General features: G+C 49.4%; 4 protein-coding genes across 11 annotated transcripts in view; all 4 read right to left on the reverse strand.

Moving 5' to 3' along the window:
- ZNF407 (zinc finger protein 407) overlaps positions 1 to 7,601 on the reverse strand; it is a 385,365-nt gene extending 377,764 nt beyond the window's left edge. The window contains exon 1 of one of the 2 annotated variants that reach the window (XM_005223947.5): positions 7,534 to 7,601. The gene's annotated coding sequence lies outside the window, so the exon portion shown is untranslated. The other variant, XM_015460033.3, reaches the window with a different exon arrangement.
- On the reverse strand, positions 6,898 to 9,283 carry LOC112444151 (basic salivary proline-rich protein 2). Its single transcript, XM_024984428.1, has 4 exons — positions 9,268 to 9,283; positions 8,032 to 8,218; positions 7,655 to 7,886; positions 6,898 to 7,599 (listed from the first exon to the last, which is right to left on the reverse strand). The coding sequence occupies exons 1-4, from the start codon at positions 9,281 to 9,283 to the stop codon at positions 6,898 to 6,900; spliced, it is 1,137 nt and encodes a 378-aa protein (XP_024840196.1).
- A 5,866-nt stretch (positions 9,284 to 15,149) lies between these two features.
- Positions 15,150 to 44,396, reverse strand: CNDP1 (carnosine dipeptidase 1). 4 transcript variants are annotated; one of them, XM_005223931.5, is made up of 13 exons: positions 44,166 to 44,380; positions 40,169 to 40,412; positions 38,556 to 38,705; positions 37,226 to 37,388; positions 36,491 to 36,579; positions 32,889 to 33,089; positions 31,607 to 31,691; positions 27,310 to 27,470; positions 25,904 to 26,068; positions 23,792 to 23,933; positions 17,056 to 17,203; positions 16,800 to 16,871; positions 15,150 to 16,672 (listed from the first exon to the last, which is right to left on the reverse strand). In XM_005223931.5, coding segments are annotated over exons 2-13 (1,530 nt in total). In that variant the 5' UTR covers positions 40,322 to 40,412; positions 44,166 to 44,380; the 3' UTR covers positions 15,150 to 16,671.
- An 8,353-nt stretch (positions 44,397 to 52,749) lies between these two features.
- On the reverse strand, positions 52,750 to 66,647 carry CNDP2 (carnosine dipeptidase 2). Of its 4 annotated transcripts, none has more exons than XM_005223926.4 (12): positions 66,610 to 66,647; positions 63,392 to 63,472; positions 62,160 to 62,303; positions 59,840 to 60,002; positions 59,008 to 59,096; positions 57,418 to 57,618; positions 57,135 to 57,219; positions 56,297 to 56,457; positions 55,384 to 55,548; positions 53,979 to 54,120; positions 53,657 to 53,804; positions 52,750 to 53,294 (listed from the first exon to the last, which is right to left on the reverse strand). In XM_005223926.4, exons 2-12 carry the CDS (start codon positions 63,449 to 63,451, stop codon positions 53,225 to 53,227), a joined length of 1,428 nt encoding a protein of 475 aa, XP_005223983.1. In that variant the 5' UTR covers positions 63,452 to 63,472; positions 66,610 to 66,647; the 3' UTR covers positions 52,750 to 53,224.
- Positions 66,648 to 70,098: the final 3,451 nt, after the last annotated feature.

Raw genomic sequence — 70,098 nt, forward strand, 5'->3', positions numbered from 1 at the left:
GGAAGGCTATGCACTGGAAAACACACCTAAGACAGAACCATAGCAACACAATTCCAACAAACAGCTTCCACCACTGCCAGTTCAAGACGGACACTGACTGAGATCACAGACAAGTCACTGAGCCAGTAACTGGTCTCCCAACAGCGACACCGTTGCCCTTCCTCCTGTCTGAGTCTAACAAATGCAGTGAAGCCTCCCAAGAAATCTCCCACGGTTCACGTCAGCCTCAAAGGATTCTGACATGAGATGTTCATTTATTTCAAACTTATGCACCAACATCAGTCATTAGAAGGGTCAATAATTATGAAGAGAAAATGTTTAACCATAGAGCACAGAAAAATGTCAGATACCACCTCAACCAAGAGGTCAAAGGTAACATTTACCACTGATAAGATATATTGACATCACGTGCACTCCAGTGTAAGGCACTGAGGGCAAGCTTCACCACTGGGGTATTCTTGCCCAAAACACCTAACCCTCAATTTAATCCTGAAAGAAGATGACACAAATTCAAACTCACTAACAGTCTACAAAAGAACTGACCAGGACTCTTCAGAAGCGCCACAGAAGTGTTGCTTTCAAACTGTGGTGTTGGAAAAGACTCTTGAGCGTCCCTTGGACTGCAAGGAGATCCAACCAGTCAATCCTAAAGGAAATCAGTCCTGAATATTCATTGGAAGGATTGATGCTGAAGGTGAAGCTCCAATACTTTGGCTGCCTGATGCGAAGAGACGAATCATTGGAAAAGACCCTGATGCTGGGAAATTTGAAGACAGGAGAAGGGGACGACAGAAGATGAGATGGTTGGATGGCATCACTGACTCAAGGGACATGAGTTTGAGCAAACTACAGAAATTGGTGATGGACAAAGAGGCCTGGCGTGCTGCAGTCCATGAGGTCACAAAGAGTCAGACACAACTTAATGACTGAACAACAACATCACCACCACTCTTCAGTAGTATCAAGGCCAAAGAATATAAACCTAAAAGGAACTGCCACAGATTGGAAGAGACTGTGGAGACATGATCAGTTCAGTTCAGTTCAATTGAGTCGCTCGGTTGTGTCCGATTCTTTGTGACCCCAAGGACTGAAGCATGCCAGGCCTCCCTGTCCATCACCAACTCCAGGAGCTTACTCAAACTCATGTCCATTGAGTCAGTGAGGCCATCCAACCATCTCATCCTCTGTCACATCCCCTTCTCCTCCCACCTTCAATCTTTCCCAGCATCAGGGTCTTTTCCAATGAGTCAGTTCTTCGCATCAGGTAGCCAAAAGTATTGGAGTTTCATCTTCAGCATCAGTCCTTTCAAGGAATATTCAGGACTAATTTCCTTTAGGATGGACTGGTTGGATCTCCTTGTAGGAGACAGGGTAACTATGTGCAAAGGAGGTCCTGGAATGGATGCTGGACCAGGAAAAGGACATCAGAGCTGAAACTCAAATATAGTCTTCCATTGTATCAACACGCTGGTTTCACTAACTACGCTCTGGTTACATAAGATAGTAACATCAGGGACCTGGCTGGAAGGTTATAGAACTCTCTAGACTGTTTTCGAAATTGTTTTGTAATTCCAAAATTATTTCAAAGTAAAAAGCGTTTAAAAATTATTTAAGACGAGAGGTAAAAATGTACGGGGACCACTCATTAACTCTAACATTAAAATACTCTACCTCTTCCAATAACTGTGCTAAAAAACCGCAGCAATTACAAATAAGGCTTACACCAGAATAAATGACAATTATTCAATAGAAGTCCATAAATGGGATAATCTAGACAGCAGAGTCGGAGAAGGCAATGGCTCCCCACTCCAGTACTCTTGCCTGGAAAATCCCATGGATGAAGGAGCCTAGTAGGCTGCAGTCCATGGGGTCGCTAGAGTCAGACACGACTGAGCGACTTCACTTTCACTTTTCACTTTCATGCATTGGAGAAGGAAATGGCAACCCACTCCAGTGTTCTTGCCTGGAGAATCCCAGGGACGGGGGAGCCTGGTGGGCTGCCGTCTATGGGGTCACACAGAGTCGGACACGACTGAAGTGACTTAGCAGCAGCAGCAGCAGCAGATAGCAGAGTAACTTTCCAGATAAATGACCTACCTTATTTTATTTTCCCCTTTACTCTTTTTTAATTCAATTCAACTTAAATTTTTTTAACATCTATTATAGGCACTGGAGAAGAAAATGGCAACCCACTCCAGTGTTCTTGCCTGGAGAATCCCAGGGACAGGGGAGCCTGGTGGGCTGCCGTCTCTGGGGTCGCACAGAGTCGGACACGACTGAAGCGACTTAGTAGTGGTAGTAGTAGTAGTATAGGCACAAACTGTGTTTGGGCCTGACAAGATTTTGATATACGAGAAAATAATATTTTAGTGTATAAACAGAAAAGCATAGAAAAACAATACTGGAAGTAACTTTTTACTCCCGGACAATCCAGCAGTCAGTCTGGACACTGTTTTCAGTGTGAATGTTGGTAAGACTGGGGGCTATCACAGCTGAAGTGTATCCCTTTCAACAGTAAGTGTCTCTGACCACTAGCAGAGAAGGCAATGGCACCCCACTCCAGTACTCTTGCCTGGGAAAATCCCATGGAAGGAGGAGCCTGGTGGGCTGCAGTCCATGGAGTCGCTAAGAGTCGGACACAACTGAGTGACTTCACTTTCACTTTTCACTTTCATGCATTGGAGAAGGAAATGGCAACCCACTCCAGTGTTCTTGCCTGGAGAATCCCAGGGATGGGGGAGCCTGGTGGGCTGCCATCTATGGGGTCACACGGGGTCGGACACAACTGAGGCGACTTAGCAGCAGCAGCAGCAGCTGACCACTACAATCATCTTCAAAAATTACCCCTGAAAATGCCACAATAACTCTGAGAAATAATGCATGTCTAGTCCTTTCTATTTTCATCCATTTATATGATGTCCTTTCAATTGTGTCTCTGACCACGAGAATCATCTACAAAAATTACCCCTGAAAATGCCAAAATGACTGGAGAAATATTCCATGTCTAGTCCTTTCTGTTTTCATCTAATCATATGACATTGGTGCATTACTGTTTGTAATGAGTACAAGGGGAAAGGTGAGGCTGGTAAAACCTGTGGTTTACTTGCTCTCCTCTTATAAGAGATCAAAGGCAACATCACATGAGACCAGGTTCGCAAAGTGTGGTCTCGAAGCTAAGAGCTTCAACATCACCCAGGACCTGTCAGAAGTAAGAATTCCCAGACCCTGTGCAGACCTGCTAAATCAGAGGCCCTGGGTGACGTCCAGCATCCATGTTTCCACAAGCCCCCCAGGTGACTCCGATGCACCTTAAATTTGAGAAATACTGATGCTTCAAAGAGCAGAAAGATTGGCCTGTGAAACAGGAGGCCTGATTCTAATCCTTGTTCTGCCACTAATTTCTGAGACAGATCTGTCACTTAGCTTCTGTGGGGTTCAGCCTCCTCCTTAAGACCATGAGGGAATGAAATAGCTCACTTCCACAGTCCTTATGCCCTCTAAAATGTGACAACTCTATGAGGCCCAAAAGTGAAAAAAAGATCCACAGCGTCTCACATATTTCTCTTTCATCAAAAAGAAACAAAAGTTCTTCCTCTCATCAACTGGTCTGAGTCATATTTTTCATTGTTTTAAATAAAGCTGCATAAACTTTGCTTTAATGAAAGTCATATAAACTCTGATTTTACAGTTTTCTATTTGTTCTATATCAAGTTTGTTTTGGAGGAGTTCCACATAATAACAAAAATTCCAACAAACCATTGCTATAGACAGAGTTGTAACTTTCGCCCCCCAACCCCTACCCCAAATTCATAATTTGAAGCCCTAACGCCCAATGTGACAGTATTTAGAGATGGGGCTTTTGGGAGGTAGGCTTAGTAAGGTCATGAAGGCAAGGCTCCCAAGATGGGACTGGTGTCCTCTTAAGAGGAAGAAAGACCAGCGTTCTCTCGCACTCCGCATGAGAACAGAGCCAGAAGGAGGCTGTGTGCAAGCCAGGGAGAGCCCTCAGCAGGAATTGGCACCTTGATCTTGGACTTCTCAACCTCTAGAACTGTGACAAACAAACGTCTGCCGGCTCGGCTACCAGGCTACGGTGTTTTGTTAGAGCAGCACAAACTGACGAAGGCACTCAAAGTCTCTGGCATGGGACTCTCACACACCACCTTACAGTTCAGAAGAAGGGTGCTCTGTGACCTCTCATGAGTGTGATCAGATCGGAGGAAGCATTTAGCAAACTTGAAAAACAGTAAGTTTTGTTTCCTAGACCTTTGGCCTAAGCTGCTGCTGCTGCTACTGCTGCTAAGTCGCTTCAGTCGTGTCTGACTCTGTGCGACCCCATAGACGGCAGCCCACCAGGCTCCCCCGCCCCTGGGATTCTCCAGGCAAGAACACTGGAGTGGGTTGCCATTTCCTTCTCCAATGCACGAAAATGAAAAGTGAAAATGAAGTCGCTGAGTCTTGTCGGACTCTTCTCGACCCTATGGACTGCAGCCTACCAGGCTCCTCCTGGGGTTTTCCAGGCAAGAGTACTGGAGTGGGGTGCCATTGCCTTCTCCGTTGGCCTAAGCTATACCAACGTAAATATAAGCTCTGTCTTTATTTTTCCTACATCTGCAGTTTATATCAGACACTTACACGTGCTTGGCTCTGTCCTGGTCCAAGCTTCTATCAGCCTGATCCCAGTGACCCCGGACCTTGGTATGATAACCCCACTATTCCTTCAGAGGCCAAGAATAGTATTTCTCCTTTTGTGTATTTAAAATTATTGTGACTTTATGTTACCAATATATATGTTTTTTGTTTCAATAAACTCTATGAAACTCAAAACCAAAATCATAATGCCTGTTATTATCTCTTGCTATTCCACTAAACAGTATAACAACTCAAGGAGGGTTGTAATTACCAAAGGTCTAAGCAAATGTTGTACAAGTGAGACATTATGCAATAATTCTTTCCTGGAAGAGTGAAATTATTTAGGAAAATGAAAAACTGTTGATTGGAAGAATCTTTTGTACTGCATTTCATTAAGTTTCAGTTTGAGAAGATAAGAATGTTCTGGAGGCAAATGGTAATGATGGCTACACAGTGTAAACATACTTAATGTCACTGAACTGTACACTTAAATGGTTAAAATGATAAATTATATATTATTTATATATCATATCATACTACCACCAAAAACTGATCGACTGATAAATTACATTGGGCTTCCGAGGTAGCTCAGATGGTAAAGAATCTGCCTGAAGTGCAGGCAGAGATCTGGGTTCAATCCCTGGGTCAGGAAGATCCCCTGAAGAAGGAAATGGCAACTCACTCCAGAATTCTTGCCTGGAGAATCCCATGGATACAGGGGCCTGGCAGACTACAGTCCATGGGGTCACAAGATTTGGACACGACTGTGACTAACACACACAGTAAATTATGATACCTTTTAAGATTTATATTTAAAACATACACCTTCATTTCAAGCTAAGTGCCACTCTCATTTCTTAAAATATTCGTGTAATAAACATTCTTGAGAAACTCAATATAAAAAAAAATAATAAAAAGTATTGGTCTTAGGTATTTCCATTATGACAGGGCTTTAATTTATCCTCCTATTCATGGATTTATAAATCGGGATTCTTCTCACACCCTGTGATACCTGAGAAACAGATCTCTTCTTTGAGGGGCTGTGAGAGAGGGAGGGAGGAGAATCAGATTAGAAGAGTCTGTTTTATAACGGCTGGAGAGCTCTCCTCTAATAAAACCTAATTAGAATGAATGCTGGGGAAAACGTCCCATCAATCAAGGGAACCCCCATTAACCCTGCAGATCTCACTCAAGGCTGCACCCTGCAGGCTCTCAGCGCTCTTCCCCCGCAGTGACCACTCCCGCTGTGGGCCCGCGCTCCACTTCAGCACTGAGCAGCAGGCACTGTATCTGTCTGTGTATCTGTCTCCACGACCGGCCCTGAAATCATCTCGGGCAACACGTTCATCTCTCCTTCACCTAGAAGAGTGTCTGACAGGAAGCAGGAAGTGTTTAAGTCAAGTCAGAGGCTGTGTTTTGCTGAACAACAATGGAACTCTGTCCAATCTTGCAGTTTTTGTGCAAATTTGAAATTATTCGAAAATAATTTTTTTAAAGGGGGGCGGGGGGGGGCGGGTACCAGTAACAACTGCGCTGTCCGCAATCATCACAACTGTCTCACATGCCACATCAGAAGACACGAGCTACTGGAATGCCCTGCCCTAGTGTTCACCACCGACGACACTAGGCAGCCGTCATTTCACACGGAGCAAACTTGAAAAGGAGGCTTCCCTGGTGGCTCCGTAGTAAAAAAAATACGCCCGCCAGTGCAGGCAGGGGGCCAGGGTTCCAACCCTGGGTAGGGAAGATCCCCTGAAGGAGAGAAGTATTCTTGCCTGGAGAATCCCATAGACAGAGAGGAGCCTGGAGGGCTACAGTTCATGGGGTCGCACAGACTCGGGCACGAGTTAGTGACTGAGGACTTGAACACAAACTTGAAAAAGAATGAGTAACAAACATTTGAGATTGGAATCCCCGGTGTTAACTTTGGCCAAGTTGTTTACTCTGGGTCTCCGTTGGTGAAAAGGGAATAATTCCTACTCTACAAGACTGCTGTGCTAAATGAAGCATACAGAGTATCTGTCAAACGAGCTCCTAAGGATGCTCTGATCAATATATGTCCGGTCTTCCCACTGGACTAACAAACACTTCACCGCAGGGCAGGTGCAGGCGGTGACCAGTTCCAGGGGCTCAAACTGTAAAGTTCTCCCTCGATCGGCGCCAGGGCTACGATCCTCTATGAAGGAGTCCTGCACGTGTGCGCGTGGGTGCCCACCCCGCCCAGGCTTCCTGTTGCAGAGTTCCCCTGGAAAACAACCCGGGCCGTCACACCGCGGCGCAGCCGACAGGGGTCAGACGCTGCTGCGGCCCGCGGCGCCCGGCTGGGTCCCCGGCTAGCGGCCCGAGAGCACGGAGGACGCGCCCGCCGGCTGCACCGGGCGGGACCCGCGGCGGCCGGCAGCCCGAGCGGTCTGTGTCCCGGGCCGGGCGGCTTGAACCTGAGCGGCCGGGCCCCGAGGCCTCCGGCGCTCCGCCCGCCCGGCGTCCGTAACGGCGGCAGCGCGGCTCGGAGAGGCCGGGAGCGCGCGGCCGGAGGCGGCCGGCACGCGGCGCCCGGGCGCGCTGCGCTTCCCTGCTGAGCAGCCCGGCGGGGGGCAAGCGCCGATCGCGGGCGGGGGGCGCGCGATCGCGGCCTCGGCGCTGACAGCCAGCCCCGCGGGGAGAGCCGGGCGCGGGTGGCGGGCGTGTGTCGGGGGCGTCGGAGCGGCGCCGGGAGGGACCGGCGAGCCGGGAGGGGCGGAGGCGGGGGGAGGGGGGCGGAGGCAGAGCGAAGGGCCGCGGCGGGGCGTCCGGCGCCCATCGGCCCGCGCCCCGGCCCGCGGGCCCCCGCCCCCGGGCCCCGCGCTGACGCCGGACGGCCCCCGCCCCCACGCCCCCCGCCCCGGCCGGGGGGTAGCTCACCTGTTTGCCGGCGGGGCCGCTCCCGCTCGCCCCTCTGACTGACTCCTCCGGCTCACCGTCTTCCCTCTGGGAGGAAGGGGCGGGACTTCCGGCTTCGGCGCTCCCCACTTCCGGCGGCTACCAGGACTACTAGTTCGGGGACGGGGCGCCGGGCCTCTTGGCCAGAACCCCGGATCTTGGAACCGGGGCTAGTGAAGGCCACATCGAGTTCTCCCTCCCTGTCCCGACGGGCCGGCGGGCCTGTATATCTCCAGTGTTCAGTCTGGTGCCTCCTGCCGGTAGTCACTGGGCTATGGAACAGGAAGTCCCGCCCCTTCCCCAAGTGAGGAAAACAGAAAAATCGGAGAGGTCGGCTGCAAACCAGGGAAGACACGGGTCAATCAGGGTGGACGATTAGCAGCGTCCGACCCGGAGGGCAAGGCGGGGTTTGCGGGGCTCCCCAAGCGGATTCCTGCCGGACGGTCCGCCGTCCCCCCGACCCCGTGCCCACCAGTCCACCCCTGCTCGCCCGCCTTCTTGGCTCCCGGGGGAGGCTGCCGCCCTGGGCCCAAGCGGAGCCTGGCGCTGGTCGTGCTGGGACAGGGTCTCTGCCGCGCCGGGCGCGTGCGCGGCTCCAGGGACTCAGGAAGACCTGACGAGCGCCTCAAAAAAAGGGATCCTCGGAGCCACGAGCCGAATTCCGATACTAACAGGGAGGCAGAGATGCCAAAGGTGGTTGTTGGCCGGTTTGGCAAGAGAAACCGAAGACACCTCGGGCGTTGAAGACGTCCCCGCCGAACCGTTTTTATAAACGTGAAGGGCACAGCGCAAGAAGGGTTAGGAAGACAGGCACGACGGAGCCTAGTACCCACCGCTCCCTCCTGCCCCTTTCCTAGGGACTTCGGGCGACCTGAAGCTTACAGCCTTTTCTCAGGAGACTCAGAAGTCCGTCTGGAGAGAGGAGGACCGCAGCTTGAAAAGTCCGCAGAGGAGCGGGCCGCTGTGCCGCCCCGCTTGGGATCAATGTAAAGATAGAGCTTGCTAAGGAGTTTTGACTTTATCTCAAAGATATAGGGAGGGGAATTTCCTAAATAATCAGCTTTGTATAATTTTTAAGTAAGTGGAGTTTTTCCAAGATAGTATTACAATGATAGGCTTTCTCAACCTGGTGGATCAGATGGTAAAGAATCTGCTTGCAGAATGGGAGATCCAGGTTCGATCCCTGGGTGGGGAAGATCCCCTGGAGAAGGGAATGGCAGCCCACTCCAGTATTCTTGCCTGGAGAAGCCCATGGACAGAGGAGCCTGGCAGGCTACAGCCCAAAGAGGGAGACACAACTGAGGGACTAACATTTTAACTTCTTAACTTCTCAATCAACTCTGAAGGCCAGCTCCAGATCAGTGATTCTGAATTAGAACATTCAGTTGATAATCGTTTTTAAATTCTGTCTTATATTTTTCATAGATATTATCTGGTCAAATTGTTTTTGTAATCTACGTGAAGCCTCATATGTCTGTCACCCATAACAGGAAATTGCAGTTTAGAAGAGTCAACTATTCCCAAGATCACACAGCTAGGAAAGGTGGACCTCGCCTGTAAACTCTACAGTCAGCCTTTTCCAGTCCACCATCCATCTTTTGGATGACAAGGTGATGAATTTCTCAACAGTTACAGTAGCTAGCACTGTTTTCCATGTGGAATAGACGTTCTGTTGATTTTGAGTTCTGATTTATCTTGCTACCTTTCTTTTCTTACCTTGGGAATTTGACATTCGTCTTCCTTCTTGGAGCAGTGTAATCAAACCTGAGTTTATTTTTCAGTTCCCCATCATCCGTTATTTTACTGAGACAGGCAGGACCTTTACATCGTATAGTGACCTTCAGGAAGTCAAGTTGACTTCATTTTCCTCATGTATAAAATGAGTCATTTAGGGTAAAGTTCCCTTTTAAATTCTGTTAAATGTAAATGGAGATGTTCTCAAATTTCCAAGCCACAGTAATACTGTTGCTGTCAGTAAAACAGACTTTGTTCCGTTAGATGATACTAATAATAGTGATGCTATGCATGCTAAGTCGCTTCAGTCATGTCCAACTCTGCGACCCCATGGCCTGTAACCCTCCAGGCTCCTCTGTCCATGGGATTCTCCAGGCAAGAATACTGAAGTGGATTGCCATGCCGTCCTCCAGAATAACAGTGATAGCCTTAGTTTATAAAGCACCTACCTATGTCATGCAGTGTGCTAGAGAATCTAAGAATATAGGGAAAAATTGATTGTTTTTCTGTGTCTTGTTAAGAAATTTTATATATAATATATATATATGTCCTTGTGTGTGTGTGTATGTATGTACATATATATATATATATATATATATATATATATATATATATATATAGTAAGGACTTTCTTGGCTCAGTGAATCTGCCTGCCAAGGGGTCAGGAAGATACCCTGGAGAAGGAAATGGCAACCCACTCCATTATGCTTGCCTGGGAAATTCCTTAGACAGAGGAACCTAACTGGTTGCAGGCCATGGGGTCACGAAAGAGTTGGACACCACTTAGCGACCAAACAACAATGTATATGTAATAAAGCCCCTTTGGAGCTTCTTTAAGAGATGTTTGTTAAAGGGGATGTCCTTCCATGGCTCCTGGCCTCCATTTTTTCCTGATGGGCAGAGGTCATTCAGATCTTTTCTCCCTTTTATATTTCCCTATATGTAATTTGTCATTTTTCTCAGGCTACTTTCAAAATTTTCTCTGTATTTTTGGCTTTCAGCAGTCTTGATTATGCTGTGCCTTGATATGGTTTTCTTCATAGTTATCCTGTTTGGAGTTTTCTGAGCTTGTAAATTTATGTATTTCAGCAAGTTTGGAAAATATGAAACAATCATTTCTCGAAGTACTTTTTCCCATTCTCTTTCTCTTGAATTCCAGTTAAAGGGTCAACCCTTTCCAGGATTGAACTGGGGTCTCCTGCATTGCAGGCAGATTCTTTACCATCTGAGCCACCAGGGAAGCCCCAGACATACATGACACCTGTTGATATTATGCGTGACTCACTGAGACTCGGTCCTCTTGTCTTCATCCTTTTTTTTCCCCACTGAGAACTTGAGCTTGGATCATTTTCATCAGTCTGTCCTCTATTCACTGATTCTTCTGTCATCTCCTGTCATCTGTTAGAAACAGCTAGTGATTTTGTTTCCTTAATTCAGATATTGTATCTTCTAGTTCTGAAATTTCTAGTTCTGTCTATTCTACTTCTAAAAATAAAAATGTCTATTTCTCTACTGAGATTTCTTATTTGTTGACTTATTAAAGACATATTTTCCACTAGCTGCTTTGATATTTCATCTTACTCCCAACACTGAAATCATCTTCAGATTAACCATTAATTTGCTCTTTTCTCTTGATTATGAGTCATGTTTTCCTTTAAGTGTCCAGTAATTTTGGTTGTATCCTAGATATTTGAGTAATGTGGAGCCTCTGAATTCACATGGTCTTCTGCAGAGGTTGTTGTTACTGTTTTAACCAGCAGTTATTTTGGCTGTACTCACACTCTGTCTGTCATGATAGCAGTGAAATCACATTCACTTCCCTCGACCTTAGCCGGCAGGATTTAGCCTGCCTCACACATACACAGTCCAAAGGTCACCCAGAGACTCAGGCAGACTGTGTGGAACGTGGGGCTGAAACTCCTCCGCTCACCCTGCACTGATGTCATAACCCTGGGGTTGGCCTTCTGGCTCCTCAGGTGTGGTTTTAAATAAAATTTAGATAACTGCCTTTATCAAGTTATAATTATTTATTTAAGTTTGAAAGGAAGCATTGGTGACTTCCCTGGTGGTCCAGTGGTTAAGAAGCGTTTGTGGGTTTCATCCCGGGTCTGTGAGCTAGGATTCCACATGCTGCAGAGCAACTAAGCTGACACGCGCACCCACGACTAGAGAGCCCGCGTGCCGCAGCTAGCGAATCCGGACACTGCTCAGAAGATCCCCTGTGGCCGCTAGGACCCGATACAGCCAGAGAAGTAAATAGAAATGCAACCAAAAAGAAGCATTGGTCATTTTTGGTGATTAACCATTCTTGATGACTAATTTACTTTTAACAGTGTCATTTAAAGTTCTTATTTCCTTTAAGTTAACACCTTCTGCCATTACATTCACATGGCATACAATAACAGTGCAAGTGTGCTGTCAACACTTAACCACACTAGAATTTTAAAGTTAAGTTCTCCTTGAATGTGTTTTGGTGAAGTTCAGTGTGGATGGTGAGATGATGTAAAACTTGATATTTTCTGTTACAGTCAAAGGCATAATTTCTCTGACATCTTCATTCTCAATAAGAAATTACACTAGAATGTTTTTAAGTAAAACTTTTCCACATAATGACAATTTTTTTCCTTGTTCAGTTTACCTAATTGAAAAAAGCTCAAGCATTTATTTACTTATCATAACTGTTAAGAAATTATAGTCATTACACCTACCATCTGTTCTCCACATGACGCTGGAAAGAACAAGACTACATTACTTTGCTTCAGAAAATCTGTATTTCTGTCTGTACTTCACTGATTGATTGAGCCCTTGGACCGCCCCACAAAGAAGAGAATATACCCAACACAGCCCTCTGCCTCCCCAGGCTTGCTTCGTAAAGAGGAAAACTGATTCAATCCATTAAGAGGGAGGTTATCTTTCTTAAGTGGCCTACGTCTAAGGTGCAGATATTACAGGGTTGGTCAGTGGAAGAACAGGAATATACGCACAAGTATTAGGACTTAGGTTTCAGTGCTTGTCATGAATGGCAGTGGTATTATGAACAGGTAAACGATTATGCTAGATTTAACCATAGAGTACATTATCACAGAAACAAGTATTCCAGGAACTCCGCCCATGGCAAAGGTCTTGAGGAAGGAGGCTGCATATGCAAAGGCGGGATCGAGTCCCTCAGGAGTCCCCCTGGAAATTCTCGAGCACCTACCCTCAAAACCAGAGTCTGCCTACTTTACTGCTTTGTGCTCTCACCTACACCTCTGACTTTACGGGGGGCTGTCCCCCACCACCTCTCTCTGAAAAAGAGTTAACTTACAGCTCCAGTTAATAAAGTTCCTGGGTGTGCCAAGGGTGTTTCAACCTACAAACTCCTTTGGAAGTCCTCTAGCCTGCCTGAATAGGTTCTTCTGGCCACATGTGATTGTTCAGAGCCTCCCAACTGTGAGAGGCATGAGATGTTCTAAACTGTCTAAATACAGATTCCTTTGAGCAGTTAAAAGATTGATTAGAAATTGTATTGGTGAAGGGTTTTTCACTTGTTGGGCCAATGTTTGCTGCTAAGTTTCCATATCCCTTACCTACTGTGTCCCTGGCAGTGTATTGGTTAATATAATTGGTGCATAGGAATGTAAGTAGTAGCTTTAATGTTTGTAACCTTGGACCCTTGAGTTAATTCTTTTTCTTGTTATAGCCCAACACACCTTTGCCCTATAGGAATGCAACTTAATCTAATGCTTTAGGGTGGCGCCTGACTTTAGAATAATCACCTTTAGAGAAAAATAAGTTTTCTGAAGAAAGGATCTTAAAATGTTAACAGGCCTCCGGGCCAGAAGATGATGTAAATCACCTAAACTTTTGCATATGACAAGTTTGCAGGAAGAAAACCTGGCTTACTGCTGACTCTACCCCTTCCCCCATTATCCTCTATGCATAACTTAAGATATAAATACTACTTTGGAAAAAAAAAAAGTGTGGGCATTGTTCACCGAAGCTTGGTCTCCCCATGTAGTTCTTTCACCTTCTGGCTGAATTATTCAGCCGATTCTCCACTGAGTTTTCCTGCTGAGCTATCCTTATTCTATTACTCTTTATATCTCTAATTAATATTTAATTAAGCAATTGTTTCCTGATCCTCGCCGACACCATCCCGCTTCGAATTCCCTGGATCCACCGGGGCTGGACCCCGGCATATTCCATCTTAACAGAGTCAAGACCTCAAATCATTATTTAACTTTAGCTATTACATTTTCAGTTAATATCCAAACTTGAAACAAAATTTGAAAATTAATGGCCAGGTGGCATTCACTAGATATAACACTAAATATTTAAAATAGTATTTAAAAATCACTTGGACCTGTCATAAAATGGAATTTGCTTGGGGGCTTGTTTTTTAAGTGAGAGTAGCTGTCAGTAGAAGAGAGAAGCCAAGCACAGTTGCGTTATCTGAGCTTCCTTCTTACTCCACTTTTGGGAATCGTGGAGCACATGTTCTGTTGAGCATTCTGTGCTTAGCACAACCTTCTTCCTCAGCTCAGTGGGCCGTCAACCCTGCAGGAAACGCAGGGCAGCATTACCCAACCTTCTGATTGCTCAAGAGACATCATTCGAGTGAGGTCTGCTGACTCTGAGACGCTGACCATCCGATTCAGAAGTGCTTAGAACGAGGCCACATGGAACACGGTGACGGGAGCCGTGAGGGGCTCATGGGCAGCTGGTGTGTGGCCCCATGCACTGACTCCAGTGCAGCCCGGGAGACACAGGAGCTGACAGCAGCAACACCCCAGCGTGACTTGTTTCGTGTGCTTTCCCCAGTACTAGCTGCCCCAGAGTCAGTTTCACCTAGGAACAACATGAGGCAGAGAGCATGAAAATAGAAGTCCAGGCCAGGGACAACCCAAAAATGCAGCTGCAGAACCAGAAGACGATGTCAGCAAGCAATACTGAGCACCTACTGTATGCAGTGCACTGCGCTGGACCCGTGAAGTACAGAGATGAGTACCTCAGAGACAGCAGGCCCATGCACAGCAGCGGAGACCCAGTGTAGCTGTGATACATTTTTAAATATTTTTACAAAACACAAATTGCCATCATAAACTTCTTGTATATTTAGTTGTTGGGAACTCTGTGAAATACACCAGGTAGGTCCCACAAAATCCAAGGTGTTAGAAGACACAGTGTAAACTGGTGAGCATAAACCAAGCTTAATAGGAAAGAATATCAAACACCTGCCAGTCCTTAACAGCTAGCATTAATTTTTTTTAATTTATTTGTCTTTATTTGGCTGTGCTGGGCCTTCATCATGGCATGTGAGATCTAGTTCCCTGACCAGGGGTCAAACCCAGGTCCCCTGCGTTGGGAGTGGGCGTCCTACCCACTGGACCCACAGGAAGTCCCAACAATTAGCATTTAAATGTCCTCAAGCAGCAGCAGTAGCATCAGAGGAAGAGTGCTCCCGCCCAGCGCCTCACCTGGGTCCCACATCTGTGATGCGGGTCAGGACAGGCTGAATTACTGGCCCTTGGGTCCAGCCATGTTACATGAGCGGCTGCTACTGCTGCTAAGGCACTTCAGTCATGTCCGACTCTGTGCAACCCCATAGATGGCAGCCCACCAGGCTCCCCCATCCCTGGGATTCTCCAGGCAAGAGTACTGGAGTGGGTTGCCATTTCCTTCTCCAATGCATGAAAGTGAAAAAAAGTGAAGTCGCTCAGTTGTATCCGACTCATAGCGACCCCATGGACTGCAGCCTACCAGGCTCCTCCATCCATGGGATTTTCCAGGCAGGAGTACTGGAGTGGGGTGCCATTGCCTTCTCCAAAATGAGGGGCAGAAGTTTTAAAACTGACATTTCAAGAACCCATGAAGCAGTGAGATGTGTTATGCTTATTTTTTATTTAGAATTATAAGAGAAACATTTTTTAATAAACCCTTAAATCCTTCTCAATGTGATTTAAATAATGAATTTATAAAGATTAAATCGGCTTGTTTACATATCCTTGACTGTAGAAAAATTGCAATTTTTTTGTTTGTTTACACCATCAAATCCAATCAAGCCAAACAAGATGGTTAACTGAAATGATTAATGATTAATGCATTGGCTGATGGCTTTAAATTTAGACTGTGTTACTGATGTCAGGGTTGATTAGTTCTCTATCTAAAACTGATGCTATTAAAAGCTTTGAGCAATTTAGATGTAGTCATTGAGTAAAGTTCCAGCTGGGTGAGAAAAATCCTATCAGGATGAATTCTGCGGTGGCAAATTCACATGTGCACAGATGCTGAAGAGAAGGCAGGCCTTTATTGGAGGGGCAGGAAGGAAGATCGGGATGCAAGAGGGGCAGCAAGCTGGCATCAGGTAAAGAGGCTCAGAATTTCAAACACACTCTTCTTCACCCAAGGAATCCCAGGGGGCATGATCCCACTGATCATTTCCATCTCAGCAGTTTTGAAGAGGAAAAGGGGAACAAGAGGTTAAGGTGGTACCATGCTGTAGTTGAGCTTCCCAGATGGCGCTATGGTAAAGAATCTCCTGCCAGTGTAGGAGGCATAAGATACGTGGGTTTGATTCCTGGGTCTGGAAGATCCCCTGGAGGAGGAAATGGCAATCACTCCAGTATTCTTAGGTCACCTCTCCCTGCTCTAGGGGAAGGTAGCGTGGTGTGTTATTTACAACCCACCTGAGACTCTTATTTTTTGGCTTCCCTGGTGGCTCAGCTGGTAAAGAATCTGCCTGCAATTTGGGAGACCTGGATTCGATCCCTGGGTTGGGAAGATCCCCTGGAGAGGGAACGGCTACCCACTCCAGTATCCTGACCTGGAGAATTCTGTGGACTATACAGTCCACGGGGTCAAAAAGAGTCAGACACGACTGAGTAACTCACTTTCACCAGTATTCTTGCCTGGGAAAATCACATGGATGAGGAGCCTGGTGGGCTACAGTCCATGGGGTCGCAAGGAGTTGGACACAACTGAAGCAGCTTAGCACATGAACACGTTTTAGTAACTCCTCTCACGGGGAACCCACAGGAGAATCATAGTAGTCAATGCAGGAGACCAACACATTTATCAACAAGAGAAAGACGTATGGTAAGAGCAAGGGTGACACAGGATGGACAGTCGGTGGGTGGAATGATTGTGTCTCTTGAGCACTTAGCGGCCCGGAACACAAACCGGGACTACGCCAATGGAACTGCAAGCAGAGAACGTAGTCAGAGGCTTGTCTTCGCCCTGAAGGGCACCGCAAGCCCAAGCCAGAGAGGGCTGCAGCAGGGCGTGGGAAAGCAACTTGTCCAAGGTGGCTGTGACTTCAGAAAGGCGTGCAGCAGCGACATTAAACCATGTCCACCGTCTGTGCCTCAGAGATACTTTATTACTGGTCCAAAAGTCCAGGGACACTCTAAAACGGGAGGGGAAACATTACTTTCAAGAGCAAAACTCTCTGGATATGTAGATTCTGTTCTTGCCCAGGGTCATGTGAGAGGGGAATCTCTTAGCAATTAAGACCGACACTGGAAGGTTCCTACCATGATGAATGCAGCTTTGCCATCTCTAGGAAAAAGGCAGCAAATAATTTGGATCCCTCTATGTAGTTCCACCTAACAAAAGAAATAAGAGACACTGTTACTCCTGCTCAAATGACAGAGGAAAAGGGGTCTATAATTTAAACAGGAAGCCTTGATGATGCACATTCGAACCAGAGGATGCAGCCTGTCTGGGGTCAGCAGTGTGGAGACCCCCGGCTTGTGCAGGGAGCCACCAGCACCCACGGGGTCCACTCACCTGTTGATCTTCTCATTCTGAGAATGCTCTCCGTCATCCACAGCGCCCAGCGGCAGCATTATCACACTCTTCTGGGTGGTGTCCTGAAGGATCTTGGCGATGGGTATGGTTGACCCATCCCGGATCATATCTGGCTCTGTCCCAAACACTGAAATGCAGGACAGGCAGGCATTGAATAAAACAATGGCGAGACCACCCCAAGTAATCTTCTCGAATGTACTGCTTACTTTGTCTTTCCTTAAAAAAAAAAAAAAAATCATTAAAAATTTGATATTTGGGATAAAAAGCTTCTTGATTCCACATAATGTACATTCTAAAATCATCAAAAGAGTCAAGAAGAAAACCACAGTTGTCTTCCTTACAGTTATGTACTTAAAATATATATATATTTTAGGGGCTTCCCCGGGGGCTCAGTGGTAAAGACAATCCGCCTGCCAATGCAGGAAACACGCGTTCAGTGCCTGGTACAGGAAGATCCCACGTGCCACAGAGCAACTAGGCCCGGAGACCACAACTACCGAGCCTCTGCTTTAGACCCCGCTCACCTGGAGCTCATTCTCCACCATGGGAGAAGCTGCCACAGTACACAGCCCTCCCACCGCAACTAGAGGGTAGTCCTAGCAGCAACAAACACCCAGCACAGCCCAAAATAAATAAGTGTTGAAAAAAATTTTAATGTATTTTAAATGGTTTTTATTTTGAACTAATTTTATACTTACAGAGAAGTTGCAAAAATTAGTACCGAGTTCCCATATATCCTTTACTTTTCCTAACATTAACATACAACCACTGTATATGTATCAACAATAGGAAATTAACATTGGGGTAACATTGTTATTAATAGCTAGACTCAGGCCGGAAGGGAATTATACCACGTTTCCCCTTTTTTTGTTCCAGGATTGAGCCCAGACTCCCACAATGCATTTTGTCATCACTTTTGAGTCCCCTCTGGCTTGTGACAGATTTGTTCCTCTCTGAACCAGACCCTCTTGTACAGTGCTGATCGGTTGCTGTATAAAATGTCCTCCTGATTAACTTTGTCTGATGCTTTCTCATGATCGGAAAAAGTCATGTATTTTTAGCAGGAGTACCATGAGATTGTGTACCCACTTTTATTGTTGCTACATGAATTAACTATTGGGAAAGTGGGACTTCTTTTGTTTTTATTTTTATTTGTAATCAACATATAAATAAATAGCTGTACTTAACTATTACCTGAATATCTCAGTGTTTGTGTACTCAACTTTCAAGGTACTCCAGATCAGATCAGATCAGAGCAGTCCCTCAGTCGTGTCCGACTCTTTGCAACCCCATGAATCGCAGCACGCCAGGCCTCCCTGTCCATCACCAACTCCCGGAGTTCACTCAGACTCACGTCCATCGAGTCAGTGATGCCATCCAGCCATCTCATCCTCTGTCGTCCCCTTCTCCTCTTGCCCCCAATCCCTCCCAGCATCAGGGTCTTTTCCAATAAGTCAACTCTTTGCATGAGGTGGCCAAAGTACTGGAGTTTCAGCTTCAGCATCATTCCTTCCAAAGAAATCCGAGGGCTGATCTCCTTCAGAATGGACTGGTTGGATCTCCTTGCAGTCCAAGGGACTCTCAAGAGTCTTCTCCAACACCACAGTTCAAAAGCATCAATTCTTCGGCGCTCAGCCTTCTTCACAGTCCAATTCTCACATCCATACATGACCACAGGAAAAACCACAGCCTTGACTAGACGAACCTTTGTTGACAAAGTAATGTCCCTGCTTTTGAATATGCTATCTAGGTTGGTCATAACTTTTCTTCCAAGGAGTAAGTGTCTTTTAATTTCATGGCTGCAGTCACCATCTGCAGTGATTTTGGAGCCCAGAAAAATAAAGTCTGACACTGTTTGCACTGTTTCCCCATCTATTTCCCATGAAGTGATGGGACCAGATGCCATGATCTTCTTTTTCTGAATGTTGAGCTTTAAGCTCACTTTTTCACTCTCTTCTTTCACTTTCATCAGGAGGCTTTTTAGATCCTCTTCACTTTCTGCCATAAGGGTGGTGTCATCTGCACATCTGAGGTTATTGATATTTCTCCCAGCAATCTTGATTCCAGCTTGTGCTTCTTCCAGTCCAGCATTTCTCATGATGTACTCTGCATATAAGTTATATAAACAGGGTGACAATATACAGCCTTGACGTACTCCTTTTCCTATTTAGAACCAGTCTGTTGTTCCATGTCCAGTTCTAACTGTTGCTTCCTGACCTGCATACAAATTTCTCAAGAGGCAGATCAGGTGGTCTGGTATTCCCATCTCTTTCAGAATTTTCCACAGTTTATTGTGATCCACACAGTCAAAGGCTTTGGCATGGTCAATAAAGCAGAAATAGATGTTTTTCTGGAACTCTCTTGCTTTTTCCATGATCCAGTGGATGTTGGCAATTTGATCTCTGGTTCCTCTGCCTTTTCTAAAACCAGCTTGCACATCAGGAAGTTCACAGTTCACATATTACTGAAGCATGGCTTGGAGAATTTTGAGCATTACTTTACTAGCGTGTGAGATGAGTGCAATTGTGTGGTAGTTTGAGCATTCTTTGGCATTGCCTTTCTTTGGGATTGGAATGAAAACTGACCTTTTCCAGTTCTGTGGCCACTGCTGAGTTTTCCAAATGTGCTGGCATATTGAGTGCAGCACTTTCACAGCATCATCTTTCAGGATTTGGAATAGCTCAACTGGAATTCCATCACCTTCACTAGCTTTGTTCGTGGTGATGCTTTCTAAGGCCCACTTGACTTCACATTCCAGGATGTCTGGCTCTAGGTCAATGATCACACCATCATGATTATCTGGGTCTTGAAGCTCTTTTTTGTACAGTTCTTCTGTGTATTCTTGCCATCTCTTCTTAATATCTTCTGCTTCTGTTAGGTCCATACCATTTCTGTGCTTTATCGAGCCCATTTTTGCATGAAATGTTCCTTTGGTATCTCTGATTTTCTTGAAGAGACCTCTGGTCTTTCCCATTCTGTTGTTTTCCTCTATTTCTTTGCATTAATCACTGAGGAAGGCTTTCTTATCTCTTCTTGCTATTCTTTGGAACTCTGCATTCAGATGCTTATATCTTTCCTTTTCTCCTTTGCTTTTCACTTCTCTTCTTTTCACAGCTATTTGTAAGGCCTCCCCAGACAGCCATTTTGCTTTTTTGCATTTCTTTTCCATGGGGATGGTCTTGATCCCTGTCTCCTGTACAATGTCACGAACCTCAGTCCATAGTTCATTAGGCACTCTATCTATCAGATCTAGTCCCTTAAATCTATTTCTCACTTCCACTGTATAATCATAAGGGATTTGATTTAGGTCATACCTGAATGGTCTAGTGGTTTTCCCTACTTTCTTCAATTTAAGTCTGAATTTGGCAATAAGGAATTCATGGTCTGAGCCACAGTCAGCTCCTGGTCTTGTTTTTGCTGACTGTATAGAGCTTCTCCATCTTTGGCTGCAAAGAATATAATCAATCTGATTTCGGTGTTGACCATCTTGTGATGTCCATGTGTAGAGTCTTCTCTTGTGTTGTTGGAAGAGGGTGTTTGCTATGACCAGTGCATTTTCTTGGCAAAACTCTATTAGTCTTTGCCCTGCTTCATTCCGTATTCCAAGGCCAAATTTGCCTGTTACTCCAGGTGTTTCCTGACTTCCTACCTTTGTATTCCAGTCCCTTATAATGAAAAGGACATCTTTTTTGGGTGTTAGTTCTAAAAGGTCTTGTAGGTCTTCATAGAACCGTTCAACTTCAGCTTCTTCAGCATTACTGGTTGGGGCATAGACTTGGATTACTGTGATATTGAATGGTTTGCCTTGGAAACAAACAGAGATCATTCTGTCGTTTTTGAGATTGCATCCAAGTACTGCATTTCGGACTCTTTGGTTGACCATGATGGCTATTCCATTTCTTTTGAGGGATTCCTGCCCGCAGTAGTAGATATAATGGTCATCTGAGTTAAATTCACCTATTCCAGTCCATTTTAGTTTGCTGATTCCTAGAATGTCAACATTCACTCTTGCCATCTCCTGCCTGACCACTTCCAATTTGCCTTGATTCATGGACCTGACATTCCAGGTTCCTATGCAATATTGCTCTTTACAGCATTGGACCTTGCTTCTATCACCAGTCACATCCACAGCTGGGTATTCTTTTTGCTTTGGCTCCATCCCTTCATTCTTTCTGTAGTTATTTCTCCACTGATCTCCAGTAGCATATTGGGCACCTACTGACCTGGGGAGTTTCTCTTTCAGTATCCTATCATTTTGCCTTTTCATACTGTTCATGGGGTTCTCAAGGCAAGAATACTGAAGCGGTTTGCCATTCCCTTCTCCAGTGGACCACATTCTGTCAGATCTCTCCACCATGACCTGCCCATCTTGGGTTGCCCCACGGACATGGCTTAGTTTCATTGAGTTAGACAAGGCTGTGTGACCGGCGCGCTAAAGCACAGGCGGCTGCAACCGGCATGCTAAGCACGGCTGAGAAGAGCCACCCCACATCCAAGGTCAGGGGCAGAAGCCAGGTGGACCCCATGCCCGAAGGGTGGCCGCCAAGAGGAGTTACCCCACGTCCGAGGTCAAGGGCAGTGGCTGAGAGGAGATACCCAGCCTCCGAGGTCAGGGGCGGCGACGAGAGAAGTTACCCTGCATCTGAGGTCAAGGGCGGCGGCAGGGAGGAGCTAGCCCATGCCCCCACGCCTGAGGCCAGGGGCGGTGGCCGGGAGGACCAACCCCATGTCCAAGGAGCCGTGGCTGTGCAGGCGCAGGAGGGCCTAGAGGAGCTATCCCACGCTGAAGGTCAGGAAGGGCGGCAGTGAGGAGATACCCCTCATCCAAGGTAAGGAGCAATGGCTGCGCTTTGCTGGAGCAGCCGTGAAGAGATACGCCACGCCCAAGGTAAAAGAAACCCAAGTAAGACGGTAGGTGTTGCAAGGTACTCCAGGAAGTGGTATTAATGGATATCCTAAGGTCTAGAAAGAGATGAGTTCAGACCTTCCAGGCTAGAGGACAAGTTGCTGGTGACAGAGCAGAAATGAAAAACAAAGCAAAACCACAGAAAAGAATCTGCCCCAGGACTTCCTTATCCACAGAGCAAGGTGTGAAGGTGAATAAAGACAGTGGACGTTGTTAGCAGAATGGTCCAGAACATAGACGGGCCCTAAGTTGCCTAAGCTTCCCTGCAAGAGTAGGTCAGGCCTTGACATTTCAATCACACGCCTCTCTTCAGTGGCAGTTCCTTTATCTTCCTAACCCTTCCTCCGTTTTTCTTCACTCGGCAGCGGGGACGATTATGTAGCTCTCAGTTTTGGACTCGTCCTGTGATGGTTAATGTCTGTGTCCCTGGACTGACCATCCTGGTAGAGAGTGAGGGCACCAAGGAGGTCTGGACCCCAAGTTCCATCTCGCCATCATGAGGGGCATGCCCCAAGGCCCCTCTGTGTATAAACAAGTGTCAGCGTCTTCCCATCGCACATTTGGACAGACCCCCAAGGCCGCCCTGCCTTTAGGAGAGCCCCGCATTTTGTAATTGTTGGCAGTGTCCCATTCCTGTTGAAAAAAGGCTGGCTATTCCTTCTCCCCCAGCAGCCAGGGCCCAGACACGTGTCCCCTGCTCACTACTCACAGGATCCTGTGAATATGAAAGTCAAAAGAGGTGCCACGGAGGAAATTACAAATAAAGCTACTCCGTATTTCTGGAGAAGGACTGCTGGTTTTAGATACAGATGGGCTGGAATTGAGCTTCTCATGTGTTTTGTGATTTTGTACAAGGAGCTCATATCCAGGAAGCTGCTTCAGTGGAAGCTCATGTTCCTGCCTTGGGCCTGTTTGCTCCAGCCAGGCAGTCCAGCTAGGGCTTTGGAAGAACAAGACCATACATGGTGGGAATTAGAGACCCAAACCCATGCCAAGATGAGTCCATGGTTAAACATTCTCATGGGGGGACCCTGTGTTCACCCAAAACCCAAGCAAGGAGGGTCAAGCTTACACACATACACATCCCTCCAGGATGAGCCTGGCTCCTGGAGAACGCCCTGCCTTATGTAGAGGGTCTAGTTTTCTGCTTCCTGATGCCCTAAGACCATTAATACCCAAAGCGCCTTGTGACCAGGAAGAGCAAATTCCTGGGCAGCCTGGTGTCAGCTTGCTCATTCCACTAAATCTTAGCTGCTTCATGTTTAATCCCAGAGGATTTCCTTTACTTTCATGCAGCTTCAGCTGTGCCTTTAAAAGGATGTTTTTAAATATTAGTCATCATTTCCTGGGTCAGGAAGATCTCTTGGAGAAGGAAATGGCAACCCACTCCAGTATTCTTGCCTGGAAAATCCCATGGACAGAGGAGCCTGGTGGGCTGTAGTCCATGGGGTCCCAAACAGTCAGACATGACTGAGCGGCTATTTCCACACTCCCATCATTTCCATGAGCACTGGAGGTTTTCACGTCCATCATTTTCCCCAAAATTCAAGTCTCCTAGTGAGCTTAAATGCTGGCTTTTCCACTAATAGCTGGGTGCCCTTCAGCAAATTACTTTGTCTCTTCGGGCCTTATTTGTAAAATGGGAAAGATGATAGGGAAGACTCACGAGACAGAGCATTGTGCATGCTAATACAGCCCATAGAAAAAGGACGATGACACTGAGGCTTTAATCTCACCTGCCTTATCCACTGCTCCACTAGGCACCACCCCCCACGGTAAACTGGCAACTCAAAATATCTTAAGCCCAACCTGTTTTGATGGCTCTTTTTGCTGCAAGATACTGATGGTCGCTGATATTTGCGATCCACGGGTGCAGTCCCAGTGCCATGGAAACAGTCATCTGGTTGGAGCTGTTTCTTTTGGAGAATATGTATTCAAGATGCTGCTTCACCTGAAAGGTAACATTTTCAGGTGTAAGAGAAACCTTCAAGTAATTCTCTCATACTATGAATGCACAGTCATCTCTCATCAGGAAACGAATTAAACCTCAGCCCAACAAATTTGAGTATTTTGCGCTTTGCCTGAGGTCTTCTGGAGGGCCGGCCTGGAGTGAGCAGGCTCTCCAGGATTGGGGGGTAAGCGGGGGGCTTCATCCAATGAAAGCAACACTGGGTCTCACTCCCCTTCCTCCCCTAGACTCTCCAAGTCCAGCCCCGCCCCAACCTATCCTCAGCACGATGTCTGTTAGCATCTGATTATTTGGAATTTTGTTAGTTATGAAACATAATGCAAGTATAACTTCATCTGATGACTGATTGCCCTCTTTGGACTTATCAGTACCTTCATGACTATTTGGGGAACACATTACTTTGCCAACAAAATTCCATCTAGTCAAGGCTATGGTTTTTCCAGTAGTCATATATGAATGTGAGAGTTGGACTGTGAAGAAAGCTGAGTGCCGAAGAATTGATGCTTTTGAACTGTGGTGTTGGAGAAGACTCTTGAGAGTCGCTTGGACTGCAAGGAGATCCAACCAGTCCATTCTAAAGGAGATCAGTCCTGGGTGTTCTTCGGAAAGAACAATGCTAAAGTTGAACTCCAGTACTTTGGCCACCTCATGTGAAGAGTTGACTCATTGGAAGACTCTGATGCTGGGAGGGATTGGGGGCAGGAGGAGAAGGGGACGACAGAGGATGAGATGGATGGATGGCATCACTGACTCAATGGACGTGGGTGTGGGTGAACTCCGGGAGTCGGTAATGGACAGGGAGGCCTGGCGTGCTGCAATTCATGGGGTCACAAAGAGTCTGACATGACAGAGCGACTGAACTGAACTGAGCTGATACATTTGGAAATTTCCCAGAAGTGAGAGCAGTTCTGAGCTAAGCTGTGAAGAAGCCTTGTCATCAGTGTCCTTCTCTTCCCTCGGCTCTGTTAGCTGCTACTAGGGAAATCCTCCGAGAGTAACTTCAGACTCTGAAATAGTCCTTCCAGGGAACTCCCAGGGGTCCAGGGGTTGGGACTCGAAGCTCTCACTGCTGAGCGCCTGGGTTCAACCTCTGGTCAGGGAACTGAGATCCCACATGCCATGTGACACGGCAAAAACAAAACAGAACAAAAAAACCCTTCCACTCTTGGCTTCAGCAGATGTCAGTGGACACCTGTCCCGTGGCAGGAACCGTTCTGGGTGCTGGGTCAGCACCCAGCTGGTCACAGCTGTGAGCAAAAGCAGGATGGCCCTGCCCTCCTGGAATCTATATGTTGTAGAAAGAGGGACAGGAAGTCCAAAAACAGAGGGAGGCGGGGAGAAGGGAAGAGGGAGGAGGGGAGGGAGGAGAGGAGGGAGGAGGGAAGGGGGGACGGAGGGAGTGTGTGGATGCAATCAACAATAAAAGGGACATGACATGGGGACAGAAAGGGATGGGATGAGGTGTTTGCTGAGCGCATTTATTCAGAGTCTACTTTCCATTAAACTTGAGCGAACTGACACTTGGTGGATAATTCAGACACTGAACTCCTGCCAGATAGCGTTGTCATTAAAATGGCTGCGTTCAGAGAGTGGATTTCAGACAACGCGGACAAACTGATGACCGCGGCTGCAGATTTTTCCGGCTCAATCCAGCCACAGGCAGTTAGCTGCTCCATCTGGATGGAAAACCAATCTTGCCTTCATGTCTACCATTTAATCTTAAAATTTCCCATCACTCCAACTACAAATGGTCGCTTATCTGACTAATGTAATTGCATATAATTGAGCAGAGAGATTTTCACCAAACAAAAATTTCTATCAGTTTCTTGACATTTGTTCCAGTCCCTTTTCTATTGGAAAAAAGAATGATACTTCAGTGCTAACAACTGAACTGCCCCCTACACTGTGGTGCACGGCACTCGGACGAAGCGCAGAACTAGGCACGCGGTTACCTGGGTCTCCACCACAGACATATCCATGTGAGGGACTAGACGGATGGAGAATTTTCCTATGACTCGGCCAGGAATGACTGTTTTGGCTCCAGGCTCATGAAACGCACCCTCGATCCCATGGATAGAAAGAGATGGGTACCTCCATAGGTGCATTAGAAGTTCCTCCTATGAGATAAAATTATTTATTACAGAGAAAAATGTTTCATTAAAACCCGGTTGAGTGGTATCCTTGTGTCACCAGTTTCTGTACGTCTGTGACACCGCTCACGACAAGCTAATTATCACCTCCTTACTGAGACGGGTCTGGACGAAGGTACAGGTGGAGTTCCCCAAGGACCCGAGACCTGCCCGAGCCGCTTCTGCCGACCACAGCCCCTCATCGCGCCAGCTCTGAAGTTTGCAGTTAAAACTGGGATTCAATTATAAATTTCTGTCCCCAGGCATTCCAGTGATCACTTGTGTGCTAAATGCATTTTGTTTTCCAGAAGCCATCAAAGAAATCTGCAGACGTTTAAGCCGGTGGCCCCCAGAGAGCCAGTCTGAGCGAACAGATACACTTCATGATAATAAACTCCCCACTTCTGTTCAGGGTCCCTCCCTTCCCTGGAGGTTCCTCCCCAGGAACCAGCCAGAGTGACCCATCACTGGAGGGGCGAGGGGTGAGCGGGTTTTTGTTTCTTAAAAGGAGGAGGAGAAGCAGAAGGGAAAACAAAGAAAACTAAATTGGCCAGTGTGTGGGTGCTGTCACTCAGTCATGTCCCACTCTGTGACCCTACAGCTATTCTGTCTGTGGGATTCTCCAGGCAAGAGTACTGGAGTGCATTGCCATGCCCTCCTCCAGGGGATCTTCCCAATCCAGGGATAGAACCTATGTCTCTTATCTCTCCTGCGCTGGCAGGCAGGTTCTTTACCACTAGCACCACCTTGGAAGCCCAGATTTGCCAGTAGCCAATGCTTTTGGCTCTGGGCTTATTTACTACACTGAGGCAGTGATGGAGAATTTTTAGATTAAACCCTAAAGCTCTAGTTTTGTCTTTTTTTTAATAAATTTAAAAAAAAGAACAATTAGGGATCTTGGAACTGAAATAATCTCAGCCTATCTCAACCTCTAAATAGACAGGAGGCTCAACTCACTGGCTGAGGCTGGCATGGGGTTGAGTCTCATAAACCGATTGGAAACACACGGCTGTGAGTCAGGCCACCCAATGCCCATGCCGGACGGACCCCAGGAAAAGGGCTGGCTGATCTTGACCCTGGGACAGGACCCTGAAAGGGAAACCTGCCCTCATGAGCGCATGCTCCCGGCTCTGAGATGTGCAGAACAGCAGCGCACGGCAAACCAAGCACTGGGAAAGCATGGGTTCTCAGCATTCCTCTTTCAGATTACCTGTCGAGGCATGACCTACCTTGGTGTCAAACAGGAACTTCTTAACCTGGCTGCTGTTCCGGTACTCCTCCACGTCCAGGTCGATGGCCTCGTATACCCTCTTCTCCTCTTCTGTAACAGGAGCCACATGCCCATAGATCCCAGGGACCAGGATGCGGCCAGACGCGTCCACCAGGCTGCCTATGAGAGACACACAGGGGTGGAGGCAGGGGGCAGTTGCAGGTGAGCGGGGTTCTAGCCCTGGAGAGGAGCCTTAGGATGGACATGATCATTTCTGGCCTGTTAATCTGCTTCACCAAAGCCCCATAGCTCATAAGGTAAAAACTGTAATGCAGGTACCATTAAAGAACAAATATTCATTATAAAGAAGAAATTAAAGACCATATTTTATAATATACATTCATTATAAACAAATACAACCGTAACTGCTCTTCAGGGATGTACTTGTAGATGCTGTGTGCTTATCTGCCCCCCTAGGGTCCTGAGTTATGAATTCCCCTCATTTGGCCCAATAAGGAGTATCATATATCAAATAAATGATGCAAACTCATTAGTAAAATTCAAGTCAAAAATAAATTGGGCACCGACAGACTAGGATTGGCTGTAACTGATTTACAATCCGCCTCTGTCACCCCTTGTTCCTTGGAAGAAAAGCTATGACCAACCTAGGCAGCATATTAAAAAGCAGAGACATTACTTTGCCCACAAAGGTCCATCTAGTTAAAAGCTATGGTTTTTCCAGCGGTCATGTATGGGTGTGAGAGTTGGACAAAAAAGAACCTGAGCACCGAAGAATTGATGCTTTTGAACTGTGGTGTTGGAGAAGACTCTTGAGGGTCCCTTGGACTGCAAGGAGATCCAACCAGTCCATCCTAAAGGAGATCAGTCCTGAATATTCATTGGAAGGACTGATGCTGAAGCTGAAACTCCAATGCTTTGGCCACCTGATGAGAAGAACTGACTCATTGGAAAAGACCCTGATGCTAGGAAAGATTGAAGGTGGGAGGAGAAGGGGACGACAAAGGATGAGATGGTTGGATGACATCACCGACTCAATGGACATGAGTTTGAATAAGCTCCAGGAGTTGGTGAGGGACAGGGAAGCCTGGCGTGCTGCAGTCCATGGGGTCACCAAGAGTCGAACACAACTGAGCGACTGAACTGAACTGAACTTCTGTCACCTCAATGAAAACAACACAAAACTTTTAAAAGCCCCACCAGTGACACAGTCACTGAGTCTTCAGCATCACTGAACCTAAACTTCCGCCGCCTGGCTCATCTTTGAGGACAGAGATGAACAGCAGACAGAGCTGCTGGCAACCCAGCCGGAAAGACACAGGTAGGGAACCAGCGGTGGGACCACCTGGGCCAGCCTGTGGGGCCAGCTGAGGGGGGCGGTGCAGTCAGTGGTGAGAACGGACACGTGTGTCTGAAACACCAAGGGCAGCAGAGGCCAGGATGCCCAGGGTCCGGGTCACGGTGCCCATTTATCTGGTGTGGCCAGACCTCACCCTTGAGTGGGGCAGGGGTGATTCAAACCGACATCTGAGACCCGAGGCTGCGATCTGAGCAGCTCACCACTTCCTCCAGCAGAAATGCCCCGGGGGCCAGTCCTGTAAATCTGTTTTCTCAGGATGGAAGTGGCCTTCCCCATGCCGGCTAGGGGGAGTGAGTATCTGATTTGTTTCAAAAACAAAGTGAAAACATGTGCTTTTCATCCTGTTCACGACTCTGGTGGGACTTTTCCTAGTAGACACTATGCCCTGGCAGGGCTGAATGGAATTCCGTGTCTGGGTGAAACCACAGTCTACCAGGATGCGGTGAGGCAACAGTGCCTGGGGCGGGTGGAGGGGAACTCTAAATGCACTCCCAAAGATGTAGGGATGCCACGCATTCTGTGCCGGGAGGCAGTGGAGGATGGGTCTGGTAAAACAGAGATTATTTTATCTCCCCCTACCCTGCAAAACAAAAATATTAAGTTGTATGCTATCTGAATTCTTCTGGAAACAATTTAAACACTTTAAAGAAAAATGGCTCGCTGTTTTCTGTCTGAAGCCATCAAGCATGGAAAATACTGTCCAAGAGTTATATTGCAGGAAAACTAGAAGGCCTTAAAAAATAGGTGATAGATAAATATGCAGACACAAGAGACAGCACAGACAATAGGTGGATCTCACTGTTTCACCGGGTAATGAAGGAGCAGGATGCAGTAGAATAAAGTGACACTGAAGACCGGGGGCGACCGCCCAGCAGGGCTGCCGGAGGGCTGGTGGTTCCCTGGCGGAGGCCCCAGGCCACCAGGATGTAAGCGTGCAGGGCGGAGGCAGCGCCGTGTGAAGATGCGAAAAGGAGGGGTCTTTGCTAATGGATCCCCCAGAGGGTGCATGCATGCTAGGTGGCTTCAGTCCTGTCCAGCTCTTTGTGACCCCGTGGACTTGTAGCCCTCCGGGCTCCTCTGTCCATGGGACTCTCCAGGCAAGAATACTGGAATGCTTTCTGGCAATTTGCCCAAAGGAGGTTGTTGTGAAATTTGCACAAAGTCAATCTTTATCCAGGTAAGAAGGATCCAGATGTTGTGGAGTCTGAAGCTTGTCTAACCTGAGAACCTCACTTTAAAAAAAGAAGCAAATTATGACTTGAATTGATGCTTTTGAACTGTGATGTTGGAGAAGACTCTTGAGAGTCCCTTGGACTGAAAGGAGATCAAACCAGTCAATCCTAAAGGAAATCAACCCTGAATATTTGCTGGAAGGACTGATGCTGAAGTTGAAGCTCCAATACTTTTGCTACCTGATGCGAAAAACTGACTCATTTGAAAAGACCCTGATCCTGGGAAAGATTGAAGGTCAAGGTAGAAGGGGACAACAGAGAATGAGATGGTTGGATGGCATTACTGACTCAAGGGACATGAGTTTGAGCAAACTCTGGGAGATAGTGAAGGACTGGGAAGCCTGGCATGCTGCAGCCCATGGGGTCACAAACAGTTGGACATGACTGAGCGACTGAACAACGACAACAAGTTATTACAGCACATGCAGAGTCCCTGCCAGGACTGTGCAAGCCGCCCTACAGATGTAGCTTCCTTCAGCTCCACGATCCACCTGACTGCTGGGCTGTCCAGGTGTAGGTGAGAGCTACAGGTGAGTCAGGAGGGTGAGCTGGCTCCCTGGACACAGACACATTCACACACATACACAATTACATTCACCTGCATCCACCAGGCCCACCACCGGAGAAGTTAGGGAGGACGGGTGGGGGGCAGCGAGCAGACTTGTTAGGGGAAACACCGACTGAAATCGCCCACCCTGGCCAGGCACCATAGTAACCATCTGCATGAGTTGTTTTACGACAGGAGGTGCTGGTAAGGAATGCGGAATTAGCAAGCCACCACCAACCAGAAGAATTACAGGAAAGGTCAAAAGGAGATGCCACTCATCCTACCAACCCCCCAGGATCCTCCTCGCTGGCATCCACCTTGGCTGAGTGATGCCTGTGCCACCAGGAAGGACCTTGAGTCAGACTGATTGGCCAGAGACCACCGGGAAACTAATCCCATCACCATAAAACCCAGCACGGCGAGCCACACGGCAGAGCAGTCCTCCTGGGCCCCTCACCCTGCCGCTGTCCACCCGGGCCCTTCCCAGTGAAGGCTGCTGCTTTGTCAGCAGGTGTGTCTCCTCAGACAATTCATTCCAAGTGTTAGACAAGAGCCACTCTTGGGCCCTGGAAGGGCTCCCCAACGCTGCAACAGCCTCACTGGTGTCCCTGAGCCACATGGGGTCCTGGGGACCTGCAGGACAGAAGCCGAGAGGTGTGGGCAGACTGGGCACCGGCTCTGGATGCCTTTTCAGAAGGGTCTGTCCACCGCTGTCCCCGGGGACAGCCAGATGTGTTGTGACACCCAGTAAATGAAAAGGGGGTAGATTGAGAGAGGGTTTCAATCCATGGAAATAAATAACACGGACTTAATAAGCCTCAAGAGTTTTAGGTTTTCCTCCGAAAGTGAAAGTTGATCAGTCATGTCCGACTCTTTGCTACCCCATGGACTACACAGTCCATTAAATTCTTCAGGCCAGAATACTGAAGTGGGTAGTCTTTCCCTTCTCCAGAGGATCTTCCCAACCCAGGGATCAAACCCAGGTCTCCTGCGTTGCAGGCGGATTCTTTACCAGCTGAGCCATCAGGGAAGCCCTAGGTTTTCCTTTGCTCCACCCTTCTTATTCAGGGCTGGTCTGAAACTGAGCAGGAGAGGGCCGAGTCCAACAGAACCACGTTAGCAGATTCCTTGAGGTTTAAAAAGTGAAAGAGGACGTTACCAAGAAGAGCGACCAGATCTGCCATGGGTTCGTTGAGGATCCCACCAAAGGTCCCCGAGTGGAAATCTTGATCCCGGCATTTCACCTGCAAGACAGGCAAAGGGAAAGCAGCTGCTCCCTCCACGGCTGCTCAACGACAGCCCTCCCCTGGCGCCAGACCCGCCCAGGCGGCCCTCAGGACTCAGGTGGGTCAGCTGACACCCCCGCCGTGTTTCTCTCTCACGACGGGGGGCTTCATGCCCCACTGGCTCCCCTGAAACTGGTGTCGGCCCCCAGCCTCGCCTCCAGCAGTGCTGGGTCGCAGGCCACCAGCACCCCGGCCCACGGCAAAGTTCACGGAGCTGTCTCCCTCTGGTTTCACCCCATCTCTTACTCAGCCCTCCTTCCAGAGAAATTCTCCAAGAAACTTCCTTCTGCGTGTTTTCTCTTGCCTGCAGGACAGGTCTCCTTGTCTCTTCTAATAATTGCTTTCCCGTCTGCTCACCCCAATGTGAGCCTGGAGCCTCCTTCCTCTGCACGTGGATTGAGACCCAAAGGGCTCCTTCACGGGCTCCACGGGCTCAGCGCTCATCCCTCGAGGTCTGACCTTAGACCCACCCACAAGACCTAAGGCTTCTGTCTCTCTGGTACTCAAAACTTCAGAGTGCTCCCAGCTGCTGAACTGGAGGAGGTCTGGAAGGGAATATCTTCTACAGACACCTTCCACAGCTGCCATTTCCAGGAGGGCTGTGGACCTGTGACTCCATCCCCTTCACATGACTTGGCCTTCTGCTGTGCACATAGTGTCCAGCCAGCTCCCAATTTCTAATGAGTTTGGGTTTTTGTTGTTGTTGTTGTTGTTGTTTTTTATCGTTTTCAGCTCCTTCCCTCTCAGCCTTCCTGCCCGGCTGGCCCTGCCCTGCCCTGCCATCTCATGGCACTGCCAGATGAATCCTTCACTTACTTAAGCCCTCTGCCTCCTCAGGCAGCAATACTAACAAAGCACTTGGGTTCGTAGTGCTCCTCTGGGACCCCTTATCCCTCCTTCTGCTCTTATCCCTCCTTCTGGCCTCAGCATCTCTCCTGCATCCCCCTGGCCACAAACCCCTCTGCCTCTTCACTCCAGAAACATGCACAAAGCACATGCATTCACTACTGGGGGGCTTCATGGACTCCCCCAATCCCAAGACCCCATGATCCCCCCACACCGGGTCAAGCACCCAGGTCAGCGTCTGCTCTGTCCTCCCACCAGGATCCCAGTGTGGACACCCCCACCTCCCTCACGGCCACGGTCGGCAGGTACCTCCACGGTGAAGTAGCTGTTCCCCCGCGTCCCGTAGATGAGCGCCGGCTTCCTCCGGCTAATCCACAGGTTGTCCGATATCACAATGCAGTCCACACTCGAGAAGAACCCAGACTTTTCTTTCCGGACAAGTTCCTCCAGGGCTAGAGACCCAGACTCCTCCATCCCTTCGATGAGGAATTTGATGTTCACCGGGAGGTCCTGCATTAACGATGGGGCAAATCATGCTGCAGGAAAGAGTGGACCCCTTGCCCTTCACCTTTTGAAAACCCAGCATGTGTTTGGGTGTAACATAAATACACTGAACTGTTATACACATTCCCACAAGCCTGTTTACAATGAAGCAGTTTTAACTCAGGTTGTGAGCGAGCCAAGGTAATGGCAAATGAGGCAAGAAACTCGTGTTGGTGACCACGGATCTGGGTAGGGCGTTTCTAAAAAGGCCATGTCCACAACACAGGGTTCCGCTCAGCCCTGCAGAGGGGCCCTACCCTTCCTCTCCCCAAGAGGACTTTTTCCAGAAAGGTTACTCCATTCCAAGTCTCTTTTCTGTCCTCATAATTCTGAGCATGATAAATGAGAGCTCTTTCCTTTGAAAGGCTGTCTAATGTTTAAGCCTCGGGATAATTTTTATTTCAAGTATCTGTTATTTTTCAGCTATGAGCTCAATCTGCTGTTTAACTTATTCAAAGGCTTTGATCTCACAGCAAAATGGAACTTGAGGTTTTCTCTAGTTAATATTAGGGCGCCTTTAAAATTTTTACAATGTGCCTTTCCCCCATTTGGTTTTGATCTTTTTGCATCTTTATAATGTATAGCTTCATATCTTTGAGAGGCCCGTGGAGAGGAGAGGTCAATGACTTTTCCTGGAACACGAGGTGAAATGGGGGTGGTAGGGGTAGAAAAGTGATTCAATGCAGATGAGGCAGCACAAACATACTAATTAGTTCTAATGAGTGAGACTGACTCGCCCCAGATGAACAAAGGCAGGATGAGTGGGGGATTATGCATGAGAAAGTAAGTGACCTTGGGTCACTCAGTTGGTTAAGGGGATTTGGGGATAAAGATTCGCTCAGTGCATTCCCTGAATATATTTCTAGGTGTCAGGAAGTCAAGCTAAAGTTCTGAAATTTTAATATTTGAAAGCTCTTTATTAACATTTAACTAGAAAACAATTGCTAAAGAGCAGTTGAAAAGCCTTGGAATTTTCTGGCAAAATGTGATTAATAAAATACAAGCCAGTAGCTATTAAGTGTCAGAGAAGGATGTGAGACCAGCAGCCAGGGCTCTCTGCTCTGTCCCTTGACACCCACGGGACCGGGGACTAGCCATGTAACCTCTCGAGTGACAGCCGCTTCTCTATGTGAGGCAGGTATTAATATTCGCCCTGCCTCTTGGTAAAATGAGCCAGAGAGGTTATGTACATGTAAGTGCGCTGAACAAGACGGGAAGGGGATGGGAGGGAACCAGGAAGCAAGAAGCCAGTGCTCATAAAGGGCCTGGTATCTGCAGGTACTAGAGAAACTTTATACATGTAACTTCACTTAATACACTCAACAAGCCTGGAGGTAGAAATGATCAATCTTAGATCACAGATGAGGAAAGTGAAGCTTGGAGAGATGAACTGATTTGTCTAAGGGCCATGAGGACTTCATACGTTTTGTTTGTGATTATGTAAGTTTCAGAACTGAAATTTAAAAACCAAAGTAGCTTTTTACCTTCATACAGGCAGGGTGAATGGAGGATTATATATTATGTATGCAGTGCTTCCCAGGTGGCACTAGTGGTAAAGAACACTCCTGCCAATGCAGGAGACATAAAAGACTTGGGTTCAATCCCTGGGTCAGGAAGATGCCCTGGAGGAGGGCATAGCAACCCACTTCAGTATTCTTGCCTGGAGAATCCCATGGACAGAGGAGCCTGGAGGGGTACAGTCCCAAGAGTCAGACACGACTGAAGTAACTTAGCACACATGCATAGAAACTTATATTGTTTTCCTCTTCTTAAAGAAGAAGAACAGAAAAAGAGAGGAGGAAACTGGTGAGCAAGGAAGTAAAGATAAAGAGACTAAGAAAGTAGAGAGAGAATTGAAGAGAGAGAAAGAAACCAAGGGCTTATTTAGAGGAGTGCATGAACAACAGGTCAACAGGGCCCGGCCAGAAAAATGTCCTGATTCATTAAGCTTGTCTTCCTCAGTGAGATAAAGCAGTCAAGTGGAGAGCACTTAAACCTTCTCTTCTGCTTCTTCTCATGAGAGAGAGTCTCTGGCATCTGATGAAATCACTTCCAGCAAAAAACAGAAGCAAAGCCAGGGCCTGCTCAATGGACAGGATTTGGGAGAAGCAGCATCAAGGATCTCAGCCTCAGGCATGACTGGGCTGCACTTGCCTTGTGTTTCTCTTGTAGACACAGTGCCCAGAGATGGATCCCCCCACCCCAGTACCCCCCAGATAGGACAGCCCACCATCGCCATAGCCATTGTCATCACCATCACCATCATCTCCATCCTCATCAGCACCATCACCATCATCTCCATCACCATCACTGCCATCATCATCATCTCCATCACTGTCACCATCACCATCAGCACCATCATCATCATCTCCATCACCATCACTATCATCATTACTGTCGTCATCAACATCACCATCATCTCCATCACTATCACCACCATACCATCATCTCCATCACCATCACCACCATATCATCATCTTCATCACCACCCAACCATCATCTCCTTCACCATCACCATCATTACTGTCATCATCAACATCACCATCATCTCCATCACCATCACCATCATCATTACTGTTGTCATCAACATCACCATCATCTCCATCACCATCACCACCATCACCATCATCTCCTTCACCATCACCATCATTACTGTCATCATCAACATCACCATCATCTCCATCACCATCACCATCATCATTACTGTCGTCATCAACATCACCATCATTTCCATCACTATCACCACCATCACCATCACCATCATCTCCATCCTCATCAGCACCATCACCATCACCATCAGCACCATCAACATCACCATCATCTCCATCACCACCATCATCTCTATCACCATCACCACTGTCACCATCATCTCCATCAGCATCACCACCATCACCATCATCTCCATCACCATCACCATCATTACTGTCGTCATCAACATCACCATAATCTCCATCACTATCACCACCATCACCATCACCATCATCTCCATCCTCATCAGCACCATCACCATCAGCACCATCAACATCATCATTACTGTCATCACCACCATCACCATCATCTCTATCACCATCACCACCGTCACCATCATCTCCATCACCATCATCATTACTGTTGTCATCAACATCACCATCATCTCCATCACCATCACCACCATCACCATGATTACTGTCGTCATCAACATCACCATCATCTCCATCACCACCATCTCCATCATCATTACTGTCGTCACCACCATCACCATCATCTCCATCACTATCTCCATCAGCATCATCATCACTGTCATCATCACATCACTGTCATCTCCATCATCACCACCATCACCATCACTGTCGTCACCATCCTCACTCCCAAGTTCAGCCAGCACCTACCTCGTCCAGGGCCTTGAAGGCGCTCACCGCGTTGATCCATGCTAAAACTGGTCCTTTGTTGTCTGTTGTTCCTCGGCCATAAAGTTTTCCTTTACAAGCGGGGGAAGAATTTTCAGAAAAGCACAGATGCCTCTGCCAGGTTGAGTGAATCAAAAACAAAAGTAGATTTGCAGATAATTGTTTGAATCGGGTTCTCTCTTTTTCTAGGCAGCAGTTTTGATCTGAACTCACAAAGTATTATTTCTTATATACAAATAGTATGCTAGTCAACAAATGTAAGCTAATTGAAAATATACAGAGCCCTTTGGCCTTAATAGTAGTTAGCTATTTTTATCCAAATTCACTGAAAAAGACCCAAGGATTTGTTGCAAAATATCAGGTAACACAGCGTTTTACTCTGAGATTTTACAATTACCAGGGGAAAGAAAAAGGGTGCACAGGTGTCTCCATTAATCTTTCTTCTTCTTGTCTTTATAAAGCATAATTACATTTGATGCTTTTAAAAAAGAAAATATGTGAAACCCAAGAACTCCCATCCTGGGGACTTAATTCACCTAGGGGCACAAAAGCTCATAGTTCCTTTCACAAATGAAAGAAAATCAGCTTCATTGAACCAACTGGCGAACCGTGAGTGCTGCATTCTGTCCATCCTCACAACCACAGGTAAAACCTGGCACCTGAGGCAGAGCTGCATCTCAAACCCTTAAGCTCTGGGAGCGATCCTCTGCCACTGACCGTCCACCTCCGTCAGCGTGTATGGGTCCGTGAGCCACCCGTCCTCCTGTCTGGCAGGCTGCACATCCAAGTGGCCGTAGAAGCACACGGTGGGCTTCTTGGGGTCACTGCCCAGTTCAGCCAGGAGGATGGGAGGTATTGGGAGGGTCTGACCATCAGACAGCTGCAGAAGGAAAAGGGATAATGTTTAAAGAACAAAACTATTTAGTTCTTCCAGAAGTCTGTTTTTACCCCCTGGTCCTTGGAGAGCCACATCATCCTTATCTGACTCTTAAGGAGGTACCACAAGACACTTCTAATGAAACCATGAGAAGTCAAGTCCTTCCTCAGATACACACTGGCAAAGAGTAAACTTAATTGAACATGCTCTTCTATATGAGAGCTTTCCCAGTGGCTTGGCTGTAAAAGAATCAGCCTGCAATTTTGCAGATGCAGGAGATACAGGTGTGATCCCCGGGTTGGGAAGATCCCCCAGAGGAGGAAATGCCAACCCACTTCAGTATTCATGCCTGGAGAATCCCATGGACAGAGGAGCCTGGCGGGCTACAGTCCATGGGGTCACAAAGAGTCGGACATGACTGAGTGACTGAGCACATTCTTCAGTCTGAACTCGGACTCCACCAGCTCCAAGCAGGCGGACACAGTCCTGGAGACTAGTCTTTGCGCACACGTCAGCGCTGAAGCAGGGGACACTGGGAGGTTCAAGTAAAGGTCCATATGCCCCCGTGGGTGTGTGTGTGTGAGAGAGAGAGTGTGTGTGTGAGAGTGTGTGTGAGTGTGTGTGTGAGACAGTGTGTGTGTGACTGTGTGACTGTGTGTGTGTATGTGTGTGAGTGTGTGTGTGTATGTGACTATGTGTGAGTACATGTGTGAGTGTGTGTGTCTCTGTGTCAGTCGTGTCCCACTTTTTGTGACTTCATGGACTGTAGCCCGCCAGGCTCCCCTGTCCATGGGATTCTCCAGACAAGGACACAGGAGCGGGTCGCCATGCCCTCCTCCAGGGACCTGCCCCCTAGGGGCAGCACTGAACCTTGATTCTGAGAGGTCGGGTCCTTTAAGGAGGCATTTGCGCTTAAGGGAGAGGGCCCTTGGGAGAAACGCAAAGCACGTGAAGGACGTGAACAGCACAGGTGAGGGGCTTTCACGCGCCCCCTTCACCTGCCCCATCTCCCCCTCGGTCTGGCAGGACAGGAAGTCAGTGCCACAGCCTCAATGAGACTGGAGACGACGGGGCGGGCGGGGGAACCGAGGAGCCCAGGGAAGCCCCATCCTGCCCCCAGGAAGGGGAGCCTGGCAGAGGCGGGAGGCGGGGAGGAGGGGGCACCAGCACCTGCTGAAAGCCTGCATCCACCGAGGCCACACGGGCTCCCAGGCCCCGGAGCCGGTCTGCGGCCAGGCCCGCCATCCGGAGCAGCTCTCGTCGCAGGCGGGGCACCGGCTGCACCGAGTCGCTCTCGACAGCCACCCACTCCTTCAGCGTCTGGGAGCAAAGGTGACAGGTGGTTAGCGTGGGGGGGGGTCATTATGTCTGCTCCCCTGGGGCGTACCTCACAGGACCCCGGGGTCCCTCTTCTGACCTGGAGACCCAGCTGGAGGTGAGAACAGGAACCCAGGGGAAGGACGGATAGGGGAACCTACCTCTAAAGCCCGGACCTGGGCCCCCCAGGCCTCAGCCCCCACGGAAGGGCCGTCCCCATCACCCAGCAGGCATCTGAACTGAGAGCCTCTGGCCACCTGCTCGAGGACTTGGCTTCCCACGAACGCCCCTTGTGGGTCACTGGCTCACCTCTCTCTTCTCTCCCCACTACGAATTCCAGCCTATACTGGACAACACCCCAGTAAAGTTGTGAAAACCCAACAGGCATTTTCATCAAGTGAACACACCCCCACGAGGAAAGAGTCCATGAAGGCCCAGCTAAGGGCCAGCAGCCTGGAGATTCTAGTGCTTTAGTATGAACACAGGGGTTCAGTCTGTTTGCACAATAATATTCCTGACATGGGCTGGTTGGGCCAATGAGCAGACACTGACCATGCATCATGTGCCAGACACAGTGTTGGGAGCTCGGAGTATTCCTGGTGGTGGAGGCGGGTGGGGTGTGCTGGGGTGAGGGGCGGGGGTAGGAGAGGCAGCAGAAGGACAGGGGTGTGCTAGGTGGGACGGTGGGAACAGTGCCCCCCAACCCCCATGACTTTCTGCTCCCCAGGCCTCCCTCTCCCCCTTAGTCCCTGCTGGCCATGTCTCCCTGTCACACACATGCCCACACCACGTGCAGATGGCCACGTGTCAGGATGAAGCAGAGAATCGTAAAGGAGGCACTAAAGTACATAGTCCATGCGGGCTACCAAACAGACAGCCTTGCCATGAGCTTGGCAGGACTCTGGACTTACAGCTGCTGTAGCAGCTGGTGATGTAACGGGGACATTTCTGGCAAGTTTGTGGGTGGAGAGGACCTTGGAGAGGGACCCTCTGAAGGGGAGGGGAGGATGGGCATCTGATGATGGTCCGGGGTAAACATGGCCTCACCGGAGCTTGCTGGTCATCCCTGAATGGACATACCTAGACCAGACGTGCTGGGAATGCCCCCTTCTAGGAGGAATGCCAGGAGGGATCTCTTACCTAACTCTAACCCACATTGACTATTTTAATTCAATGAGGAGCCACATGCATTTTAAATGGAATTAAGTTGTCAGAAAAAGAATGAGACGGTTAGATAGCATCAGTGACTCAAAGGGCATGAACTTGAGCAAGCTCCCAGAGATAGTGGAGGACAGGGAAGCCTGGCAGGCTATACAGGTCATGGGGTCACAAAGAATCGGACACGACCTAGTGACTGAACAGCAAGTTGTCAGGAAAAAAGAAAAAAAAATCCACATCTCCCAGCAAATTCTCCCAGCTTCCCAAAGTGCACTGTCTATGTGTTTGATGCATGTCTGGTCTCTTACCTGCACAAATTCATCTTGATGGAGGTCAATGTACTGGAAGACTTTCTCCAGCGGCCCAGGGGGCGGGGTGGACGCGGAGAACATGCCTCCGACCAGCAGCAGCCGGAAAGCAAGGAGAGACTCCGCCTGCGAGTGGGCGACAGCGGGGGCCATTTAGATTAAGGACCAGGTGTAGGACTTTCCATCTCTCAAATGCGTCAATAAAGTTAATGTTATCCGACACAGCTGCTCTCCGTCTTTTGAACTGAAATAACACAAGGGAGTAGAACAGGAGATGTATTTTTTGCTACATCTTTTGACAAACACTTCCTTTGCAATGCTAGAGAATTTTAATAAGACAGAAACCAAGTTAACAAACTTGTCTTTAATACAATCTTTGCTATGGGTCCTGGGGCTTCCTGCAGGTGGCGCTAGCGGTAAAGAACCTGCCTGCCGAGCCAGAAGACGTAAGAGACACCCAGGGGGTTTGATCCCGGGATCGGGAAGATCCCCTGGAGGAGGGCATGGCAACCCACTCCACAATTCTTGCCTGGAGAATCCTATGGACAGAGGAGCCTGGCGGGCTGCAGTCCGTGGGGTCGCAAAGAGTCGGACAGTTGTCTGACTCCAGTTGTGTGAAGTGACAGCACACACAGGTGGGGTCACTTCCTGTAAAGTTAAATCAGTTTCCTACATCCCAGGTGTCAAGGGCAGTGTCAAGGACAGTGTTTATAAGAGAGAAAGGTGTGAGTTAATGATATTAATTTAAAAATGAAACAGCAGCAAAATTTCTTTGGGTAATCACCAAAGAAATCTTTGGTAACCTTTCACTTTACTAGAAAGAGTATTTTGTAAGGACTGACTAAAATCCTGTGCAGTGTTGTAGGGCTTCATGCCATCCACTCCTGGGGTCAGAATAGTCTAAGAAGCTTTACAAGATTTGATCTGATAAATAACATGGCAGGACTGGCAAACATGTAGACACTGCTGGCTGCGGTCTCCGCCTGGGAGCCCGTGACCCATGGTTTTGCAGCCGGGTCTCTTCCTTCCTTTGTCTGAGACCCCATTACCTCCCCCTGGCCCACCTGTGAGCCCCTTCTGGTCTTCCTTCTACCCCCACAGAAGATTTCAGGCTAGCGGCACAGCAGGAAAAAAACAGGTCCAGAACTGAGTAGAGCTTCCAGGTTGAAAACTAAGCTAATTATCTTCCTCCTCTTCCTTCTGGATTGGTTCTGTACCATTTTGAAATAGATTTTATTTTTCAGAAACATCTTAGATTCGGGCTGCTTCTCCTGTTGGCCTCTGATTCCAGGCACCCACAGAGCAAAGGTGAGGACTTGAGTCTAGAAGGTAAAGAATTACTGCTGCGGCTGCTGCTAAGTCGCTTCAGCCATGTCTGACTCTGTGCAACCCCGTAGACGGCAGCCCACCAGGCTCCCCTGTCCCTGGGATTCTCCAGGCAAGAACACTGGAGTGGGTTGCCATTTCCTTCTCCAATGCATGAAAGTGAAAAGTGAAAGTGAAGTCACTCAGTCGTGTCCGACTTTTAGGGAACTACTATAACTCAATAATAAAAGACAAATTAACCTAATTTTTTAAATGGGCAAAATATTTCACTACATACTTCTCCAAAGAGAACACACAAACGGCCCACTAGCTCGTGAAAAGATGCTCGACATCATTGCCACCAGGGAACTCAGATCTAACCACAATGAAGCAACAATTCACACCACTCAGGGTGGTTAAAACCAACAAGTCAGATGACCACAAGGGCTGGTGAGGATGTGGATAAACCGGAAGCCTCCTGCATGGCTGGTGGGGATGTAAGACGGCACAAGTGCGTTGGGAACCAGTCGGGCTTCAGAGGTTCAACAGAGCCACCACCGTACGACCCAGCAGTTCACTCCTAGGCATACACCCAAGATGGATGAAAACACATGTCCACCTGAAAACCTGTACGTGTTCACTGCAGCATTGCTTGTATTGGTCAGAGGTGGAGACAAAAACCCACATGACCAGCAATGAATGACTGTACAGACAACATGTGGTAGAGACACACAATGGAATATTACTCAGCCATGAAGACAAATGAGGTTTTGACATATGCTACAATATGCGTGAACTGGAAGAAACAAAAGGCTACACTTTTTGTCCAATTAGGTGAGATGTGCAGAATAGGTAAATAAGGAGATAAGAGTAGGCTGGTGGTGGCCTAGGGCTGGGAGGACTGGGGGTGGGGGTGGGATGGGGGGAAGGGGCTATGCCTGCTCATGAGCTGGGGCATCTTCTCCAGTGATGAGAATGCTTTAAAGTTGACTGTGACAGTGACTGCTAAATCACTTCAGTCCTATCCAACTCTGTGCAACCCCATAGACGGCAGCCCACCAGGCTCCCCCTGTCCCTGGGATTCTCCAGGCAAGAACACTGGAGTGGGTTGCCATTTCCTTCTCGAGTGAGAGTGACTGATCAATCCTGAATTGACTAAAGACCACTGACTGCACACTGTGAGTGGGCAGACTGCGAGGAAAATGAGTCATATTGCAATACAGTTGTCATCAAGATAATAATCATAAATGTAAGCACCCATACCACAATAGAAATGCATTACTGAGTATGAGAAATGTGTACAGAGGAAGCCACAGAGAGGGTCCAATGGGTGTCGCGGCGAGCTGCGCTTCTCCGCGGGCGGACGGCGCGCTTGGCCCGGCAGACGGCGCCGCTGAGCCGGGGCCTCGCCTCCTCCGCTCCCAGCTCACCCGACGAGAGCGAGTTTCCCGGCAGCTCGGGGTCCCGCGTCGCGGGGCGGGCAGAGCCTGGAGCCGGGGCTGCGGGGACCCGCCGCGGCGGGACGGCGAGGACGCGCAGGACGCCAGCTTTTACAGCTGAGCCATCTAAATGAACTGCTTAACTGTTATTTTATTTTTCATCCGATTTCCATTACAAAAAAATTATTTGTTGCTCCTCTCCAGTGAAATGTGAAAGGAAAATCTGAAAAGGCAAAGGAAGCCACGGGAGAGGACGAAACGCCTCGGTGGTGACGCCCAAAGCACCTGCAGGGGAGGGGCGCCGAGGACTGGCTTGTTCCCCAGACTGGGTCCTGCGCGCAGCCCCTGCACCGCCGCCGTACCCCTCACCGGGCGTGTTTTCCTGTCGTCTGCCTTTTCCATTTCCGTTTGCCTCCCCTCTCCATTTGCCAGCAGGCCCGCGGAGGCCGGCTCTGGGCACTCATCCTGCCTTTAGGACCCTGGGTGGATCTCTCCTCCTGAGCCTCGTGTCATAGTCATGCTTGACCTGAACCAGTCACTCACAAAACCCTGGGCCTGAGAGAGGGCACCCCTGGCCTGGCCTTGGCAGGAAGGAGTCCCTGGAGAGGAGAAGGTGCAGGCGGGGGTCCGGGAGCGGAGCCAGATGCCCAGGTCATAGCTTCCTCCCTGTGGGGCCGGCCCTGGGCCGCTCTGGAGGCTCCTGGGAACTCCAGCTGGGTGTTCTGAGATGGGACCTGGAGTTCCCGGTGCCCCTGGGCTGCGTCCATTTAAACGTAAGGACTTCCCGACTTCTTGAAGTACCAGCCACACCTCTGCGGTGACCATCCTCCACCCATCAACCGAGCTGCACTTCCTCAAAGCCTCACCCCACCATGGACACAGGCCTGTGGGGTCTCTCGGCTCTTGCCTGCCTCCAGTCAACAACTGGGGAGAAAGTTAGACGAGCTGTGTGCTTAGCAGACAGTGGCCTTGGAATGCCCCTGGGCTGCCTCAACCAATGACGCTTCTCTATCTCCTGCCAGGAAAACAGCAGGCATTTCACGAGGAGGCTGGGTTGTCCTTAGCTTCTTGGGTTGAGCGGCATGAAGAATAGAAAATGAAAGCATTCTTGCCTCCCACCCCACACAGCCGGGGGCCAAGAGTGGCCCCCCCCCCCCCCCCGTGTACACACGACCGCCCATCAGACAAGCCCTTTTCTGCCCCTAAGCAACTTTAGTGCCAGGGTCCACCTGGATGCCCAGAATGCTACTTACCAAGGCTTTCCGGGTCCCACTTGATGTCTTACAGCTATCGCTCTACCTGTGTCAGCTTTGATGAACTTTATGATATAGAAAAAATTAGCCTAGTTTAATCTCATCATGAGAGGATTAAACAATAAAAATTCCAAACCAAAAAAGCCAGCTTTGCTGGATTCTGTTCATTCCCCTGCAAGCTCTGAACTGAGCCAAGGACTCCTGCAGAGATGAGCCAGTTCAGCAAGCCCGTGAGGGCGGGGCTTTCAGGGGGCAGCCTGGGCACGGCCCTGGGCCAAGGAGCAGTTTCAAGGAGCCGGCCTCCCCAGGAAGCCCCAAGAACCACCAGTTTCTCCTCCTTCTCGTGGGCTTGGATGGGTGAGCCTCACCCCAGAGGAGAGCTTGCTGTTAGTATTCAGTCTCTCAGTCGCATCTGGCTCTTTGCGACCCCGTGGACTGCAGCACACCAGGCTTCCCTGTCCTTCACTGTATCCTGCAGCTTGCTCAAACCCATGTCCATCGCGTCGGTGATGCCATCCAACCACCTCATCCTCTGTCGTCCCCTTCTCCTCCTGCCTTCAATCTTTCCCAGCATCAGGGTCTTTTCCAAAGAGTCAGTTCTTCACATCAGGTGGCCAAAGCATTGGAGTTTCAGCTTCAGCATCAGTCCTTCCAGTGAATATTCAGGAGAGCTCAGCTGAGCCTCATTCCCAGACCCAGAGGCAATGCCTCATGCTGCATGCAGGCGACTGGGACACCAGCACTGGGCTCACCTCTTGGTAGGTATCAAGTCAAAAATAACACACCAGTCAAAGAACAGGAGGAGGAAGGGTTTATCACTTGCAACAAATAAGGAGAACACTTAAGGGATCTTTCTCAAAGTAGTGTCACCCGGAACAGAGATACTTGGGGAGTTTTAAGCTAAGGGTACGTGCATCTTCATGAAGGGGCTGAAATAGAGCAGAATTCAGCAGAGAACTGGGACCAAGGTAGTTGATAGATGATTGAAGCCATGAGAGTCAGAAAAGGTCAATATTATCATCCCTCAGATTCCAGTTGGTCTGGAGGTGGAGCACTTCGGGCTAATCTTTACCACTGAAGCAGACCTGGGAGTCTTTACAACTGATTCCTTATCTTTGCTGTTGTTACGTCTCTTGCCTGATGATGATCATTTGTTCCCACAAGATCATGAATTACTGAGAGCATGGTGGCCAAGCTTAGATCCCAAAATGACTCAGGCAAAAATGGCTTCTCTTCTGTCAAAAAGCTGCGTTGGATTCTTTTCCTTCGGGACCCCTACCCTACATGCCCACATTGCTTCCCCACGGTTTTCTTGGCTCTTTTTTCAGGGACTCCTACTACAGCTGGAGTCTCTCGTATCTCATCTGCCCTCCAGCTGTCTTCTTCGCTCTTCTGTTTTCTATCCTGTCATCCCTTTGCCCCACTTGCCAGGTGACTGCCTCAGTCCCACTGTCCAGCTCACTCATTCTCTTTGATGGCGGCCAGTCTGCACTGACATCCTCTGCTGAGTTACTGCAGTGACTGGTTCCATTTTCAGGGTTGCTAACTGGTTTTATTTTATATGGGCTTCCCTGGTGGCTCAGATAATAAAAAAAAAAAATCCACCTGCAATGCAGGAGATCTGGGTTCCATCCCTGAGTTGGAAAGATTCCCCGGAGGAGGGCATGGGAACCCACTCTTGCCTGGCAACCTCATGGACAGAGGAGCCTGGTGGGCTACAGTCCCAGTCCATGGGGTCACAAAGAGTCAGGCATGACTGAGCGACTAACCCATTTTCATCATTAGGACAGGACTGGTAACTGCAAGGTCAAGGTGATCAGGGGTGCTAGGCTTTGTGTGACCGCCCCAGCACAGCACTGCCGCAGAGGTCCTTGGCCCTTGGTACAGGTGTGTCGTTAGGTACCTGAGAAACTGCAGAGCTGAAATCTGTTAGTACCGGGACTCAGGGCGCCCTTACCGGAGCAGTTCCCAGACCTGGCCCAGGTCTCTCTCCCTCCCCGTCCTGCAGCCCATGGGGAGCCCATCTGTGCCTCCCCTACTACTGTCCTCTCCTTTCCCGAGGCCCACATTCCCTCTGCGTGCTCTGAAGCCCAGTCTTTGGGTGGTCAGTGGGGGACAGTGCCCCCATCTTTATGTGCAAGCTGAGTGTGGTCCTTTTCAGCGCTATATGTGTGCAGAGAGGCCCTGCTGTCCAATCAGAGCGCTTCTGAATGGAGTGGGGGGCGGGTCAAAGTTGCTTGAAAAAGTCATTGAGAGGCAGACACTTGGGGGTTATGGGGCCAGCGGGGGGTTTCTGGGGACAGAAGCCCCTCGAGTCCTGGTGTGTAGAGTTACCTACGGTCTCCAAAGCGGAGCTGGGGCGGGGATGTCCTCAGGCTCCAATTCCCCTCCTCCAGTATTTCTCCATTTGCCCCGAGACACTCAGAGTAGACGTTTAACAGTGCATCTGGGCTCTGTCACCTGGACGGTGATACTCGGCCCTTCAGGCAGGAGCCCTGTGTTGGGGGCCCCGCCGTGTCTGAGAAGACCGAGGCTGGACTCACACCACCTCCTCTCTCTCCCATCACATTCCCCGGAGCCTGGCTCCCAGCACCAGTCAACTCAAGAAAGAATTAGGTTTTATGAAATACATCTGCTCAAACATAGATTCAAAAATCTTTTGGGTAACACAAACCTTTAACTTATATTCAGTTAAATGATGGTTAATCAGTAAATATTGAGATCATTTCTCAATAAGATAAAACACAGAGATTTCTAAACATAAGTTTAAATTATCTACTTTGGGTTTATTAAAGAGAGACTAAAGATATTTGAGTCTGTTAGTAAATATGTTCTTTTGTCACGTTGAAAACAAGTTGCACTAGGAGGGAGCTAGGAGGAGAGGGTTAATAATCTGGAGAAGGAAATGGCAACCCACTCCAGTGTTCTTGCCTGGAGAATCCCAGGGATGGGGGAGCCTGGTGGGCTGCCGTCTCTGGGGTTGCACAGAGTCGGACACAACTGAAGCGACTTAGCAGCAGCAGCAGCAGCAGGAGGAGAGGGTTAATAATCTGTAGCATTCTAGAGTAAGCTGCTTTGAGATAACGAAAGTTGAAAAGGTTGCTAGATGATGTCACCTGTCCAAGATGGTCATCCAGCCTTCTTTTTCGCCCCAGGTGGCATTAGTGGTGAAGAATCCACCCACCAATGCAGGAGATGCAAGAGATGTGGGTTCAATCCCTGGGTCAGGAAGGTCCCCTGGAGGAGGGTATGGCAGTCCACTCCAGTATTCTTGTCTGGAGAATTCCATGGACAGAGGAACCTGGCTGACTACAGTCCATGAGGTCGCAAAGAGTCCAGGCACGACTGAAGCCACTTACCACAGACCACCAGGAGGGAGCATATGCCCCTAGAAATGATGGCTTGATATGTTTGTAAATTTGCTCATCTACTACAGAAAGCTGTGTGTGACGAACAGTTCACAATTGCTTACCTCCCAACATTCACAAGATATTAATTACGAAGAGTTAAGAATTCTAGTCTTATATGTAAATGAAACTACTAGAAATAAAAATGATAAAGAAAAAAAACTGGATACAAAGTATGCAAGGAAAGCAAGATGTGATTTTTTTGGTTAAAAAAAAAGCTTTAAGGTATAAGTATGCATTTTTGATAAGGGAAAAGGAGAATAATTTTGTCCTTGTTTAGAGATTATTTAATTGTTGCTTCAATTCTTTTTTAAGGAGAATAAAGAACAAAAAATAAGTATTAAAAATTTACAGAACAGATAGTGAGAAAGAGAAAATCTTATTAATACATTGTGTGGTCAAGCTGGTTAAAATTAATTAAAAGATTTTTTAAAAAACATCTTTAATATCAACAGTGTGCTATGCAAAACTAGAATTCAATATTCTGTGTTAAGAGGACAAAGTTTTCTTGGATTATCACAAAAGATTTACTTTACCTGTTGAATAATATGCCTAGAAAACAAAGATTCTATACTTACCAAAATAATTTCCTATACTTCATGCTGTCTTAATCAGGTCTTTGATTACTTCAGAAAACGGAGTCTTCTCAATATTAAAAGAACTTGGGTCTTTTTATAACTATAACTTTCTGTACATGCCTTTGAAATCTTTTGTTACTTTGGTTAAGAGATAACTAAGTATCATTTCACAGTTACATGCCATCACATTGAATAAAGTATCTTAAACCTGTTGACTTATTTGAGAACTTCCCCAAGTCAGGTTTTTTTTTTTTTTTTTTTAATGTGGACCACTTGATTGGATTTGTTACAGTATCACTGCTGAATTATGTTCTGGTTTTCTGGCCACTAGGCATGTGGGATCCCCAACCCGGGGACTGAACCTTTACCCCCTGCACTGGAAGGACTTCCACCACCGAGGAAGTCCCCAAAGTCAGGTTTTAAAAGAAGTCTTCTTGACTTCGAACCAACTTTGGGAACTTTTTCCCAGAAGGTCCCCAGAAAATATCAAAGATTTGTGCTCTCTCCTTATAAAAATAGTGATATAAAGTTAATTAGACTTATTTGATATGTTAAATTACATGAGAAGCATTGTGAAATAAAGGTGATTTTAACTTTCTTTAGGTTATGTTTGTATTGGTATATGTAACTAATATATGTGTTCCAAAAACTGCATACAAATTCCTAGGAGTTTCTCAATGTTCTTACTGTCCATATAATCCACCGTAACACCAATTTTTATCTTTAAAAGTCATATACCTTAGAAATAACCAAATTCCCTTGTCCACTGAGTCATTTTTTAAAAATGAACTCTTACCATATTTGTAACCATGGCTGTTGCAAGTCTTCTGTCATTCACAGCGAGTTACTGTTTTATCCTGATTCTTCTCTGAAAAATTTATTATAATCAGCTACAGGCAAGAACTGTGGTCCTGAGGATCTTCAGCTCCTGCTCAACGACTGTCCTTTTCGACTTGCGCACTGAACCGGCCTCTTCTGGGAGGCCATCTCAGGGAACTCAGGTCAAAGGAGCTCGGCACACATGTGTCCACTTTGGGGCCCTCCGCTTATGACGTGGGCTAACAGGTTCTGCTAAATGGAGCTGAGGCCTGATGGTGAGCATGAACCCGACAGCACCCGGTCTCATTCTGACGTGGAATGGTGGGAGGGAAAGGCAGGCGGGTTGGAGAGAACGTCCTAACCCCCCACCCGCCAAAGCCTCGGAGGCTGATGCTACAATCCTCTCTGAAAACGGAATGACCCAGCGTGTTCCCTGAGGCCTTCCTCTAACGCTAGATATTGGGTTCCTCTGTGTTCTTGGGACAGAGTTCACTGGGAGGCCACAGGGTGGCAGAGGCAGGCAGATGGACCCCCGCCCATGCCCCCGCCCCCGCCCCGTGGTGTCTCCTCCCCTGCAGCCAGTTTCACACAGACACGGGGCTGCGTGGAGTGAGGTGCGCGGGCAGTCATTCCTCCGGAGGCTCCGCTTTTACTGTTAATTCTGACACAGTGTGGTCCACTGGAGAAAGGGAATGGTAAACCACTTCAGTATTCTTGCCTTGAGAACCCCATGAACAGTATGAAAAGGCAAAATGATAGGAAACTGAAAGAGGAACTCCCCAGGTCAGTAGGTGCCCAATATGCTAGTGGAGATCAGTGGAGAAATAACTCCAGAAAGAATGAAGGGATGGAGCCAAAGTAAAAACAATACCCAGCTGTGGATGTGACTGGTGATAGAAGCAAGGTCCGATGCTGTAAAGAGCAATATTGCATAGGAACCTGGAATGTCAGGTCCATGAATCAAGGCAAATTGGAAGTGGTCAAACAGGAGATGGCAAGAGTGAGTGTTGACATTCTAGGAATCAGCGAACTGAAATGGACTGGAATGGGTGAATTTAACTCAGATGACCATTATATCTACTACTGTGGGCAGGAATCCCTCACAAGAAATGGAGTAGCCATCATGGTCAACCAAAGAGTCCGACATGCAGTACTTGGATGCAATCTCAAAAACGACAGAATGATCTCTGTTTGTTTCCAAAGCAAACCATTCAATGTCACGGTAATCCAAGTCTATGCCCCAACCAGTAATGCTGAAGAAGCTGAAGTTGAACGGTTCTGTGAAGACCTACAAGACCTTTTAGAACTAACACCCCAAAAAGATGTCCTTTTCATTATAAGGGACTGGAATACAAAGGTAGGAAGTCAAGAAACACCTGGAGTAACAGGCAAATTTGGCCTTGAAATATGGAATGAAGCAGGGCAAAGACTAATAGAGTTTTGCCAAGAATATACACTGGTCATAACAAACACCCTCTTCCAACAACACAAGAGAAGACTCTACACATGGACATCACCAGATGGTCAGCACCGAAATCAGGTTGATTATATTCTTTGCAGCCAAAGATGGAGAAGCTCTATACAGTCAACAAAAACAAGACCAGGAGCTCTGACTGTGGCTCAGATCATGAACTCCTTATTGCGAAATTCAGACTTAAATTGAAGAAAGTAGGGAAAACCACTAGACCATTCAGGTATGACCTAAATCAAATCCCTTATGATTATACAGTGGAAGTGAGAAATAGATTTAAGGGACTAGATCTGATAGATAGAGTGCCTAATGAACTATGGACTGAGGTTCGTGACATTGTACAGGAGACAGGGATCAAGACCATCCCCATGGAAAAGAAATGCAAAAAAGCAAAATGGCTGTCTGGGGAGGCCTTACAAATAGCTGTGAAAAGAAGAGAAGTGAAAAGCAAAGGAGAAAAGGAAAGATATAAGCATCTGAATGCAGAGTTCCAAAGAATAGCAAGAAGAGATAAGAAAGCCTTCCTCAGTGATTAATGCAAAGAAATAGAGGAAAACAACAGAATGGGAAAGACCAGAGATCTCCTCAAGAAAATTAGAGATACCAAGGGAACATTTCATGCAAAAATGGGCTCGATAAAGGACAGAAATGGTATGGACCTAACAGAAGCAGAAGATATTAAGAAGAGATGGCAAGAATACACAGAACTGCACAAAAAAGATCTTCATGACCAAGATAATCATGATGGTGTGATCACTGACCTAGAGCCAGACATCCTGGAATGTGAAGTCAAGTGGGCCTTAGAAAGCATCACTATGAACAAAGCTAGTGGAGGTGATGGAATTCTAGTTGAGCTCTTTCAAATCCTGAAAGATGATGCTGTGAAAGTGCTACACTCAATATGCCAGCAAATTTGGGAAACTCAGCAGTGGCCACAGGACTGGAAAAGGTCCGTTTTCATTCCAATCCCAAAGAAAGGCAATGCCAAAGAATGCTCAAACTACCGCACAATTGCACTCATCTCACATGCTAATAAAGTAATGCTCAAAATTCTCCAAGCCAGGCTTCAGTAATATGTGAACCGTGAACTTCCAGATGTTCAAGCTGGTTTTAGAAAAGGCAGAGGAACCAGAGAACAAATTGCCAACATCCGCTGGATCATGGAAAAAGCAAGAGAGTTCCAGAAAAACATCTATTTGTGCTTTATTGACTATGCCAAGGCCTTTGACTGTGTGGATCACAATAAACTGTGGAAAATTCTGAAAGAGATGGGAATACCAGACCACCTGACCTGCCTCTTGAGAAACCTATATACAGGTCAGGAAGCAACAGTTAGAACTGGACATGGAACAACAGACTGGTTCTAAATAGGAAAAGGAGTACGTCAAGGCTGTATATTGTCACCCTGCTTATTTAACTTCTATGCAGAGTACATCATGAGAAACGCCGGGCTGGAAGAAGCACAAGCTGGAATCAAGATTGCCGGGAGAAATATCAATAACCTCAGATGTGCAGATGACACCATCCTTATGGCAAAAAGTGAAGAGGAACTAAAAAGCCTCTTGATGAAAGTGAAAGTGATAAAGCTCAACATTCAGAAAAAGAAGATCATGGCATCCGGTCCCATCACTTCATGGGAAATATATGGGGAAACAGTGGAAACAGTGTCAGACTTTATTTTTGGGGGCTCCAAAATCAGGGCAGATGGTGACTGCAGCCATGAAATTAAAAGACACTTACTCCTTGGAAGAAAAGTTATGACCAACCTAGATAGCATATTCAAAAGCAGGGACATTACTTTGCCAACAAAGGTCCATCTAGTCAAGGCTATGGTTTTTCCTGTGGTCATGTATGGATGTAGGAGTTGGATTGTGAAGAAAGCTGAGCGCTGAAGAATTGATGCTTTTGAACTGTGGTGTTGGGAGAAGACTCTTGAGAGTCACTTGGACTGCAAGGAGATCCAACCAGTCCATTCTGAAGGAGATCAGCCCTGGGATTTCTTTGGAGGGAATGATGCTGAAGCTGAAACTCCAGTACTTTGGCCACCTTATGTGAAGAGTTGACTCATTGGAAAAGACTCTGATGCTGGGAGGGATTGGGGGCAGGAGGAGAAGGGGACGACAGAGGATGAGATGGCTGGATGGCATCACTGACTCGATGGACGTGAGTCTCAGTGAACTCTGGGAGTTGGTGATGGACAGGGAGGCCTGGTGTGCTGTGATTCATGGGGTTGCAAAGAGTCGGACACGACTGAGCGACTGAACTGAACTGGCAACACAGACTGAGACCAAATAACCCTCCGGCTCAGGTTTAGGTTTTGAAGGATTTTAATACAGAGATGTAACATTGTAATGGGTAAGGTCTTGAGAATAGGACAGGATGTGCCCGAGACAGCACGGATTGGGAAGGCTGCCCTCGAGGCCCCAGGTGCTGGGACGGGACACTCCAAGCGGGTACGACCATGACCTGGGGACACAGGCAGGGCCAGGAGACCCTGAGTCCCCTCTTCAGCCCTCATGGACGCCATCTAGCACTTTCTATGGAGGAACGTGTGCTATCTTCTGGAAACCATGTCACGCTGACCACCGGGGAGCAGTCAGCTTATCCAGGGTTGCTGACAGGCCCTGGGCCTGACCGCTTATCGTGGCCAGTGGAGGCTACCCCATCCTGAGATGGGGCGGGGGCTCTCACATCCGCGTTGGAAGTCTGCAGAACCTGACAGAGGGGAGGAGTGGCGGGCGGTCCCGAGAGGAGGGGGAGCGTGTGGGGATGGCAGGGCGGTGCTCAGTCCTTCAGCTGGGAGACTTCGTACAGGTACGCGGCCAGCATCTTGGTCCCCTCAATGTAGTTGCGCCTGGCCAGGAGGAATGGGGGTCAGTGACACGCCCGAGCTCTGGGCCCATGCGTGCATTCCTTCTGGGAGCGGATGCCTGGCACCCTGGCTTGCTGGCCCCGAATGCTCTGGCCCGGTTGGTTCCCAAGCCCAGCCCAGCGCCCCATAGGGACCAGCCCTGATCCTGGCCTCCTAGACGTGCGGGCTCCCACCAGGACTCAGTGCAGCGCCTCTCCGTGACCACAGGCCCCCTGTGTCTGGGCCGAGGTCTCCACATTGCGTCCTAACACCCTGGGCTCTGGCCTCGCCCCCAGCCCTGTGGCAGGGTCTGTCTCTGCTCTCAGCAGCCCCTGCCCTGCAGTCAGCCCCTCTTCCAGGCTCACCGGTTGAGCTTCTCGTTCTGGGAGTGCGCTCCGTCGTCCGCCGAGCCCACGGGCAGCAGCATGACGTTCTTGCCTGTGGCCTCCTGGAACGTCAGTGTCACTGGGATGCTGCCGCCTTCCCTGGTCAAGTCCGGCTCGACACCAAACACTGAGGAGGACAGAAGAAAAGAAACCGAGCTTTAGGGGCCCACCACACATCCACTGCCCGGCAACCCTGAACTCAGGCCCTCTGCGAGCGGCTCCGCTCCCATGGTGGGAGGCGGCATGGCCCAGGCAGCACAGGGACCCGCAGCGCCCGCCCGCCCCCAGGGCTGCGTCCCACCTGTCTTCAGGGCCCTCCTCCCAGCCAGGTAGTGAGGGTGGTTGAAGTCGGACACCCAGGGCTTCCCGCCGTGGCCCATGTACACCTTGAACTTGTTGGGACTGTGAAGCTCAGCAAACTTCTTGGTCAAGTAGCTTGTAACCTGAACCACAGACGGGAGGAACAACGTCTCACAAGCCTGGCCTCTGGTCCAGGGCTGGGGGTTCACTCCAAGACAAGTCTCCGGGGGGCGGGTCTCCACGGGGTCTATGAGGGTCTCCATGGGGTCTATGAGGGTCTACACTGGGTCTGTGAGGGGTCTACACTGGGTCTATGAGGGTCTACACTGGGTCTGTGAGGGGTCTACACGGGGTCTATAAGGGGTCTACACGAGGTCTATGAGGGGTCTACATGGGGTCTATGGGGGATCTACACTATGTCTATGAGGGGTCCACACGGGGTCTACGTGGGGTCTATGAGGGGGTCCACATTGGGTCTATGAAGGGTCTACATGGGGTCTATGAGGGTCAACACTGGGTCTATGAGGGGTCGACATGGGGTCTATGAGGGTCAACACTGGGTCTATGAGGGTCTACACGGGGTCTATGAGGGTCTACACTGGGTCTGTGAGGGGTCTACAACGGGGTCTGTGAGGGGTCTACACGGGGTCTATGAGGGTCTACACTGGGTCTATGAGGGATCCACATGGGGTCTATGAGGGATCTACACTATGTCTATGAGGGGTCCACACGGGGTCTACGAGGGGGTCCACACTGGGTCTATGAGGGGTCTACATGGGGTCTATGAGGGTCAACACTGGGTCTATGAGGGGTCGACATGGGGTCTATGAGGGTCAACACTGGGTCTATGAGGGGTCGACATGGGGTCTATGAGGATCTACACTGGGTATATGAGGGTCTACAGTGGGTCTATGAGAGTCTACACTATGTCTATGGGGGTCTACACTGGGTCTATGAGGGGTCTACACTGGGTCTGTGAGGGTCTACACGGGGTCTACAGTGAGTCTATGGGTGAACACTGGGTCTCATGTTCTCCCCCAGTCCTCTCCCCTCTGGAACCCCCAGCCCCCTCTGTTGCTCACCACAGACCAGACCCTGGACTCTCACCACAACACATTCAGCCCAAAGTCAGCCTTTGCTTCAAAGCCTTAGAATGAGGTCAGAGGTCAGATTTTAGCACACCTCAGCAGGGACAAAGGTCGTGCACAGGGGATGCTGTTTTATTTGGCCTTTATCTCTGATTAGGATCTGACCTGCTTATTCTAGTGATGGCTGAGCTGAGGAGTGCCAAGGGCGGGGCTGTGTGGGGGAGGCAAGCACCCTTCCCTGTTGGGGGTGCCCCTGGGGCTCTCAGTGACCATCTCCTCAGGCACAGCAGCCCTCCTCGCACCCCCGCGTCCACGTGCCTGCTCGCTGACCACTTCCGGAGTCATGTTCGGGACGAGTCGGATGGAGAACTTGCCGACCACCTTTCGTGGAATCACGGTCTTGGCCCCTGACCCGGAGAAGGCACCTTCGATGCCGTGAAGAGACAGGGATGGGTAACGCCATCTGTGCATCAGGATGTCCTTCTGCAGAGAGACGGCCAGCGGTCAGGGGTCAGCACTGCAGGTCAGGGGTCAGCACCGTGGGTCAGGGGTCAGCACTCGCTGGTCAGGCATCCCCACTGGCTGGTCAGGGGTCCCCACTGCGGGTCAGGGGTCCCCACTGTGGGTTGGGGGATTCCCCACTGCGGCTCGGGGGTCAGCACCAGCTTGTCAGGGGACAGCACTGCCAACAGCAGTCAGCACTGTGGGTTGGGGGTCAGCACCAGCTGCTTGCAGGGGAGACCAGGCGGCTGGGGGACCGCACGCCCAGAAGGAGGCGGCACCGACCCAGTGGGGCCGCTGGGTGAGCTGGCCCCCAAGGCGCCTGGCGAGCTCCTCTTGCTTCCCCAGGGCCTGTGGCTGCAGGTACTTAGAGCTGGAATTTATATCCAGACCTGATTCTGCCAACAAACAGGTAAGTAAATGTTCTGTGCAATCAGCCTCCACCTTGGTACCCAGCTCTCCAGGGAACAGTGAGACACCCCTGGGCAGATGGGCCATTTCCCAGCATGTGCAAACCAGGAGAAGCTCCCCCACTGCAGGCGGCCCGGTCCCCGGGGTGGCACAGTGGTCTGACAACTCACAGAGCTCCCAGCCTGGCACATGTTGCCCACTGATGTCGGCAGCATCTGGCGCTCATGTGCCCGGGGTATGCCCGGGTCTGTCCAGCCTGCAGCCCCCTCTCTGGGGCCCCAGGGCCACACGCACTGTGAGCCTGGCAGGTGGGGGGCACCTTGCAGCCATGCAGGAGGGTCCCAGCGCCCACGTCCCGGGCGTACTCCTCCAGGTCAAAATCGATCTTGTCGTAGAGCTCCAGCTCCTCCTCGGTCACGGGGGCCACGGCCTCACTGATGCCCGGGATGAGGATCTTCCCCTTCTTGTCCATCAGGCAGCCTGGGCGGTGGGCAAGCAGGGGTTAGTGGGAGCCCGCGGCAGCCCCAGGCCCGGCAGAAGCACCTGGGCCGCCTGTCATCCGTTACCGTGACAACCCGGGAGGGCGTGGCGATGCCTCCTGTTTAAGGTAGGAGAGGACCACAGGGAGGGCAGGGGAACCACCCACGGTCACAGGACAAGACACACAGCAAACTGGCTCCTGTGGCCCGCCCACCGTCAGGCCCGTGTTTCCTTTCTAATGCATGTTCCCTAAGAAGCCACCTACTCCCACGCCTAGGAGGGAAAACCCAGTGAGACAGAGCCGACTCCAGGCCCAGGAAAGTCGGCTTCATGTACAGCACACACTGCCCACCTGGGAGGAAAATGGGACTCAGCACACGGTGAGTGGGCTGGGTGCCAGGTGGGGCCGTGAGAGAGCCTCACAGGAGACCCGCTGTGGCCAGTGACAGCCAACTGGACCAGAGCAACCCCCTGCAGGAAGGTGAGACACCACCGCGGCCAGGGCAAGGATGGCCGTGATTCTAGGGACCCGAGGTGGGGTCTGGTGACCGGGGGAAGGTGGTGGGGAGTGAAGGGGAGGCAGACATGAACCAAGTGGGCCTGTTAGAGGGAGCAGCCAGAGAGGGAGGGAGGGAGAGAAGACCCCCGAATCGCTGCAGGGGCCCACCCGCGCTCACCCATCAGCATGATGAGGTCGGTCATGGCCTCGTGCACCGAGCCGCCGTACACGCCCGAGTGCAGGTCCTTGTCGCTGCATTCCACCTGTGGACACACGGCCACTCTGCGGGCTGCTCCCGGGAGCTCGTCCTCACCCCGCGGCGGGAAAGCCGACAGAGGACGCTCACAGTGCACACTCTGAAATCGGTTTGCTGCCCCCCAGGCCCGGCCAGGCACTCCCTAAATCACAAGGCTCTGGCTGCAACCAGAGACCCTCCTGGGGGAGGCGCGGCCCCCGCGCACCTCGATGAAGAAGTAGCAGATGCCCCGCAGCCCGTAGGTGATGCAGGGCTTGTTCTTGCCCAGCCAGTAGTTGTCGGAGATGCACACGTAGTCCACATCCTTGAAGAATGCGTCTTTCTGCGCGAAGATCAGCGCGTCCAGGCCCTCGGAGCCCGACTCCTCCATGCCCTCCAGGCAGAAGCGGACGTTGACGGGGACTTCCTGGGAGGGGGTGGTGAAGAAGGTAGTCAGCGTACACGGAATTTTATTTCTTAGAACAACGGACAGGAAGCCACCAAGTGTTGTGAGATCGTGCATTTCAAATACCCTACTGACTTTCCCTGCACTGACCGCGGGGCGGGCAGTGGGGGCTGGCAGAGACCCTCCGCCCCAGCGCCGGGCTGCCGGGACACGGCCCGGCTCCGGCCGGTCACCTGGAAGGACTGCTCCCAGGGGCCCCCAGCCTAATCGCGCGGCCCACTTGCAGGGTTTCTGTGAGCACCCAGCACAGATCAGGCGTCTCTGGCAAAGCTGAGCTGCTTGAAGACAGAGGCCGGGACACAAACCCGGCCGGAGCCTCCGTCCGCACTGTGATGGCCACGCAGTGCATCCCTGGAAGGAGTGAGTGGGCGCCGTCTTCCCTCAGGGCCGGGCCCTCCACCCACCGCGGGCCCTCCTCTTCCAGAGCTGACAGTGAATTTGAGAGGCCGCAGCCTCCTACTCGGGGGTTTCCAGTTCTCCCCAGCGTTGTGCCCTAAGGTGGGTGGCCCCCTTCCACAGGTGAGACCATGGAGCTGCACCTGAGTGATCTGAGGCCAAAGGCCATGGGTGGCCGGCCCACATGCACTCACGTCTGTGGGGTCCCAGTTCAGAGCCGCCCCCGGAAGCGCGGCTCACCACACGCCCGGCCCCTCCACCTCTCTAGGGGAAAAGAGGTGGCTGGGGGCTGGGTCTGTGAACGGACGCCCCTCCCCTCCACCACCGCAGACCCCAGGGCCCCTGAGCACAGCACACTTGGACCCTTTTCAGATCTACCCCTCCACGTCCTGACAAAAACGCTTTTCTTATCTCATCTCAAGGTAAGAGCAAGATGCAGAAACTGTCTATACGTTATCATCAAAACTGCTGCTGCTGCTGCTAAGTCACTTCAGTCGTGTCTGACTCTTTTCGACCCCTGGACTGCAGCCTACCAGGCTCCTCCATCTATGGGATTCTCCAGGCCAAGAGTACTAGATTAAGAGAATAACATGAAGTAAAGGATCTGCCCGCTATCACAGCCTGGGTTCCATCACAGCCTGGGTCCCCTGCTGGTGAGTACCCCCTCCCCAGGAGCGGTCCGTGCCCAGAGCTCTCGCCTCCCCTGCTGGCTGGGTTTCTGCTGAGTCACCAACAGGGTGACCTTAGAACAACCATAAACCACTGCATCTTCAGTGTTTCCTAAAACTAGAAAACAGGCTATGAAGCGGAACGTGGCCCTGCTGCTGATCCCGCTCTGTGGGGGGGTTGGGGAGTGTGATCTTTGATCTTTACTGCTGTTCCGGGAACACAAAGCCCCACTGCGCACCACCAGGTGGAACAGGTGAAGGGGGTGGCGGGGCGCAGGCCGCGTACCTGCTTGGTTTTCTGGAAGGCTTCCAGGGCATTGATCCAGCCGGCCACCGGCCCCTTGTCGTCGGTGGCTCCTCTCCCAAACAGTTTGCCTGGAATAGCAATCAGCACGTTCGCTGGGTGATGGTCACAGGCGGAGGGGGAGGATCAGTGTGGGGAAGGCAGATGAGCAGGGTGAGATGAGAGTGATCTCTGGGTGCCCGGGGCAGGGTGGGGAGCAGGGTGCCACTGGGAGTGGCTGGGAGGGGATGAGGGGAGGGGTGGGCAGAGGGGACAAGACGGCAAGTGCACCACAGGGACCACGTGAGCCGTGATGACCTGACTGCCCCTGCGCCGCCAGGGAGGCTTCAAGAGAAACTCAACATGTCCCGAGGAAAAGTTTCCATTAAAGACAGCCTGGACTCGGCCCAAGGGGACAAGGTACACATGAGGGGGCTGCTCCACAGGGCCAAAGGCCACGTCCCGTGTGGAAAAGTCAGTGTTCAGAGATGAAGGTGGGGCGGGGGTGGGGGTCAGGGAAATGCTGACGCTTCTCCTAGAGTCGGGCTGGATTCAGGTCCCAGGTTGGGGGCCATGCTGGCTCAGGCCAGGCTTCCTGGGGAAGTGGCAGCAGGTGTGGGAAGCCCAGCGTGCCCAAGGCCACGGAGACCAGGCTCTGCTGGGAAAGGAAGGCTTCCTGGGATTTCAGGGATAGAGCACAGACGTGAAGTTTCCAGAACCCAGTTTCTAGGCTCTGTGAAAACAGCTGGTTCTAGAAAGATGGCACCTGAGAGGCTGGGCCACACTTCCTAAAGCCAGCGTGATACAGGTCCCCCTCCTCCAGGGAGCAGCCTACCGTCTCGCTCCACCAGGGTGAAGGGCTCGCTGTCCCAGCCGTCCTCCAGGGCCGCCGGCTGCACGTCCAGGTGGCCGTAGATGCACACCGTCTTCTTCTGTGGGTCAGAGCCCAGCTTGCCGAGTAAAATGGGCGGAAGTGGGATCTCGGAGCCATCAGGGAGCTGGGGGAGGAGGGGAGGCCGTGGAGGATGGTCCTTGGTCAAGAAGCGCGGTGCTAACCCCAGTCTCCCATACAGACAAGGTAACGCATGAGAACCCACTGTAGAGTGCAGAGAACTCAGTGCTCTGTGGTGACTGGAACGGACATATGTGTACGTATAGCTGATTCACTTTGCTGTACAGGAGGAACCAACACAATGTTGGAAAACAACTCCACACCAATTAAAAAAAAAAAAAAGAAGAGAGTGGTGTTTACAGCAGGTGCTATCAGCACGCCCTGGGCAAGTTATCTGTTCTCATCAATCACCCTCTATTGCAGAGCTCAGTATCACATTGTTCCACTGAGTCAATAATTAACAAGAATATATGTTCCCATAATCCAGAGCACAGAGACAATCATGTTTATAACTGCAGGCAGCTTGCTCAATTTTTAAAAGATGATCTTTAAAAATGCTCAGTTGTGTCGGACTCTTTGCAACCCAACAGACCATAGCCCGCCAGGCTCCTCTGTCCATGGGATTCTCCAGGCAAGGACACTGGAGTGGGCTGCCATTTCCTTCTCCAGGAAAAATACATTGCTAAGGTGTGAGTGCTCAGTCGGAATAGTTTCACCTATTTTAAAGTAACAACTCTTAAAAGTTATTTGCCACCTAGATTTTTTTTTTTTTTAGCGTATTAGGAAAAAGGGAGAGGAAGCATGACAAGTATGCTCCTAACAGAAAACAACTCCAGGAATATTGGTCTGTCCTCTCACAGTGAGGAGTGGGGAAAGCGCCAGGAAGTTGCAACATATCTTAAGTAACCTTAAATCAACTATTCAGTCTGTGGTCAGCAGAAGTCTCATATGCAAACTGGACTGGAATCGGAAGGCCCAGACTGTAACCTCCTTTGCCATGGACCTACTACTGCTTCCCAGGGAGACAGAGCCTGTCTGAGCCTCTGGGTCCTTCCATTTATGAGAAGAGCAGACCGGGCTGAACGCCCACTTCTAAAATCCCAGGACTGTGATTTCAACCAACACCTAAATCATCAGACAAGAGAACCAAGATAAGCCAAACCCAGTCAGCCCTGCAACATAAAGGAGTATTACAACTGCTGACAATGCATGGCACGAAACATGTAGTTAACACGGGGCTGACATCATCTGAAACGAAAACAGCAGAATAAGGGAGCGCACAGCGAGATCACTCATTCAAGTTGGAGTCTCTCAGATTCCTGCATTAGAAGGCAACTGAGCCCAGTGCCCCACACCTAAAGTCGCTCTTTCCCAGGAACTGAGTCATGAAAAAAGCGCTGTTTTATCAATCCTGACACTGGGGACACAGTGGCTGTGAGTGAGTGGGCGTCTTCATTAGCTTTGCATCTAATGGGCAGAGTGTACCTTCCTGGTCTGAAGGCCGCCTGGCTTCGGGGGAGGAACCTCAGCTCATGTAGGAAGGGCCATTCTGTTTGCTTCCTCTTGGCTAACCCTCAACAGTTCCCCTCCCTGGAGGAACACGATGGGTATTGTGAAGCTTGGTGCACTCGGACTCAAGAAGCCACCCGGTTTAGCATCCAAATCAGGCCACCTGTGCTTGTTTGAAAGACCAGCAAGTTGGGCTTCCCTGGTGGCTCAGTGGTAAAAGAACCTGCCTGCTAATGCGGGAGACACGGGTTTGATCCCTGGTCCTGCAAGATCCCACATGTCATGGAGCAACCAAGCCCGTGTGCCACAACTACCGAGCCTGTGCCCAGAGTCTGGGAGCCGAAACCACTGAAGCCTGTGCACCCTAAAGCCCGTGCTCTGCAACCAGAGAAGCCACTGCGGTAAGAAGCCTGTGCACCTCGACTAGAGAGCAACCCTGCTTGCCTCAACGAGAGAAGAGCCCGCACAGCAACCAAGGCCCAGCGCAATCGAAAATAAACAAATACATAAGTTACTAAGACACAATAAACACCAGTGATTTATCTGCAGCAAAGCCTTCAGAACTTGTGAGGACCTGCCAAGTCCTGCCAACCCCTCAATAAAGCTCCCATCCGGCCCCACGGCCCACCTTCTGGGTCCCGATGTCCACCAGCCCCACGGAGCCGCCCAGGAAAGCCCCCATCCCGCCCACCTTCTGGGTCCCGATGCCCACCAGCCCCACGGAGCCGCCCAGGAAAGCCCCCATCCCGCCCACCTTCTGGGTCCCGATGTCCACCAGCTGCACAGAGCCGCCCAGCTGCTTGATGTCGGCGGCCGCCACCTCCATCATCCTGCGGATCTCGCCTCTCTTCTCTGGCCACGCTGACACGCTCTGGATGGCCACCCATTCCGCAAGCTTCTGTGGGTGGAGAACAAGCAAAAGGGATTTGGAAAAGCTGCTCTGGGAGGGACGAAGGCGCTCACGGGTGGGCCATTTTCAGGCCCACAGAGCTGTCTGCTCCGTCTGGATCCTGCTGCCCAGACATGGGGGAAGAGATCTGTGACATCTGCTTTCTGTTTAAGATATAAGGACGCTTTGCACTGACCCCATACCAAGAACTATACAAAATGACAGGAGACTCGTTAACCACCAAACACGATGTGGTTGCAAGACGTGTAAGTTTTTTTTATGAAATGTGTAAGTTTCATGAACATGTTTATATCTGGTTCTGACAAAATTGAAACTGAAAGATACAGAAAATACCCAATATCTTCAAAGTCCAAGTTCCCTTATTTATTATCCTGAGAATGGCCATGCTCTCTAAAATATAATTTTTCAAATGAGAACTGGAAAGATTTCACCTGAAATATGTCTACCAAAGGTGACTTTAATGCATGGCTCTTTACGTTAACATCAAGAAACAGATTAACATATAAGATTACTGAATCATTTAAAACATGCAATGTAAGATAGTTCTTTACATCTATCACAAGACCAGACAAAAATCCTGAATTAACTTTGCTTTCTAGAAACATGTATTAAGAGTTTCTATCAAAAGTCAAAAGAGTAACTTACATACTGTAATGAGAAAGCAGAGGAAAAGACCTCTCGACAATACACAATTTAAGTTACCTTTTTTTTTGGTTTGGGGGGGCAAGACTTAACATCTATTCAAACACACAACAGAGTACTGGTAACTATATTCACCACACAGTGCACTGGATCCCCAGAACTTATTCATCTCGTAACAGGTCAGTACCCTTAGGCCAAACCCCCATCTCCCCACCCCTCGGTCCCTGGCAACCAGGGTTCGACTCTCCGCTTCTCTGAGTTCACCTTTTTCAGATTCCACATATAAGTGAGATCACACTAGCATTTGTCTTTCTCTGCCTAGACAGCATTGTTAATACTTGATTAGAACATCATCAATCATATTAGCTCCTTGAAGTTTCCCTGGGTCCTACGGGATTAAACTGAATGCGAACAGTCACTACATGCTCCCTTACCTTAACATATCGATCCTGATTTTCGTCCACGTACTTAAACAGGGTGGTGAGGGCCGACATCTTTCGACCAGACCACAGATCCTGGAGACTCCGGGGAAGAAGAAGAACCTGTCAGTGCTGCCTCAAGACAGGGCCTGACTGATCCTCAGGCCCCGGAGGCACTTGTTCAGGATCATAAATTGCACCCCGCCCCGATAGCACAGGACACGGCCGTCACGAGGGCTCCAGGAAGTGACCTCAGTAGAGACAATGTCTTGGGAAAGCAGTCAGAGGCTCAGGCTGATCACCATTCTTTCTTTTCTTTTTTTTTTTTCAGAAAGAAAAGTACCCAGGAATTGTGTGACAGAATGGCAGGTAACTGAAGCAAGGGCCTGAGTTGAAGACAATCTGATATAATTAAAAGCAGGTACTTTCCAGGAGTACTGATGCACCACTGTTCTTAACACTTTTTAAAAAAATTTAATTTTACCCTCAAAGCACACAGAGAACTTCCCACTTACTACTACCACAGAGGAAATAATCACTCCAAGGCTCTCAGCAAAAATGTCACATGTGTCCCTATACCACAAACCAACCAGCACAGCACCCAAGATCCAAGGAGAGGAACGTGGGTTCAGGTTAAGGAAACTGACAACCCAGGTCCAGAAACGGCTAGGACAGCGTGTGAAAGTCCACTGGGATGAGGGGACACAAGCGTCCACCTCCCCAAGTGCATTGTCTAACACCCAGCTTCTCCTGCTGGAGACCAAACACATCCTGCTCCACCTTACCGAAACAGGGGAGAAGGTGCCATTTGAGTCAGCATCTTTAAAAACTGGAACTCACACGAGATAAAGAAAATCTCAGAACTGGGACTTTCAGAAGGAGCTCCCCCCGATTCTTCCAAGTGACAACTCATCTTCCATCACATGGTAAGATTCAAGCCTCAGCAGCGACTGAGAAGAGCTCAGGGACTGGGAGCAAACTCAGCACCACAGTGAAGGGAAGTATTTTAGAACTGCAGCTCAGAGTCACAAGATCCTGCTAACTGATCTCTGGAGCGAGACACCAGACAAGCACCCATGTATGGACACGCTGCAGTTAAAGAGTATCTTTTTCTCGGTTTAGGACTTTGAAGTCACATCTAAACAGAAAGAAGTGAAAATATTAGCTGCTCAGTCCTGTCTGACTCTTTGTGACTCCATGGACTGTAGCCCACCAGGCTCCTCTGTCTATGGGATTCTCCAGGCAAGAATACTGGAGTAGGTGGCCCTTCTCTAGGGGATCTTCCTGGCCCAGAAATTGAACCCTGGTCTACTGCACCGTAGGCAGATTCTTTACTGTCAGAGCCACGAGGAGCTCCAACAGACGAGGGACTTAATTCAGAGTCATGAAGCCTGGCAGCAGACCGTGGATGTGCAGTGAGAGTTCAGTAAGGAAAATCCTCTTCCAACATCAGCGACAGAGTACACAGACCTCCCAGCCAGCTCAGGTTGTTTCAGCTGAGGGCCTTATCTTAATGCCGCTGCTGCTAAGTTGCTTCAGTTGTGTCCGACTCTGTGTGACCCCATAGACGGCAGCTCACCAGGCTCCAGGGTCCCTGGGATTCTCCAGGCAAGAATACTGGAGTGGGTTGCCATTTCCTTCTCCAATACATGAAAGTGAAAAGTGAAAGTGAAAAATGAAAGTGAAGTCTCTCAGTCCTGTCCAACTCCTATGGACCCCATGGACTGCAGTCTACCAGGCTCCTCCGTCCATGGGACTTTTCAGGCAAGAGTACTGGAGTGGGGTGCCATTTCCTTCTCCTTTATCTCAATGACGGGGTCATAAATGCAGAGGCACTGCACATAAGTCAAAGTTTTCAATCACAAAAGAAACTCTATTTAGCAGGAAACTACACTAAGTCAGGTACTTTTCATTTGAGTTTCTGGTCATTAAATAGCACAGATCCCACGCTCATTGTGATAAATTCTCATTAATACCATGTTCTTTGTGGCCCGATTAAGCAATGGCCTTCCAGCTAAAGTCAAAGATAGAACTATCAAAGTTGCATTTTTTTTTTTTTTAACCAAAGGAGAGTAAACAGAGAGCAGATTGTTCAGCATGGCCTGCCACCTCACCAGAGCCAGAGAAAAGCTACTGCTGTTCTGAACTGCTCACCCAGAGAGGTGGGGCCAGGTCCATTTCTCCCTCCCACTCACAGTCGGGTTTTTCCTGTTTCACTACTGCCAGCACCAAAGCCATTAGATAGGACCACTTTTATATGTCCTGGTGAACCCCACTGACGAGGGTAAAAGTGTTGAGCTGGAGGGAATAAAAGCAAGTATTACCAAATCGAAGAGTGCTAGGCAGACGGCACTCTTGAAATCTAAGGTTCCAGGGAGTAACAGCCTTGGCAGTGAATTAGTGTGAGAGGAAGGAGTGACAGGGGAGTACCCGGGACCATCCAGTGACACCTACAAAAGGTTCCTCCAGTTATGAGTGCCCCATCCTGTCCCTCATTAACTCAAGACACAGGAAGAGACTAAACACACACCAGAATCGTGGCTTCAAGTCTGCGTAAAAGCCACTAAAATAGGGGCGGAACCCTCTAGTTTGTCCAATCGCAAACATACAGGTCTACAAAATGACTCTCGGCCACTCCTCCCTGCCAACACCAGGGACAACAAAGGCATGAAGAAACCTCCACCAGACCGCTGAGTCAGCACCAGGATCCCGTGCGTGAGGCGGCGGCGGGTCGAAGGCCCTGCCCGCGAGGCCCAGGGTCTCAAGGACTCAGTGCAGGCCGACCGGGGACCAAGCATCACCGCACCTGACCGGTGGGAAGGCGGACGCTGCCTCAGAGCAACCTCCCGGCCTCAAGTGAGGACGCGGGGTTAGAGACCCCCGACCCCGGGCCTCCGCCCCGCGGGCGCAGCACCAACCTTCGGCCTCCGCCAAGGGCTCCGCGGGAAGAGCCAGGCTTTCGTTCTCTGCGGGCCTCGCCGCGGGAGGGTCGGCAGGCCGGCGCGCCACCCGCAACCCCAGAGCTCCGACCTCCGAGCGGAACGGGCTGTCTTTTGACCCAACACACTCTCCTGCTATTTGGGACGGCCATGGGGCGGGCCGGCATCAGCGGCTCCCCAACCGCGCCCGTTCTCCCTTGCTCCTCCGGAGGCGGCCCGCGGCCCCACATTGCTAGCCTCGCCTCCCGCTCCCGCCGCCCTCGGGGACCTCTCCACCCGGGGAAGGCCGCTCACCCGCCCGCAGCTGCAGCGCCAGTTCCGCACCACGTGCTCAGGCCACGCCCCCGGGACGGGCACGCCCCCGCCCCGCCCACCCCCCCACCAATCAGGGGTCCCTTCCGGAAGAGCCGGCGTCGCCCCGCCCCCACCGCCGTGCCGTCCACCAATCCTGGGCCTTTCTGGGGATAGCGTCGCCCCGCCCCACCGTCTCCCCGCTCTTCACCGCGCGGTACGTGAGTTCGGCGGGGCGGGGCTGAAGCCGGGGAGGCGGGGCAGGGATGGGGCGGGGCTGAAACTGGGGAGGCGGGGCTGAAACTGGGGGGGCGGGGCGGAAACCGGGGAGGCGGGGCTCCAGAGCACCTGCCCAGGTGGTGACCTCCCTCTACCTCCCTCTCTATGAGGTTTGAGAGGTGGTCTTTGGTGCAGGGTGGGGTCTGAAGTTGGGTCGCCCACACACCCCCGAACCCTCAGGCTTTGGGGGAGGGAAAAAAAAAAAACCCAGACCTCCCGCCGACAGTCTCATCCCCGCGGCGCAGCTCCTACGGGGCGTGCGGGATGTGCAGCAGTTTCACGCTTTGCCACTTGGTTCGCCAGTCCTTCACCAGCACCATGACTGAGAGAGGAAATATTTTAGTATTTAAATCCAGTAATCACAAGGACTGACTTCCCTGGTGGCTCAGATGGTAAACTGTCTGCCTGCAGTGCGGAAGACCTCGGTTCGATCCCTGGGTCAGGGAGATCCTCTGGAGAAGGAAATGGCAACCCATTCCAGTATTCTTGCCTGGAAAATCCCATGGACGGAAGAGCGTAATAGGCTACAGTCCATGGGGTCACAAAGAGTCGAACACGACTGAGCGACTTCACTTCAATGAAGGAAGTAGAGCCACTTTTACTTATTGAGCGTCTGCTATCATCTTTTTAACCCTTCCAAGGATCCTTGGGGGTACGATTATCTGTTAGAGTGGTGGTGTTGTTCAGTCGTCCAGTCGTGTCTGACTCTTTGAGAGCCCATAGACTGAGCATGGGAGAAGGCAATGGCACCCCACTCCAGTACTCTTGCTTGGAAAATCCCATGGACGGAGGAGCCTGGTAGGCTGCAGTCCATGGGGTCGCTAAGAGTCAGACAAGACTGAGCGACTTCACTTTCACCTTTCACTTTCATGCACTGGAGAAGGAAATGGCAACCCACTCTGGTGTTCTTGCCTGGAGAATCCCAGGGATGGCTGAGCCTCGCAGGCTGCCGTCTATGGGGTCGCACAGAGTTGGACACGACTGAAGCGACTTAGCAGCAGCAGCAGCAGACTGAGCACGCTAGGCCTCCCTGTCCTTCACGACCTCCCAGAGTTTGCCCAAGTTCATGTCCATTGCATCGGTGATGCCATTCAACCATCTTATCCTCTGACGCCTTCTTTTCCTTCTGTTAGAGTTACCCCTCATGTTTGGCAAAACTTTTACCGCCCCTACATTCTGTATTGTTGTTGTAATAACAAGTTTAATAGTTGCAAGAGATGTAGTTTCCCATATCCTGTAAATATGTTATAAAATCTTATTAGAAATTTTACCTAAATTTTCACATGATTTGTTTTTCCTTCAAAATCCTGTTTCCATCCATATCTCTCACAGAATTTTGTCAAGTTGTAACACATTTATACTTGAGAGTTTTTTATTGATAATCCTATCATACTTTGCAACAGAATATGTATAAAATTTAAATTAGTATTTACTTCCCTATAACTAGAAAGTTCTAAGTGTTAAACTTTTTCCTCTGGGTTAAATCACTCCAGACAGTGACTACAGCCATGAAATTAAAAGACGGTTGCTCCTTGGAAGGAAAGCTATGACCAATCTAGGCAGTGTGTTTAAAAGCAAAGACAATGCTTTGTCAACAAAGGTCCGTGTAGTCAAAGCTATGATTTTTCCAGTAGTCATGTATGGATGTGAGAGTTGGACCATAAAAAAGGCTGAGATCCAAAGAACTGATGCCTTTGAATTGCGGTGCTGGAGAAGACTCTTAAGATTCCCTTGCACTGCAAGGAGATCAAAACAGTCAATCCTAAAGGAAATCAATCCTGAATATTCACTGGAAGGACAGATGCTGAAGCTGAAGCTCCAATACTATAGCCATCTGATGCGAAGAACTGACTTACTGGAAAAGACCTGATGCTGGGAAGGACTGAAGACAAAAGGAGAAGAGGGCAGCAGAGGATGAGATGGTTGGTTGGCATCACCGACTTCATTGGACATGAATCTAAGCAAACTCCAGGAGATAGTGAAGCACAGGGAAGCCTGCTGGTGTGCTGTAGTCCATGGGCTCGCAAAGAGTCAGACGTGACTTAGCAACTGAACAACAACAACAACAAATTCTCATTACAATTATTAGTAATACACGATTGATAAAACTCCTATATATATGCTTTGGTAAAGAATTTTTAGCAACTTAAATTTATTGGAAATGAATCCTTTACTCATATCTATTGAGTTTTTTAAAAAATTAATTCAGGTATCTATAAATGAGATCATTGCTAGAATGAGACAGGATTAGGTGAAAATACAGCAAAAAGGTGATTTAGAGTAGAATCCATAACACATTACCTGTTTACTAAAATTTTATGGGCATGTGGTGAAAATTAATAAGGTCAAAGAGGAAGTAAAAAATGAATATGCATTTACAGTACCTAATAATCATTTGGCAAGAGTTAATGAAAATGTTTATCCTGAAAATCTGAATAAAAGTTAAGAAAATGCAAATTTTACTCTTGATATTGAACTCTTTTACTGGGAAATACAATGTTAATTGTCAGAGGTGGAACTTTCTACCTCTTGCCCCTAGAAATAAAGCAAACTATGCAACAGACAGGTGGTCTTGAATGAGGAGGCATTCCCCAATAACATACTTTCAAACTGTATTTCAAACTGTCCCTTTGCTTGGAGCAATTTAGCACTTAGAACAGTGCCTGGTGTTGAGTGTCTGGGTCTGTTCTGGCTGCTATAACAGAATGCCACAGGCTGGGTGGCTTATAAACAAGAAGAATTTATTTCACATAGTTCTGGAGGCTGGAAGTCCCAGCTCTAGGTGTCACCAGGTTCTGTGTCTGGTGACAGCCCACTTCCTGGTTCATGTGTGTGCTAAGTCTCTTCAATTCAGTTCAGTTCAGTCGCTCAGTCGTGTCTGACTCTTTGTGACCCCATGAATCGCAGCACACCAGGCCTCCCTGTCCATCACCAACTCCCGGAGTTCACTCAGACTCACGTCCATCGAGTCAGTGATGCCATCCAGCCATCTCATCCTCTGTCGTCCCCTTCTCCTCCTGCCCCCAACCCCTCCCAGCATCAGTCTTTTCCAATGAGTCAACTCTTCGCATGAGGTGGCCAAAGTACTAGAGTTTCAGCTTTAGCATCATTCCTTCCCAAGAAATCCCAGGGCTGATCTCCTTCAGAATGGACTGGTTGGATCTCCTTGCAGTCCAAGGGACTCTCAAGAGTCTTCTCCAACACCACAGTTCA

The sequence above is a fragment of the Bos taurus genome, chromosome 24, assembly GCF_002263795.3.
Source record: "Bos taurus isolate L1 Dominette 01449 registration number 42190680 breed Hereford chromosome 24, ARS-UCD2.0, whole genome shotgun sequence".
NCBI classification, from domain to species: Eukaryota; Metazoa; Chordata; class Mammalia; order Artiodactyla; family Bovidae; genus Bos; species Bos taurus.

What these genes read in the sequence shown, in the direction of transcription:
- LOC112444151 (XM_024984428.1), bottom strand. An exon ending in AAGAAGGCGGGCGAGCAGGG is followed by an intron (nt 7,887 to 8,031) that starts GTGGACTGGTGG and finishes CCTGGTTTGCAG; the next exon opens with CCGACCTCTCCGATTTTTCT. An exon ending in TCCCCGAACTAGTAGTCCTG is followed by an intron (nt 7,600 to 7,654) that starts GTAGCCGCCGGA and finishes CCTTCCTCCCAG; the next exon opens with AGGGAAGACGGTGAGCCGGA.
- CNDP1 (XM_005223931.5), bottom strand. Translation starts at nt 40,321, where the DNA reads ATGGCCCCCGCTGTCGCCCACTCGCAGGCGGAGTCTCTCCTTGCTTTC. An exon ending in ACAGCTACTTCACCGTGGAG is followed by an intron (nt 31,692 to 32,888) that starts GTACCTGCCGAC and finishes CCTGTCTTGCAG; the next exon opens with GTGAAATGCCGGGATCAAGA. An exon ending in AGATCTGGTCGCTCTTCTTG is followed by an intron (nt 27,471 to 31,606) that starts GTAACGTCCTCT and finishes TGTCTCTCATAG; the next exon opens with GCAGCCTGGTGGACGCGTCT.
- CNDP2 (XM_005223926.4), bottom strand. Translation starts at nt 63,451, where the DNA reads ATGTCGGCCCTCACCACCCTGTTTAAGTACGTGGACGAAAATCAGGAT. An exon ending in TCTGCTACTTCTTCATCGAG is followed by an intron (nt 57,220 to 57,417) that starts GTGCGCGGGGGC and finishes GTGTGTCCACAG; the next exon opens with GTGGAATGCAGCGACAAGGA. An exon ending in CGGAAGTGGTCAGCGAGCAG is followed by an intron (nt 54,121 to 55,383) that starts GCACGTGGACGC and finishes TCTGTGGTTCAG; the next exon opens with GTTACAAGCTACTTGACCAA.